This window comes from Cornus florida, unplaced genomic scaffold (genome assembly GCF_030987335.1).
Source record: "Cornus florida cultivar Cherokee Brave unplaced genomic scaffold, ASM3098733v1 CherokeeBrave_3.0.0_Hap2_Chr02, whole genome shotgun sequence".
NCBI lineage: Eukaryota > Viridiplantae > Streptophyta > Magnoliopsida > Cornales > Cornaceae > Cornus > Cornus florida.
In genome coordinates, this window is record NW_026775572.1 from 65,236,189 (window position 1) to 65,308,277 (window position 72,089).

Here is a 72,089-nt window from a genome sequence, read left to right on the forward strand (position 1 = left end):
TTGTTTTTTAAGAACCCTAACTAATGTATGTCATATTATAAGTGTTAAAAGAAATGTGATCTCTATGGGAGCATTGGATTCCAAGGGTTGTTGGTGTGAAGTGAAGAATTGATTGATGAAGATCAATAACCTTTATATTTTTGGAAGAAAGATCAATAACTTTTATATTTTGTTGGGAAATACTATGCTGGGTGGAACAATTGCAAAAACATAATGAAAGCCTATTTCGAGATCTGCTTGAGTGGAAAGAGAAGGAAGAAGTCTTGGCAATTGCAAGAGCACCAACATTTATCTCAGAAGCAAGAAAAGTTCGATTTGGTGATATGAAATTAGATTCTAGATTCAATTATTTGAATTTAAAAATTGCTAGGAATAAATGTGTGGTGGAATGGCGAAGAATGACAAGAAGAAAGAAGATGTAGGTTCAAAGTGGAGGGATTTTTAATTAAGGTCGAGCTATGAAGTAGTGCGTAAAGACCGAATTCGAGCCAAGGTGGAGATTGTTGGGTTTGTAGCTTAAATTCGTGTGGGGTGAAGTTTTTGGAGTATTTGAACTGGTTCAACTTTTGTGGACCGGTCCACCACACTGGGTAATTAAACATGAAAATGTTAAAGGCTATTGGAAAAGTTGCACAGGTCCAACTTATATGGACCGGTCCAATAAAGCTAAAGCTTGTAGAACTAGGAAATTAAAAACGATAGTGTTGGGAACTGCCCTATTTAGATGGTCCAAATATTATGGATGATCCAAATATTATGGACGATCTAAATATTATGGACTGGTTCATCATGTCTGATACATGTGCATGAATGAGAATCCTATTCTTATTTATGAAGTTGTGGTGAAAGATTGATATGTTAACTCCTGGTAAGCAAGTGTTGGAATTCTTGTCCACCAAGGAATTAATTTGAAGACTCTAGGAATAGAGATGGGTGTGAGAGATTAGGGTTGAGAGAGATAATTATGGAAGGAAAATTTGAGTTGAGTTTTTGATGAGAGAAAGAGTGTGTAATCAAGTTTTGACACCCGTAACCTGCCAGTGTGGTAACTCGCCCACACCTTCACCTTCCTGGACGATATAGGACATGATGAAGAGAGCTTTGTCTAATGTAAATGTCTGATTCGGTGCTCCCAAACAACCTATAAATTAACCTCCATTGTTTCAAGTACATTCTTTCCTGAATTTGTTAGACCTTTATACACTTCCCATATTACTACGTTCTTACATAGGAACTCGCTACGTGTCAGCAAACTATTGGTTGTTAACCTTAATTTTTATTTTATTTTTGGATTTCCAGTTCTCTTTACACTCTCTCTAACCTTTCTCAACAACTTCTAAAAACATAATAATAATAAATAAATAAACCTCTATAGACCTGTGAAGACCTGTCATTTTTTCATTTTTCTGTATTTTTTTTTTCCCAGTTATTTTTTGGGTTCGGGTTTTGTTGGACCAGGCCGAGTTAAGTGCTCGGGAATATTTCTTGACACTTCTCTCATTTCATCCCTGCATATTTTACCCTTATGTCATTATGAATTTGTATTGCACTTTTATGTGTTTTATCTTTTATTTCCTTGGGGGTATTTGTGCGATTATCTTTTGAAGATATTTTTATTTGGGATTTTTGTGCGATTATCTTTTAGAGATATTTTCATTTGGGGAAATAGAGTGATTATATTTTGGGATATTTTTCATTGAGGGAATTTTGTGCAAATAGTGAAAGTTTGTGCCAAATGTTGTGTTTTGATTGGGTTATGTGTTGAAGTGGGATTGGTGGCATGTGGAGGTCTAGGACATTGACAAGTGGAGGGTAGAGATACGCGTATGTGAGAGAGGTAGTGTTAGGGTTGGTGTATGTGACTTATATCATTTGCCTTTACTAATTTTTTCTCTTACACTTCTTCTTCCTTACTTTCTCTCACAAGACTCCATTGAGGCCACACCTTTAACCTTCATCTTCATTGATATTTTGGGCTTTCCATTGAAGGAAGAAAGCTTGGGAACTCAAAGGTCAACATAACCCATTCTTTTGTTTTGTAATTGGGACAATTTTCTTCTTAGATTGCTAGGGCTGCTTTCCCTAGTGAGGTAGGGGTGTAGTATAATTTTAACCTAGTGTTTTCATTGTATTTTGGAGAGTATCATGTGTTATGCTTGTGTTGTGTGAGTTGTGAGGGTTTTACTTAAATTTTTGCTTTTAACCTAAGTTTACATGATGTTATAAAACATGAGTATTAATGGTTTTGTAATTCAATTGTTCATATGATTATGTGATTTAATTTGACTTCCTTGATATTTGTGTTTGGTTGCATTTATATGACTTTCATGTATGTGCTTTAGTATAGAATATATATGAAATCTTTTGAATGAGTTGTGTAGAAATTGTATATTGGTTTAATAACTTTTGTATTGTTGATTTAAACATTAGGTTGCTAGAGTACTTTGGAAGTTGTATTGCTAGTATGATGATAGCCTTGTTGCTTGGATATATATACAATTGTAATGTATATCCTCTTATCTATATTCATGCCATGAGTTAATGTTGAGGAACTTAGGGCATAGTTTGTGTGAATTGTAAACTTGGTGTGCTTGTCGAATGCATTACTTGTCTTAAAATGTATATAATACATTAGGAGATTCTTGTTGATTTTTGGGAGATACTTGGACAATTGATACTTTGAGAATGCGATGATGAGTTGTTGGTTTTTTTTTTTTTTTTTTTTTTTTTTTTAAAGAAGGGGAGCATGATGTAGTACAATAATGAACAATACATTGTGTAAACAGTGTTTTCTAGTTTCTACTTTCTGTTTTAGGAAAGATTTCATTGTTTTAATTTCTTATTATTTTAGTGTCTGTTTTAGAAAAGTTTTCATTGTTTTAATTTCTTAAGTAGTTAGTTTTGTTTTAGGAAAGTTTCCATTAATTTAATTTCCTATATAGTTTAGGATTTTCTTAGGCCTATAAATACATGATATTGTAATAGTTTAGGAAACAATTTTACTATAATCAATATCAGAAAATCGAGAGTTTCTCTCAACCTCTTCTAATGGATTCGAGTGTTTAAAGAATACGTTGTTATTCTTAATTATTTTTCTTGCTTTCATTGATCCACTGCGTTAATACCCCAAAATTTTTCCTGAGGATACTACAAAGGTACATTTGCTTAGATTCAACCGAATATTATGTGCCCTAAGCACATCAAAAGTCTCCTGTAAATCTGTTAGGTGGCACCACTATTCTTCAACCCGAACGGATTACAGGAATACAGACCAATGTAAGTGATGAAAGAAATTTTTTCACTGTCAGGAGCATACATGGGGATCTGATTGTATCCAGAGTAACAAATCTATGAAACTCAGTAACTCATGTCATATTGTTCCTTCAACCAATATATTGATCATTGGAAAAGGAAAACTATCCTTAAGGCAAACCTTATTTAGATTTGTGGAATCAACATAAAACCTCCATTTGTTGTTTGCTTTCTTGACCAGGACCACGTTTGACAACCAATTAGGGTATTGTACCTTCCGAATAAAGTTTGCCTTCAGGAGCTTCTCTACCTCCTCTGATATAGCGAGGTTCCTTTCTGGAGCAAACACCCACCTCTATGTGTGTCTGGTTTGAAGGATGGATCCACATTGAGCTAATCCTACACAATGGAGGGGTCGATGCCAGACATGTCGTCATGTGTATGCAAACACATCTTTGTTGTGTCTAAGAAGTTGAGTGAGTGAATTGTGTATGAGTGAGTTGAGTAGTGACCCTATGCTTATCTTTGTTTACAACTATTGCTAGTTTTCCTTTAGAGGTATGTTTGCATGCAAGATCTGTATAAGTTTCTGTCAATTGTAACGTCTCAATTAGAGTATATGTGTTGGTTTGTGGTTTAAATTCATGTGGAATGAAATTTTTGGTGTATTTGGACTCGTCTAACCAGTCCAACACCCCTAGGAAATTATATGCGAGTTCCGGAATTGGGAAATTGAAAATGATGGTATTAAGAACTGTCCTATTTGGACCGGTCTATCACGTCTGATGCATGTGCGTGAATAAGTTTTCTATTTCAATTCGGATAGTTTTTGGAAGTTATGGAGTAAGATTGTAGACTCCATAAATAGAGATTTGTGTGAGAGATTAGGATTGAGAAAGAAAAAGAGATAATTGTAAAGAGAAAAAAAATGAGTTGAGTTTGTGGAAAAAAAAAAAAAAAATAGCGTGTAATCATAATTCTAACAAGGAATTGATTTGAAGACTCTATAAATAGAGATTGGTGTGAGAGATTAGGGTTGAGAGAGAGAGAGAGATAATTGTAGAGATAAAAAGTAGTTGAGTTTGTGAGAAAAAAAATAGCGTGTAATCAAATTTAAAGTAATGATAGTCATTCTACGCCCATAGACATAAGAAATTACGTCTTACCATGTTAATTACGTCTTTCTTGTGTGCGTGTTTTTATTTGTTTTATTTTCCAATTGTGTGTGTACAATCCTAACAACTGATATCAGAATTATGGCGACAATTATTAAAGATGGAAAGTACATGGTCGAGATGTTTGATAGAAGAAGGAATTTCAGTCTTTGGCAAGTTCATATGCGGGATTTACTTATTCACCATGGTTTAGGACAAGCTTTTGGCACGAAACCGAAAAAGATGAACGATGCAAATTTGGGGAAGATCAACTCAAAAGCAATGAATGTGATTCGATTGGCGTTGGCGGATGATATTGTGTATCACTTGATATAAAAAGATTCAGCAGCGGACATGTGGAAGATGTTGGAGAATCTGTATATGGAAAAGAATCTCACCAACCAGTTAGTCTTGAAGCTAGAGTTGTATTCTTGAAGCTAGTGTTGTATTCCTTTTAGAGAAAAGAAGGTGTAAGCCTACAAAAACATCTTAGTGAGTTCGAAAAAATTATTTGTGATTTTTCTAATGTTGATGTCAAGTTGAGTGATGAGGATAAATTGCTAACATCGATATGTTATACCCACAAGTGTTTATTTAATACTTAATTAGCTTTATGGGAGAGATACCATCTCGGTGGAACAAAAGCACTTTGTTCTCTAATGAAAACTTTAACGATGTAGAGAGTCATGATGCTCAGACTCAAGTTCTTATTACTCAAGAGAAGAAGAAATTTGGAGCTTCAAGAAACTTTATGCCATTATCAGAAAAAAGATGGAACAATTATGGGAGAAAATGGTATGTTTAGTGGTATTATCTAGGGGTGGGCAAAAAAATTGCGAATTCGTGGATCCGTACTGCACGGAACGGATCGAAAAGCTAGACCCAAGGATCGGTGTTGGATTCAAAAAAATTGAATCCGTAGTTCACGAATTAGACTGTCAAAAATTCGATTCGTGGCCAATCTGTAACTAGCATATATATATATATATATATATATATATATAATATTGATATTATACAATACAATTAGTTTTATAAAACTTATTACTCTAGGAGTTGGGACTAATGGACCATTGACAGACCAACTTTTCTCTTTTTTCATTTAACCTAGCCAAAGATGAAAGAACTCAAAGAAGAGCAAAGAGAAAAGTGGTCGCCTCACCTCTCTTTTTCTGGTCTACTCTGTCGTCTCCTTCACCAAATTGAAACCTAGCCACCGATCGGTGAGAAAACCACCGCCTCACCTCTCTTCTTTTGATTTGCTCTACTGTCTCTTTCACCAAATCAAAACATAGCCACTGATCGGTGAGAATACTACCGCCTCACTTCTCTTCTTCTAATCTTTTTTGCAGTCTCTTTCTCCACAACACTATCAGTATCTTCATCATTTTTTCAATGTAGGCCGTAACAACAACACTTTCATTGTCTGGATGTGCACCGTTTCCAGTGAGTTCATAAAGTTTATTCTTTTCTCTTTAATTTGATTTAAATATGTTGTGGTTTTCTAGTTAAATTTCTATGATTTTGATTTTTGTAGTTTGTTACTTTGTTTTCTTTTAAAAAAAATTCCAATAATTTCATATCTGATTCTTTTTTCTTCTTTTTAAAATTCTTTTCTGTTTACTGTATTAAATTTGACATTAGCTATCTTCGAATCTGTAGCTTTGTTCTAATAGTAGCTATTCATTCAATTATTTCATAAATACTTATATTGAAAAACATTTATATTACAATAATTTCAATTATGTTTTTTTCTCTATTTTCTTAAATTTTAAACCTTACTTAAAAAAAAAAAAAATTCCCACTTTCTTGGTAGTTGACAACTGACGGGCGATGGCCGTTCCTTGCACGCCAAATTGATGTAGTGAATGTGCGGTTCAAGAAAAACCTTTTTGGTCAAGTTTAAATTTATAAAAACCACTACTACTAACGTAGCAAGAGTGAGTAGGGATCGTCCCAAGGGATTATGAGGATCGAGCAATGTCGTGGAATCACAATTAGGGCTAGTAGGTCGAGTGATCAACAAATGGTTGGTTGGGTAAGTAAACTAGAGAGCAACTAAATTAAGCTAAGTGATTGAACGTAACAAGAGTAAGTAAGAGAGAGAGAGAGATCTTGGGGTTTAGAGGTCACCACCAAGCAATGTTTTTCTACACTTCTAACTAGTGACTAATGAGGGTAAAGTGTGTTGCAATATTTGTGTGTGTGTGCTTGGTTGATTCAATTAGCAAGGGTGACCAATTTAAGTATACATTGTCTAATCAACATGTGAAAAGCACAATATATCTAGCAATTAAGTATATATTGTCTAAATAACATGTGAGAAGCACAACATATCTAGTAAGTCATTAATCCTTTCATTAAGCTCACCAACCAAACACACCACAAGGTTAGAGACATATGCTACTTGCATTCAAAAGTATGGAACATCAAACAACTAGCATGGATTGTCCTCTCATCTAACAATTATGTTATCACTACACTACAATTAAACTAATGGCATGAAATTAAACTAACTAAGCTAAGGGAGAGGCATAATCCATCAAGAAGTGAGCATGGACCATCTAGAAAATCACAAGAGCATTCTTTTAAGCACAATGTTTTAACAATCCCTAAATCCATAGCATTAATACACATAGACATGCATCAATTACACAAGAAATAGAGGTAAACACATGAACATCTATTCTAGCATACATAAACATATGGATAGAATGAAATGATTGATTGGAAGCATTAAACCACATAAATCATTGAATAAACAAGATCTATATGTATGAAAGTGTCAAAACATTAATTAGAACACTAATCCCTCAATAATACACAAGATTAAGATATAGAAAGCATGCTTGGGGCTAACTCTAGCCCCAAGAGGATGTCTAGCCACTCATGGTGATGATGTTCTAACCCTCAAGGGCTAATTCCATGGTTGAAATCTGCTCCTTGTTGATGTAGAACTCCAATGGTGTCTCTAGCCTCCTCATCCTCTCCAAGAGATCATATGAAATAAAATCGGCTCCCTCTTGTAAAAACAATCCTTATCCTTATATAGGTAGGTCAAAATGACACCCAAAATGAGTTGGGGTCGTGCACACAATATTCCCTAATGATTGGATAAATGATAACTTTCAATGAGATGGAATTTTAACTTTTTCGCACTGGAGAAAGTTTGATCGATCGAACCTTGAACTTGGATCGATCGAAAGTAAGTGAGGTAGATCGAACTTAGGCTGGATTGATCCAATTGGCTGAGCTTTTTGGAAAAAGACAAATCCAAGATATTTATGGGAAAAAGACAAATCCAAGAGCTTTTTAGCTGATCAATCATTTAAATAAGGACAAAAGTGTTTGATCGATCGAAGAATGGTGTTGGATCGATCGAACTTTTGGAACTTTATACTTTTGGGTTAAGGCTTGGATCTATCTTGAAGTGCTGAGATCGTTTATTGTTCGATTGATCGAACCTTGAACTTGGATCGATTGAACTTTGCTGCTTGCCACCTTTGGCTTCATTTGCTTCCTTTTTTCTCCACTTTGCTCATTTCTTTGTTTAATCCCAGAATTGCTTCAATTAAGCTCTTATTTGGCTAAGTTGGCTTATTTTCGGGATAAGTGCCTGAAAAAGGAAGTAATACGAAATCAATCTAAAACGGTAAAGTAAGATAGATAAAGGTACTAGAATGCCTAAGCTTAAGGGGTTTAAATACGCACTTTTCAGTGCTCATCACACCCCCAAACTTAAATATTGCTAGTCCCTAGCAATAAACTACAAAGTAAAGGAATGAAATAAACAACTATACAAGTATGAATCTAGAAAATAATAAATGGATAACGCCACTTTTGTAGGGAATACGATTGCACTTAGCATATGCAACAAGCCTTTTAAACCCCTAGGTTACCCCTAGTGGACGAGTGAAGCCTCGTGAGGGTTTCCAGAAATGATACCCACAAATATTAAGCTTATTCTTTCAAAAGAGGCACCAATATTGCAAACAAGTATTGGGAGAAAACTACATCAAGTATGCAATTTTTCAACCCTTTCTAAGCAATCTCCCAAAATTTCAACATCAAGCAAGCAATTATGGTCCTCCACACATCAAGAAAATGATCATGCAAATCAAAACAACTCTAGAATCCTTTTGAGTGGACCGGCATCAAATGTGTTGCTATCTAAGCCAACTAAAGAATTAATCACATCCTTATCCTTAAACTAGCACACAAATCTAGTACCGATCATCAAGACAAAAGTGGATCTTTTATTAAAACTTTATTGTTCTAGGTGCGCTTATTCTTTTCACTCGATTTTTTTTTTTTTTTTGAAGATCAAAGATGGAAGTATAGTGCAATGTGTTGATCTATTAAGCTTTCTAGCGATTCATGAGGTCGAGCGTTAGGTCAATGACTCCTAAACCAGATGGCTTTAGGACATTAGGCATTCAAATACCTCTACGGAATTACAAGCTCAAATCAACTAAGCTACAAATTAAGACAACAACCATCTAATCATTTCCTACTTCTCACCTTTTTGGGAGAAGTCCTCACTTTTTTTTTTTTTTTTGAATAAACAATTATTAACTTAGAGTTTGGGTCCTCCACCTTTCGGCGCGAGAAGTTCAGTGCTTGATGAGGCTAGAATCCCGGCTACTTAGTGAAAAGGGGTTGTTATCTACCTTTATCAAGAATGAAAGCTTTCAATGCACTACTAACTCAATTGGGATATAACCAATTCAATAATTAACAAAGCATGTACCCCACAAATGAATGCTAGTATGCGCCGGTGCTAGTGTAGAATCTTAGAATGAATCTCAAAATAATCACAAAATCAAGATGATGTGGACCACAAGTGCAAGCATGATATCAATTTTTAGAAAATTTCATAAGGCATACAAGGAATATTGGATTCTTAAGTCAAGCAATTTTTAAATTTTAAGCAATATAGTCCTCAAAAGATCAAAATCATAACTAGATATGGACCAATCATAGAAATATCCCTCAAATACACAAGTCATGCTCAAAATCTAAATTTAAAACTAACATTGTAGAGCACCATTCCCCCCAAACTTAAATTGCACAATGTCCTTATGTGTAAAGAGAACAAATGAAAGAGTATACCAGTGCAACTAAGCAAGAATGATCAGGACTGAAGTATCCGAAGTGGGTGGCATGGCCCCCCCAAACTTGGGATGAATTGTGGTCCTGAAAATTGGCACTTGCATAAACTTATCAGATAACAAAATGGGATAATCAGTGTACAGTGGACCGGCAAGTGTAAATGGGATAAACAGATAACGAAATGAGAGAGGTATAAGGGTGGTCCTGGAAATTGGGTATCACTCTCTCACTGAAGTCACTGTGATGCACCTGATGAAGTCAAACATACAGATATGAGAATACAATCATATGACATCCATAATAAAAATAGATATATCTGAAACGAATAAAGTGCATGTACAACAAAAATATAAAAGCCGACAGACCGGCCGTAAAAATAATACAGTGACAATAATAATATATCAAAAGGAGAGAGAGATCAAAAGAATGGGAGCTTAGGAAGATGAGGTAGGACGGGCAGGTCTGGTTCCGCGGATATCTCTGGATAAATCTTTGAATATGGTCGCGACATCCGTGCGGAAGGCAGCAAACTCAGCTCTGTGGGCTGTGAGGTCAGCTCGAATGGTAACAACAGCGTCCTCGAGCGTCTGCAGACGTACTTTAAAGCCGGGGGTCATATTTGGAGTCTCAGGCATAGATGAATCAGAAGAAAGCTCCTGAGTCTGCTCTTGCTTATGAATGGACGACCTGGCTGGAGAGTCCTGCTCTGCATCGTCTGCAGGGCGCTCTAAGTCGATGTCTAAATGCTCGGCAGTTGGATCGACTGGTGCGTCATCCGCTACGGGATGTGCTGTTGTTACCTCTGCCGGTGCCTCTACCTGGGCCTGTGCCTCCTCCAGCTCCAACTCTGCTGCAGCCAGTACCGCATGGTCCTGCAACCTGGTAATAATGGAGCGGTAGGTCTTGTTCCAGTCCTTCCTGAGGAAGTGACAGAAACCTCTCTTAGGGTGCTCCCGAGGATGGATGGGATAGCGCTGGTTAATGAGAATCTGGGTGATGAGGTGACTGAAAGGAAGAGACTTAGCCCGTCCACGCGTCTCCTTGCTGATGTACTCGTCATACAGCTTCCTCATCATGCTTTAGATGAGCGTGGGAATGGACACCCAGTGCCCGGTGTAGAAAGAGTAAAGGGCTGTCAGATAATCTCCCCTCCTCTGAATCTTGTGCCCCGCCATGTAGATATTCTGGTAAAGAACGGAATCAATAAACCATAGGTCGTCTGGAAGGTATGTCTGGGTGGCGAAAGTCGCGCCACTGGCATAGTGACCTGTAAGGGAAACTGCCATGTCGGCATATGAAGGCCTGAATAGCCTCAGATATGTGCTAAAGCTCTGGAGGACATCTGTGTGGACAGCGGCAAGAGCGGGCTAAAGTGTCCACTGTAATGGTGATCAGATGGCCATCGATAGAAGTGACCATCTCGGCTGTGGTACGCGGCGATGGTCGGAGGTTCTGGTAGAACAACTGAACCAGCCGTGGGTAGACCGGCTCTGTAACAGGGGCAAGAATAACGGCTAGGCCCCTCTGAATAATATCCTGGTAGGCGGATCGGGTCAGCACCGATCGAGAGAAGAAGGCAGTGTCAAACTCGGACTTATGGTCAAGTGTCATGTGAGCATATCGAGGCGTGGGCCTATCACGCCGCAGATGAGCTGGCTGAGGTGGTATATGTGAATGCTCAGCTCCAGTCTGCGGTGGAGATGGTAATGGAGTGAAAGCAGGATGAACCGTAGAAGTGGATGGTATGTGCTCATCCTCAGGCTCATGAGATGGTGACTGAGGCGAGGTAGCCTGTGTTGGCTCCCGCTGTGCATAAGAGGGCTCTGCGGGCTCCTCGGTCAGTGGCCTAGTATGGCGGGTGGGCCTATGTTGCTTGTTGGCAATGGTCTTCCTCTTTACCATGGCTTGCAAAAGGAAAAAGAAAAGAAAAAAAAAAAAGAAACTTACAATGGGAGTTAGTGCCAGAATAAGAAATTTAAAAGCACGAAATAGAATCATGGATGTCAAGTAAAATAGACAAAACAAATATGACATGAATCTATGCAAGTTGTAGAATATGAAACATGCTTAACAATGTAAGTATGAAATGCATCCAATGTGGAATATCATAGGCATTGGGCATAGATATGATAGCATGAACATAGGAGATGATGAATGAAGTGTTTGTGTGAGATATGTGAAGTTTGATCGATCATAAAAAGAAGTGAGATTGATTACAAAAGTTGGATCGATCAAAGGTAAGTGAGATCGATCTCACTACTTCGATTGGTCGAATACATGAGTTCGATCGTTCTCTCAAGATCGATCGGAGATACTAGTTCGATCGATCGAACTGTGCGACGATCAAAATCCAAAGGTCACATATCTGTGACCTTGGAAGCATGGGGCCCACACGAATGTGTTCGTGGGCCCACCAACACAACAAATCAGCAATTTCTAACACCCAATCATGGCCAATCCTTCCAAATCGAATCAAAATACAAAAATATATACGCATATATACAAATATACTTCAAGCTTCAACCATGGAGGATTTGATCATGAAAATGACATGGATTCGGCATATAAAACATAGATACATGAGATTGAAGCTTGCAATCAACTATAGTGCTTTGGATCTTACTTCAACCGAATGAGAGAAGTGGATGCGAAGAGGGGGTGAGATCCGAAATGCAAGAGAGAGAAAGAGAGTCAAAGCTCATTGTGTTTCGTCGGAAAACACGCCGGAGACGATGAAGATGGTTGAGGCTCACAGCGGCGCAGAGAGGGATTGAGGGATAGGGTTTGAGAGGGTTGGATCAATCTAAGGTATCGATTTAGAAATCCTCGGTTCTATTTTTAAAAACATTCCCAGCAGAGTTTGATCGATCGAACTCAACTGTGATCGATCGAACTTTGATGAACTCTCTTCAAAGATTGGTTTTTTTTTTTTTTTTTTTTTTTTTTTGGGATTAAATTGAACAAACACTTAATAATTAAAAATTAAGATATTTTGGGATTTTTGAAAATGTAATAAAATAAAATAAAGTAAAATGAAATAAAAATGAAAATATTTTTGGATTTTTGAAAATTTGAAAAGTCAAAATAAAGTTAAAATAATGAAATGAGGATTGAGATCGATCGAAACAAGAGTTCGATCGATTAGATAGAGAGCAAAAATATGTAGGTTTTCGGTTCAAAAATTTGGCTAAGTGTTGGAACAGGATCGATCGAAGAACTTTCAGATCGATCTTGGAATGTTTCGAACGATCAAATAAAGAGCTGAAATATGCAGGTGGATGCAGGTTCAAAATTTTTCTAAGTGTTGAATCATGAGATCGATCGAACTTGGAAGTTGGATCGATCGAAGGTCTCTTGATCGATCTTGGAGTTAGTTCGAACGATGAGACAGAGAGGTGATTTGGATGCAGGTTTCTGCAGGTCGAAATTTTTTTCTAAGTGTTGGATGCAGAAAAGAGTTCAATCGATCGAACTAAAGTTTGAGATCGATCGAACTTTGTAGAATGCTCAATAATGACATGAAAGCTTATGCAATCCTTACCAAAGTTCCTTGAAATGCATATGAACCAAAAACAAGTATCTCGATTTCGCAAGAAATGAAATGAAAAATAGAAATGGTGGAGGAATAGGGTTTTGACACCCTACGAATGCTTTTGCTAGTCTTTAACGTCTCTAGCAAGACATTGGGCTCTTTTAGCCCGGATCAAAGATCTTATAATGCATCCCATCCTTGTTGGGGGTGATAGATGCTTTGAACTCCACCCAACAAATGGTTCTTTGAAGAATTTGTTGGATTAAGCTCAAAAGAAGTCTTTGGTCCCTTGTCTATGCAATTACAACCTTTGGGCTTCCATGCCCTTTCAAAGCAAGAGTTTGAAACAAGACTTTTAGAATGCAAGGTTGAAGATGATCCTTTGGAAGTTTTGGTTTTACATAAAAGCTCATTTCCTTGGCATTGAAGATCATGACATTCATCTACAACATTAACTTCTCCTTCATATTTGTCAAATGAATTGGGTGTGGGATTAAAGATATTCAACTTCACCTTCATGTGGCCAAATGAAATCTTCATTATCCCCATCCTACAATTGATGTTGGCATTAGCGGTTGCCAAGAAAGGACGGCCAAGGATAACGGGAATTTGGCTCTTAGGATTAGGAACCGGTTCTTTGTCTATGACAATGAAATCAACCGGGAAGAAGAATTTGTCAATCTTTATCAAAACATCCTCAATTATACCCCTAGGCTTCTTAATGGATCGGTCGGCAAGTTGCAAAACTACCGACGTCGGTTTCAATTCACCTAAGCCCAATTTGACATAAACCAAGTATGGAAGAAGGTTAACACTTGCTCCTAAGTCAAGAAGCACCCGATTAATGATATGATCACCAATAATGCATGATGTAATGGGTGAACTGGGGCCCTTAAACTTTGGAAGAGTGTTATGTTGCAAAATTGAGCTTACTTGCTCGGTCAAAACCACTTTTCTTGGTGCTTGGCTCTTGTTCTTCCGCTTTTGGGTGCACAAGTCTTTTAAGAATTTGGCATAAGCCGGAATTTGCTTGATTGCATCCAATAGTGGAAGATTAATTTTCACTTGCCTAAACATTTCCATGATTTCATTGGTTTTTGCTTTTTGTTTGTCTTTGGAAATAGATCCTTTTAAGGCATCTGGAAATGGAACCTTTGGTTCAAACACTTTTTCAAAAATTTCTTTTGAACTCTCTTCAACACAAGAAGTTTTCAAATCATTTTTCAATAAAACCTTTTCAACATCATTTTTCAAAACTTCTTTTTCAAACACATGTTCTAAAACTTTCTCATTTATAAGATCATGTATATGCAATGAAGGTGGAATGGGATGTGAAACGGGACGGGTGACAACTTGAGGTTGCACCGGTTCACTCTCTTCATTAGACATTCCAAGTTGATTGTCCACAATCCTACCACTCCGCAAGGTAGTCACCGCATTAACATGTTCAATGGTGTGGCCTTCCGATGATGAATGGGTTTCCACAACACATTGTTGCTTAGGTGGGGCATTTATAGGCATCTTTCCCTTATCTCTTGCATTGAGAGTGCTTGTTATTTGCCCTACTTGGGTTTCTACCTTCGTAATAGATTGAGAGTGAGAATGAAGCAATTGAGTGTTAGCCTCTAAAGTACCCAAAGCATTCAAAACTTTCTCTTCAAAGGCTGGACTTCTAGTATTACCTTGGGAATAAGATTGGTTGGGAAAATGAGAATTAGCAAATTGATTCCCTTGTGATTGATAAGGTCTATAACCTTGGGATCCTTGGTTTTGAAGTGGAGGTGGAATGTACTTCCCTTGAAAACTGCCTTGGGAAGGGTTTGAGCCCTCTCCTTGGTTTTTCTAAGAGAAATTGGGATGATTCCTCCAACTTGGATTATAATGAGTACCATAAGGATTGTTCCCTTGGTTCACAAAAGCCGCATTGACTTGTTCATTAGGTTCACTTTGCACTTATTCTTAAGGACAATGAGAAGTAGAATGAAGAACACTAGAACAAGTCATACATGTTTCATTTGATGCATGATGAGAATGGTTAGGGAAGGAAGATACTTGGTTCACCGAGTTTTGGTTAATCAAAAATTGATCAAACCTTTGAGATAAAGACTTCATTTCGGTGGCTATTTCATTTGAATGGTCGACTTGATGTAAGCCAACACTCTTCCTACCTTGTGAATTTCTACCATTCTTGGATGATAGTGTTCTATGCAAAGAATTTTCACTCATGCTCTCATAAAGATACCACACGTCATCCTCATGCCTATCAATGGATGAGCCACCCATGGAAGCGTCAACCATACCCTTATAGTTGTCCGATAAGCTCTCAAAGAAGTATTGAACTAATTGCCATTTGGGCATGTCATGATGTGGACACTTCCTAAGCAATTCATTGAAGCGTTCCCATGCCTCAAGAAATGTTTCTCCATCCCCATGTGAAAATTCTCGAATTGAGGTCCTCATGGCATTGGTCTTAGAAACGGGATAGTACTTCTTCAAGAACTCTTATTGCATTTATGTCCAAGAAGTGATTGAAAAAGGCCTAAGATTGTTAAACCAATACTTTGCCTTGTCTTTTAAGGTGAATGGAAAAAGTTTGAGTCTTAAAACCTCTTCCGGCATGTCCGTATATTTTATGGTGGAACATACTTCAAGAAACTCATCCAAATGCTTATAAGGTTCTTCACTTGGAAGTCCATGATAGTTAGGAAGCATTTGAATGGTTTGTGGCTTAATTTCATAATGATGTGCTTTAAATGGAGGCAGTTGGATGCATGTAGGTGCATTATACTCATTAGGCACATAATGGTCTCTTAAAGCAAGAGGTGGATTAGCTACTTGAGGTGCAACATAAACACCTTGGTTTTGAATTCCTTGATTTTTGATGGAAGGTTATGGAGCATACATTGGCCTTGGCATTCCATATGGAACTTGGCCTTGTTGTTGTGGTGGTTGGTGAATGAATGGCCTAGGAATGCCTAATGGTACTTGTATGTTCTCATTGTGCACATTGGGATGAAAGATACCTTGTTGGTCTATGTGACCAAGGTCCTCAACATGATTATCATTATGGTCATCCATTGAAAGATTGGCTCTATTTGAACTTCCTCTTCCCCTAGGATTTCTAACGATAGATTCAAGATGCAAATCAAGAGGGACAAGAGTTGGTCTCAATGAACGACGCCCGTGCATGCACAATACAAAACACAATGAACACAAAGAATGACAAACACTATGCCTTCACAACAATACAATTAGACTTCTTCCAAAAACATTTAATTTATACTCCCATACTTTAACAACAATGATGCAAGACAATTAAAAATAAGCCTCCACGCGGGCTGACGATTTAACTAAGGGATTGAGTAAAGAAAATCTCACAAAGGTCCTTTAGCACTTCAACTCCAAATTTTAAAGCTTGGCTTAGTAATTTTAGAATTTTTAGCTTTTTGCCTTCTTTGCTTGCTTGAATTGAATGCTCAATGACTCCTTTGCTTGCTTTCTCTCCAACAATGCACCTAGTTAAGTAAGAACAACACAATAAGTAACCAAAAAGAAAAATAAAAATAAAGTAAAGACACAATCAAAAGAGTACTAATCCTAATCAACTCCATAAATCCGACGTAGCCAAATCTAATCAACAAATTCCTGGCAACGGCGCCAAAATTTTGACGGGCGATGGCCGGTCTTTGCACGCCAAATTGATGTAGTGAATGTGCGGTTCAAGAAAAACCTTTTTGGTCAAGTTTAAATTTATAAAAACCACTACCACCACTACTACTAACGTAGCAAGAGTGAGTAGGGATCGTCCCAAGGGATTATGAGGATCGAGCAATGTCGTGGAATCACAATTAGGGCTAATAGGTCGAGTGATCAAACAAATGGTTGGTTGGGTAAGTAAACTAGAGAGCAACTAAATTAAGCTAAGTGATTAAACGTAACAAGAGTAAGCAAGAGAGAGAGAGAGAGATCTTGGGGTTTAGATGGCACCACCAAGCAATGTTTTTCTACACTTCTAACTAGTGACTAATGAGGGTAAAGTGTGTTGCAATATTTGTGTGTGTGTGCTTGGTTGATTCAATTAGCAAGGGTGACCAATTTAAGCATACATTGTCTAATCAACATGTGAAAAGCACAATATATCTAGCAATTAAGTATATATTGTCTAAATAGCACGTGAGAAACACAACATATCTAGCAAGTCATTAATCCTTTCATTAAGCTCACCAACCAAACACATCACAAGGTCAGAGACATATGCTACTTGCATTTAAAAGTATGGAACTTTAAACAACTAGCATGGATTGTCCTCTCATCTAACAATTATGCTATCACTACACTACAATTAAACTAATGGCATGAAATTAAACTAACTAAGCTAAGGGAGAGGCATAATCCATCAAGAAGTGAGCATGGACCATCTAGAAAATCACAAGAGCATTCTTTTAAGCACAATGTTTTGACAATCCCTAAATCTATAGCATTAATACACATTTACATGCATCAATTACATAAAAAATAGAGGTAAACACATGAACATCTATTCTAGCATACATAGACATATGGATAGAATGAAATGATTGATTAGAAGCATTAAATCACATAAATTATTAAATAAACAAGATCTATATGTATGAAAATGTCAAAACATTAATTACAACACTAATCCCTCAATAATACACAAGATTAAGATATAGAAAGCATGCTTGGGGCTAACTCTAGCCCTAAGAGGATGTCTAGCCACTCATGTTGATGATGCTCCAACCCTCAAGGGCTAATTCCATGGTTGAAATCTGCTCCTTGTTGATGTAAAACTCCAATGGTGTCTCTAGCCTCCTCCTCCTCTCTAAGAGATCGTATGAAATAAAATTGGCTCCCTTTTGTAAAAGCAATCCTTATCCTTATATAGGTAGGTCAAAATGACACCCAAAATGAGCTGGGGTCGTGCACACAATATTCCCTTGATTGGATAAAGGACAACTTTCAATGAGATGGAATTTTAACTTTTTCGCACTGGAGGAAGTTTGATCGATCGAACCTTGAACTTGAATTGATCGAAAGTAAGTAAGATCGATCGAACTTAGGCTGGATCGATCCAACTGCTGAGCTTTTTGGAAAAAGATAAATCCGAGATATTTATAGGAGATATTTATGGGAAAAGGACAATAGTGGTTAGTGGGTGGTACAACTGTGGATAGGATCAATCATTTGAATAAGGACAAAAGTGTTCGATCGATCGAAGAATGGTGTTGGATCGATCGAACTTTTGGAACTTTATGCTTTTGGGTTAAGGCTTGGATCTATCTTGAAGTGCTGAGATCGATCATTGTTCGATCGATCGAACTTTGAACTTGGATCCATCGGACTTTGCTGCTTGCCACCTTTGGCTTCATTTACTTCCTTCTTTCTCCACTTTGCTCCTTTCTTTGTTTAATCCCAGAATTGCTTCAATTAAGCTCTTATTTGGCTAAGTTAGCTTATTTTCGGGATAAGTTCCTGAAAAAGGAAATAATGCGAAATCAATCTAAAACGGTAAAGTAAGATAGATAAAGGTACTAGAATGCCTAAGCTTAAGAGGTTTAAATACGCACTTTTCAGTGCTCATCAACAACTACAGGAGATACTAATTTTGTTATTAATGGCTCTGAAGTCACCAACAATGATAATGATACAAACACTCAATTGGAGGTATGTCCTAAGAAAAAGCATTATGTATCTGATGTTTGGGATCATTTCACAAAAATTATAGAAGGGAATAGTACTAAGTCAAAATGTGATATGAAATGCAATTATTGTGGTACATGTTATGCATGGGTGAGTGCACATCGGGACAACTACATTAAAGAACCATATAAGTAAATGTTCCAAATGTCCATATAATGTAGACAAGAAACTAAAACTCAAATCATTTCAGTTTGTTGCAGATAGAGACAGTAATATAGTTTCTTGGAAATTTGATCAAGAGTTGTGTAAAAATGCACTTACTAAAATGATAATCATTGATGAGTTGCCTTTCAAGTTTGTTGAGCGTGAAGGTTTTTGGTATTTTCTTAGTGTGTTGCAACGGAAATTTAAATTGTTATCACATGCAACTGTGATTAGGGATTGTTTGGCATTATATGGGGTTGAAATAATAAAGTTAAAAATCTTGTTGAGTCAGTTAAATCAAAGAATTTGTATCACCACCGATTCAAGGACATCAATACAAAACCTTTGTTAGATGTGTCATAAGTATGTTTTAATATATTACAAATGACAGAGAATTCTTTTTGAAATTATGTCGAATATTGAGAGAATGTGAATTGTTGGATGGCACACATACAATTTTAATTAAGAAGTTAGTGGCAATATTTTTATTCATTATAGGACATAATATTCATCATGTAGTGGTAGCTGAACGATTTTAACATTCTGGTGAAACAGTTTCTAGACATTTTAAGCTCGTATTGAGAACAATATGTTGCCTTAGGAAATTCCTCATATGTCCACCATAAAGCAGTGATGTGCCTTCTCATATACTTTATATATAATCCCAAATATTATCATTGGTTTAAGAATTGCATTGGAGCTATTGACAGAACACATATAAGTGATTTTGCACCTGCCAACAAACAAACTCCTTATAGAGAAAGAAAGTCTATAGTGACACAAAATGTTATGTGTGCTTGCTCACTTGATATGCTATTTTACTTTCATTTACGCAGGTTGGGGGGGGGGGGGGTACGATAAATGACTTGAGAGTTTTTATTGATGCAATTACTAGAGTTGTTGCACCATTCTTGATACCACTTGTCTTTTTAATATTAATAATAACATGTTACTAACCCTATTAAAATTTAAATAATATTTTGCAAGGAAATACTATGTAGTTGATTCTGGTTACCCTTGCACAAAATGATTTCTGCGTCCATATCATTGTCAAAGATATCATTTACAAGATTATAGGGGTAACAATCGGCAACCGCATGGCACAAATGAATTGTTTAACTATCGACATTCATCACTTTGCAATGTCATTGAACGTTGTTTTGGAGTACTAAAGGCTCGTTATCCCATTTTAAAGCTTATGCCTTGTTATAAGTTGGTTAGACAATGACTCATAATAACTGCTTGTTGCACGATTCACAAGCAAGCTCTGTCCTCAATAGAGCAAGCTCTCAACCTAATGGAGCAAACTCTCAAACTAATGGAGCATGCTGTCAAACTAATGGAGTAAGCTCTCAAACTAATGGAGCAAACTCTCAAACTAATAGAGCAAGCTCTCAACTAAAAGAGCATGATCTCGGCCTGAGGGAGCTGGCTCCCTCTTTCATGGAGTTGGCTCTCTCCTCTGAGAGCCATAAAAGTTTAATTGGGAGCCGGCTCCATGCCCTTGGGAGCCGGCTCTTGACCTGTTCTACTCCTTCTTCTTCATCCCCTGCATTCTTCGATCATTCTGATTATCACTGTTAAAGGTTCTAAACCTCTATTCTATGTCCCAAACAATCCCAGATAATTAATTGAAGATATTTTGCATCAACAACACGAATCAAAACAAGTACTCTTGTAAATATGATTGAGATCAAGTCATTACACATAGAAACATATAAATTCAATTTTAATTCTAATTAAACATGCAAGAAAGATCTAATTAATATCTGATTAATCCTGGAATTGTCCTAAGCATGTACAGAATACAAATCTAAGGGAAAGAGTAGGAGTAAAACTTGTCTCTAGGTTTCAGATTGAAACCTTAACCTCTGCTTCTTAGCTTTTCCAGTGATACCTGGCCACCGTCAAAGCCTTCTACTGCTCTGGTTCTAACCCCTGAACAGCCCTCAACCTTCCTCCTTGGTCCGGCCTAATTCTTTGGCCAAAACCCTCTCTCTTATCTCTCGGTTTCTCTTCTCACCTTTCTGTTACTTCTCTTTCTTTAGGTATAATACAACTCCCTAATAAACTTAGCCTTCTCCTCTACCGACTTAAATATATAAATATAGACAATATTATTTAACCCTAATCCTATACGTAATACAAGTCTACTTATAAAGATAATACAACTATATATTAATACTACTACTACCTTGTAATATTACGTATTTACATATATATGTAACCATTTACAAATATAATATAATTATATATTTATATAAATATATATATAACTAAATCCTCCTTATCATTATTAATTAGAATAATAATAATAATAACCTCCAATACCCATGGGTCATAACCCTTACCCATGTAGATCCATCCAAGTAGTCCATATAACCCATTTATTTGGTCCATCACTACAATCCAAATCCAACTCCATTTTTAAATTAAAATTAAAATAAAACAATTAATCATTTACAACTAACAAATAATTGATAAGAAATTTCACACAATTAAACAAATAATTTGCACATTAATAATCAATTAAAACACACAATTAAATTACATATTTCAAATAAACAACGTATTAAATAAACTCACATAAGCAATTAAAACAAATAAACATATAACATGAAGCCACATAAGCACCTAAAATACAATAAAATAAATAATTAAATCCCTTTTATATCCTTTTGAAAACTAGGGGTATTACACCAACACTCTATGGTCACCAAACAACATCACACTAAGCTTCTGCCTTCCTTACTGGAAATCAAAACAAAAGTTTTGACCTACTCATCTCGTCGCTGACTCAAGGTCAACCTCAACTTTTACTCCTAAAACGGCAATCTAAGAGACAAATTCGCAACTTTAAACATCAGTGAACTTCTAAATAAAAATCCAAATACAAACCTTGCTCAACCCGCATAATACCTGAACCTTACAAGTCATACACTACATACCACCTCTCTTCCTGTGACATCTAATCAACTTTGCTTACATGAAAGGATCCCATGACTCACACACCATACCCTACTAATCCATCATCCCAAGAGTCCACTCATTACACTGAGGAAACACAACACAAACTCTCGCCTGTGCAAGAAAATGAGGACTTCAGTCCCAGAAGACACCTAAGATAAAACCCTTAAATTGTTACCAGTCTCTAGGGGAAAAGACTCCTAATGGAATAACGTGTCTAGATCAAACCCGACTCAAACGATAATGCTATTCACATCACCCATGCCCACAACGCTGGTACCTTTCCCAGTCGTAGGTGATAATTCGCAGAACTAATACAACATAAAAACACGCTTGCTAAACAATTACATACTAAAAACATAACACCTACTCATGGATCATTTAAGTCAGTGCTACACACATATAACATATAAGCACGTGATCACGTAAGCCAATAAACAGGTAAGTAAGTAAGCAAGTAAGCATGCGTCACAAACATTTAAACACTTTAACACGTAACACATAATCATGCAATTCAGCTTCCCTATGCAATCCTAAGTAGGCCTCTACCCATCGTCCTAATGGTATTCGAACTATTGCTCTGATACCAAAATTTGTAATGACCCTAAACTGATGCCAAATAAAAAAAAAAAAAATAATAATAATAAAAATTAGGCATAACCTCTGCTAAAAAGGGTCCTACGCCAACCTGCTTAAATGAAAATACAATGCCTCTCTTGGACCTTCAAAATTTATCTAACATGTCTCAGCACACAATGCAAATACTATAAAACATTCCCAAAATAACAACATCAACAACCTCCTCAAAATAGCCCATCACTATCAACCCATTCATCCAGAATAAAGGAGTATTTGTCTTATACATAGTTCCATGCTCACATACTAGAATTTTACTCCAATTACATCTACTTACAGTCCATGAATATAATTACAATAACAACAGTCCATAAGTCTCCATACAGAATATAATATACGAAGTTTTACAAAAATAGTGAGACTTGGATACAAAAATAGCAAAATGATCTTCTAATCCAAATTAGGCATGTGGTGAAACGTTATCCACCACTTCTTTCACATGTCTTGAAAAATGTTAAAATAATAGGATGAGCATAAAGCTCAGTAGGTAGTCCCCAAGACACACCTCTTGTGACCCCGTGAATCCAAACAATGAATAGAAATAGGAAGCGGGGTCATACAATGCCAAAAAATAACATAACATTACTCTTCAAGTTCAAAACAAACAATGTTGTCCATGAATGCAATGCCATGCATGTCACTCCCAATTTCCAAAATCTAAATCCATCATTTTTCAAATTGTTAATACACGTCCGTTGGTGACTCCGTAGGGACACGAGAGAAGGATTGACTATTGTCCCTAACCCTTGGTACCCTCGCGGTGTCATTTGGAGCAGATAACTCAACCACGCTAGGGTGTTTCCTTAGTTCCCTTTAGGTTATATTAACACTACGGCCCTTTGGTGACTCCGCGGCGACCGGGTTTTCATAAAAATCATTTTAATCAAAACTTTGTCCAAAAATTCATTTTTCCTTTCAAAACAATTTTTCCCTTTTTCATGCCCAATGCTATGCGTGAATATCTCATATATCTCAATGTTGTACAAATAGAAAAATTCATGCTCATCAAGTTATTATTCAATAATATACATGCTTTACAACATAAAAATTTCTAAAATTATATTTCATGTTTTCTAATCACCAAACTAGCACTAAAGGCACAAATGGCTTGAATTAATCAACAATTAACATGCTTCGTAAGAAATTTATTTATTTATTTATTTTATAATTCATGTATTATCATCACATAAACATAACAATTTAATACCATGGGTATGAAAATTCATCAATTAAGCATGTTTTCATTATCATATTTCACATAAAACATGTAATACCCCTAATTTAAAAAAGGATATATTTGGAATTTAATTATTGTATTTTAGATGCTTATGTGGATATGTGTTTATATGGTTTCATGTTTATGTTTAATTGATTTACTTGTTAATTGATTATGGATTATAATTATTTGTTTAACTTGATTTATTTGTTTTAATTGAATTATGTGCTTATGTGGAAATTAAATGTTAAATCAAATGTATTATTTTTATTTTAAACGGAGTTGGGCTTGGATATGATCAATAGACTATTTGGATAGTGTATTTGGGTACAGTTTATACCCATGGATGGTTATACATATATATATATATATATATATATATATATATATATATATATATGTATAACCATCCATGGGTATAAACTGTACCCAAATACACTATGGTATATATGTATTTAGGGTTAGTTTAATTATTAATTGTTATTAATGATTAAATTAATATTATTATTCCCATATATATATATATATATATATATAACCATCCATGGGTATAAACTGTACCCAAATACACTATGGTATATATGTATTTAGGGTTAGTTTAATTATTAATTGTTATTAATGATTAAATTAATATTATTATTCATTATATATAATATGGTTTTAGGATTTTACTTACTTTTATGAAATCATGTGGGATAGCCGACTTATAAAAAAATATTTATTTTTATATTATATTTTAATTTTTCTTTCCGTCTGACTTAGGGTGTAAGTAGGAGTAGAATTAGGTTTTGAATATGCCTATATATATTTATGTTTTGTCTGCCAAGGGTTTAGAACCCTAGTCACGTATCAGTGGAGGCAAGGTAAAATATAGAGAGGTTTGAGAGAAACTGAGAGGATTAGTTGGGGTTTTGGCTGTAGATTGAAGGTCGGACCAAGGAGGAAGGAAGAGGGTTGCTTGTGGGTTGAACCAGGAGCAGTAGACGGCAGTAAATGAGTCGTTGGAAATATTAGAGAAGATGGTTTAAGGTTTCAAAACTGAAACCAAAGGCGCGCAAGTTCTATTTCTTACTCTTTCCCGTTGACCTGTGTTGTGTGCATGCCTAGATAATCTCTAGGGTTTAATCGAACATTAAAATAGGTTTTATATGCATGATAATTCAAAGTTTAAATTGGATTAGGTGTTGTTAAATTGAAACTGATTTATGTTATCAATTGTTGTATCTTTTGCAATTTAATTGTTAATCTGAATGCATACTGAGTTATATGTGATTCTGGAAAATTTTGGGACAACTCTGGGAACCTAAATAAAACATTATAGAGGGTTTTCACCATCGTCGGAGTTGAAGACGATGATAGGAAATAGGGACAGAGCCGGCTCACAAGGGAAAAAAGTTGGCTCCCTTTATTTTTCTGGAAGGGGCTCTCTGTGAGAGAGAGAGCTGGCTCCATGGTTAAGGGAGCAGCTCCCTAAGGCACAGAGCCGGCTCCCATGGTAGGGGAGCCGGCTCCCAGTGGTTGAGAGCTTGCTCTCTTGAAAAACAATGTACTGGAAGTGTTTTTAGGCACTGTTTTGGTATTTTTGGGATTTTAAAATTGTTTTAGGTTTATAAACGGGGATTCTAAATAATTTTCGTGACATATTAGGATCCCATAATGCATAATTTTTATCTATATGCTAATGATTTTAATAGTATGAAAGTTTAAATAAGTTGGCATGCTGTTAATGGATAGAAGGGATTTAATTGCTTATTTTAGCAATTTAACGGACTGTAACATGATTTTTAAATCTTGTTTTGGATGCATTATATGGTTATATACATATCAGATTTTGATTATGTTTGTTCTGGATATTAATTGACAAACAATTTAATTTTATTCTGTCAATTACATGGATTTGATGGATTGTATGCACCGGTATGAGAATGTGGCATATTAGGTTTGGATTAGATCAAACGCTAACTCCTACCTATTCTGGATTTTAATTGTTGAACTGCTTTATCTGTTCTATCAATTATATGGATTTATGTGGATTATATGCACCGGTATGGGACGGTGGCATATTAGGTTTGGATTAGATCAAAACGTTAACTCCTACCTACTCTGGAATAAGGGAATGAATTATAAAATTAAATCCTACTTATATTTAAGTCAAATCAGCTGAACAAATGACTAACTGGATTACTTAATACTTATATTTAAGTCAGATTAGCTGAACAAAGTTGAATGACTAACTGGATTACTTGTTACTTATATTTAAGTCAGATCAGCTGAACAAGTTGAGTGACTAACTGGATTTCTTATGGATGGGTAGGATAAGATTTATATATATATGATTGTGGTACCACGATATGAGCTTGAGTCTTATAATCGATGGTTAGAGAGCGTATATGCATTGGGATGCATAACTGGCTATGATAGGTAGCGGTGTACCCTGTTAGGTCTAGGTACACATGCCCACCTCTGGTGCGTTTTGCATGTTGCCTTCTATTCAGGTTGAGACCCCCTTTATAGTCCAGTGAGAGTCCCTTAGTGTGGATATATATATACATGTATGGATTACTTAGCTATTGTTGAGGTTGTCTACGATGTATCTGCATATTGGGTCTCTGCTTGAATTGTAATTAGAGTAGAACTTATTTGTGGGCCTGACCTACCATTATTTTTTTCAGGAATTTGTCAGGAGTAGGGATTGTTCGTACTGAGCGGGGATCGTCTACTTCACTCTTCCGGATTATTTACGTAGAAGTTTTCTTTATGGTTCAGTTTTTTGATGTAGATAGTTATGTCTGTCATTTGTTTAGTTTAGTTTAGTTTTTCTAGGGGTCCACAGAGTATGGATTCCCGAGTTGTACAAGTCAGAGGATTCTTGGTATCAGAAGAATTTATTTATAAGAATTTATTTTGAGGATTTCGTTAATGGATTTATCGTTGTAGTTTCTTTCAGCAACTTTATTCATTCCTTTTTATCATATTTGTATTATGTGTTCGTTTATTACCATTTGTTTTTTATATTCTCGGATATTCGGGCGTGGGCCTGGCCAACCCACATTCAAAAATCCGAGGGTATCACAAAACATAGCCATACCTTTTCACATAGCAAGTAAATAAATTTATATGAAATTTCACAATTTAAGCATGCTAAAACACAAATTTTTGTGAAATTAACTCACAAAAGCGCAAAAATATATAGATTAGAGACCCTATCTCTTAATTGAAGCAAAGCCTCAAAATTTCCAAATTAATGCTCTAGATCTCGAAATTTTCAAGTGCACCAAACTAAGAATTGCTCCAATCAACTTGTAGATCTCGTCGTGAGCTTCAATTTGCCGCAAACGACACTTAAAAATGCCAAGGATTGAAGGAGAAATCAAGATTCAAAGTTTTGGAGTACAAAAAGAAAGAAAAAAAAGAGAGATTTACAGGAAGAGAGAGATACCAGCGGGAGAAGAGAGAATTGTGAGACCAACACGGTCTCTTTGGCCTTAATTCCATTAATGGTGGGTCCCACTCCTTTTTATTTTATTTTTCCTTTTTTTTTTTGTTTTAATTTTACACCACATATACATATACACACATTAAATAATTTTCATCACCTAATATAACACATTAAAAAAATAAATATAATGCAAATGGACCCAATTAAAATCCCCGTGCACGATAATTTCGATAACGGGTCCCACACGGGATCGTCTGGCCCGAAAAATGAAAAAATACGAAAATAACCACCCTTACATTTCAAAAAGTCTTGGACTCAGTGAAATGCTCCAAACAACTCTCATACACAACCGGCACACTCCACAGTGTCCAGTACGAAAAACGACAAAAGACGACAATGCCCTTGTTGCGACAAAATTTCCGAAAAAATGAAAAATGGCGAAAATTTGGAAACATCACATGTACATATCTCCAAACAAACTCACGAGGCTTAGAAGCTACACATCAGCACTCAGAAAACAAAATAAATAGCAGAAGCAGTACATTAACAATCTGGGAGCCATCTGATATCGAAAGAAAAGGTCCGAAAAGAGGCACTAACTGAAGCTCAACAGTGTAAGAATGGAACAACACCAAAAGAACCAACCTCTCTACCATCGATTGGACTTTTGGAATCAGTTCTTCGAAGGAGGATAGATTTGATATATCTGAACCCTTCTCGGTAAAATGTACATAAGATTACGACAGAATGGAATTTTCCAAACGTTGGATAGACATAAGATCGATGTTGTCAGTCTCGTGTCCTTGAACTGCAATGTTGGTAAAACTGCAGCATTATCAATCCTCTTGGTACACTAAAAGGATGCAGAAGGTTTCAAACCTTAGACAAAACAATTATTTTAAGGTAAGTGATTTAGTCCCTGCCTTTGGTTTTTCATTTTTTCATATTTAGTCAAGCAATTCTCTTTCATAATTTTTCATTTTTTTTTTCCCAACAATTAAGAGAATGACAGTTCATTTTTCATTATGTTGGATTAAATTTTTTTTCTATAATATTACATGGTAGGAAAAATGTAAGAATTTCACACCTAAGCTGGTTCATAAAAGTGATAAAATTATTTAATTTAATAAGACGTCTCACCTTTGAGGTTAAGCAATACGACGAATATGAAGAAGAAGAATACTGCAAACTAATTCAATGATGTGCTGATCATGCTACCCCAGAACACAGGCCGAAACTGAAAATTCGACATTTCCTGAGAAGTTAAAAAGGAAATATAAGATAATGGTAAATGACAGTTTTAATAATATCGTCTCATTTATAAGAGAATAGATAAGAAGAAGAAAAGAAAGAAACAAATACAAGAGCACATTATTACTAACTTGTAGTTGCAATTCGTAGAATGGAATGTGCAATCTTTGTCTATTTCTAGCAATGATTCATCCACCCAGTCTTGTGTAATTGTCCCACACAAAATAAATACAGTAAATCAATTGAACCTAAAAAAAAAAAAAAAAAACACACAGAAGAGAGAGAGAGAGCGAAAATGAACTAGAAGAGAGAAGAATAAGATGGAGTTTTACGGTGATCAATGAATACATAACATAAATGATGGATTTAGCTCGAATGTCACTGTTATGGTTGAATTTAAACATATGGGTGATTTAATTCTGAGTAGTTGTAATGGAACACTATTCATCAAATGAGTTTCATCATAAAGTAACTTATTCTAAAAACTGTCTCACAGATTGCATTAGCACAAAAGAAGGGAACATGAATCATGCGAATGCTAACGACATAACTAATGGAAGACCAGGTGAATGAGCACTAAAATTGTCAAACGACGGAAAATGAAGGCAATTTAAGGATTATTGTTACCATTAGCAAACTTTAGAGCTTAAGTGCACCACGTGAATAAAAGTAACAAGGAAATGTTGCTGAGCATACTAACGAAAATTTGAGTCACAAAACAGTATTCCGGTCCTTGACTAACCATAGTTGGGTTTGGATGCACTTCTTTAACCTTTGCTGGATGGGTTGAATGTTGTGAAATTAAACAGAAAACGCAGAAAAGAGATCAAACACACACAACAAGTACAAACAAATTTTTACTTGGTTCACCCAAAGAATTAAGGCTAGGTCAAAGGATTGAAGGGATTTTACTATAATGATCAAAACAACAGCGGATAGTACCATGTGCATTTACTGAGAAGGTAAAAGAGAGAAAATAAGTTAATGGGAAATGACAATTTCAATAGTACCATGTGCAGAGAAGGTAAAAGAAAGAAAACAAGTTAATGGTAAATGACAATTTCAATAGAACCATGTGCATTGATGGAAGTTGCACAGGCAAAAACAAACATATATAATGAAGATCTGCATTTAGTTGTTGCATCATCATGATAGTCAAGCAAAAAGACTTGGATTGCCTATTAAATGGAAATAATATAATCTTGAAGACCTCATTACATTATTCCTTCTAGGCAAATTTGTCATAACCTAATGTATACCATGAAAACTAGGGCAAAATTTATTTTAAGGAAAGTAATTTAGTCCCTGGCCGGCGTGAGTAAATTATTCTAATAATTTTCTTTTTCTTTCACAATTTTGCACATTTTTTTTTCCAACAGTTAAGAGAATGATAGTTCATTTTTCAGTTGTGTTGGATTAAATTTTTATTCTTAAATTATAATGTTACATGGTAGGAAAAGGTAAAAATTTCACAAGCTGGTTTTTTTTTTTTTTTTTTTTTTTTTCTTAAGTTTTTCAAATCCATATGGATAAAAATAGTCACAACTCACAAACAAAGATACAAATATATGAAAAATATAGATATATACAAATTTATAATAACAAAAGTTAATAAAACAAAATTTTAATTAAAGAAAAAGAACAATATAGCTTGATTTAGAAAGCTCCAATTCAATGCCGTTGCAAATTCTTCAATACAAGAAAAATACGTTCCAATTGAGACTAATTAATATTGAGTCGAGAAGAAAGAAAATTGTAAAGTTGTAATGAGAGAGAACGGAGGAAGGAGATGACTTGTAACTTTTGAGTTTGTTGAGAGAGGAAAGAATGACTGAGAGGAATAAGAAAAAAATAAATAAAATAAAATAAAAACTAGAAAAAGAGAATATGGAAAGTTTCCTGTAACTTTCCCAAAAAAAACACATACACATATAGTGCTGGTGTAAAAAAAAGAAAGAAAAAAAAAAAAATTTACTGTTTAAGAGTATAAATATTTGTGCCCGTTTTAAGTGTGTATTGGTAAGGGTTTACTAAACAATTGTGAATAAGGGGGAAAGAGAGAAACTGGGAGAAAAAATTAGTTATTTTAGGAGATAAATTTGGTTAAAGTTTAATTAAAAAGCGTGAATGATGACGAGGGAGAGAAAATAAAAAAAAGTTATTTTAGGAAATAAATTCAATATTTTTGGAGATAATATTTTGGGAACTTCTTATTGGCTAATGCCTTAAACGGCCGCCTAAGCCGTTTAAGGCTCCCATGGATCATAAAAATAATTTAATTTAATAAGATGTGTCGCCCTTGAGATTAAACAATCTGAATATTAAGAAGAATAAGACTGTAAACCAATCGAATGATGTGCTAACTAATCCATAAATGGAAATTTGGGGCATCCCCTGAGAAGGTGAAGAGGAAAAACAATATAATAGTAAAGGACAATGTCGACATGCAGTATATATCATCTTTTTATAAAAGAAAAGAAATAAAATCAGTTGAACTTGAAGAGAGAGAGATTGAACAAGAAGAGAGAAGAATAAAATGGATTTACCTTGTATGTATGTCACTACCGTATATAAACACGTGGGATGTGAGCAATCTTTGGCCAATCTTTTCCCGTTTCTTTCCGGCATCGGCATCTAACATATAAATCAGAGGTGCATGATTCAATTGTGAGTTGTTGTAATGCAGTGAGAAGATGCATCCCACCGGGCAGTGATGTCAATTTGATGCAGTACTTAATTTCAAGGTGTTCAAGTGAAGTGAGGCTTAGAAACGACTCCTCTGGGAGGGTAACTAGATCGTCAATTCTGGATAAAGAGAGTGACTTTAAATTGGAAAGAGGAGGAAAAAGCAAAGAAGAAGATGAAGAAGAGGTTGGGAGTGTATCTGTTGGTGGGGTTGGGGACACCAATGTCATCTTTAACTCTTCTTCTACCAGCTTTTTGCTGACCTTATAGAGTTCTAGTTGTTCAAGACATGGTTGCAGAATAGGCATTGATGCCAGATTAGGGCAATGTCGGATGGATAATTGGGAAAGAGAAGGAAATGATGGGAGCTTGTTCAAATGTTGTTGGTGTTGGTCTTGTAAAGTTGTTGTTGCTTCTTCTTCTGCCTGGCTCCTCCACCATCCCTTCAATTTAGGCAATTCCAAGAGTTGAAGTCTTTTGAGGGATGGGAAGAATGTTGGTGTTGGTGCTGGTCCTCCACTGGATGAACATGAAGAAGAAGAAGAAGAAGACGACAGGGACTCCTCACCACCACTCCCACTACCACTACTAGTGTTATCCTCCATGTACTCCAGGGATTCCATATTCTCAAGACAGAGAAATTGGAGAGAAGGAAGTTGCCCAAATAGTGGAAGACGTTCGCATCTGTGACATCTCCACATATGAATTCTTACTAGATCTGGGAGAAATGAAGATAATAAGCCAATTTTGTCAACCATCATCCAACTTGGCTGGAAACTCACTCCCCCATATCTATATATTTTCAGCTCCTTCAGATTCGGGTGCGGGCGTAGGGATTCCAACCATACCCTATCTGGATAACCAACCAATTCTAAAACCAGGCTCTTAAGGTATTGTTTGACCTCCAAGTAGTTTGTTCCCTGCATTCTTCCCTCTGTAGCTGTTGGTGTTGCCTTTGAGTCCTCACATTGACATATCTGGATAACCAACCGATCCCGTAAATTGTTTAGATTTTGCAATTCACTCAACCGGCTATATGAGTCGGCTACAAACCTCGTTAATGTCACTAGACACGTCAACTCCCCCAATCCACACGGCATTCCAGTCAAGGCACGACACTCGTCAAGCTCAAGATGCCTAAGGTTAACCAAGTCTTTAATCTCTTCTGGCAATTGTTTAAGCTGCCGACAGCAGGAGAGTTTTAAGGTTTGCAAATTTTTCAACTTCGTTATAGAACTTGGCAGGCTTTCGATTTTACTATAACTAAGACCAAGAAACCTCAAATGTTTCATCATGCTTATATTACTAGGCACCACCTCCATATGCTGCATATCCAACACACGTAACCTTTTAAATGTTGAATCAATCCTTTCAAAAACTTGATCCATTACAAACCTGCTTACATCCCCCATTCTCAGTGTTCGTAAATTGTGAGCTCTAGACAAGTGGGTTGGAATTTCCCCTGATAAATGTAATGACAAGTGACGAGTTCTTTCACCAATATTTTCCGCATTCGAATTCACTACAGAACTCTTGGGCCTCACAACAGATTCTGCAACGTCGTGGACAAGATCATGCATTTTGCAACTTTTTATATCACCCCATTTATCTTTTTGAACATCTTGAAAAAGAGATCTCCTCAGCAAATCCATAAAATACAAATTACCTACATCCTCTAATTGTTGATTTTCATAACTTGACCGAATGAATCCATGTGCAATCCACAATTGGATTAATTCTCTCTTATCAATCTCTTCATCTTTCACATATAAGGAACAAAATGCAAAGCATCCCTTCAAATGCGAAGGAAGATGATCGTAACTCAACTTTAGAATAGGCAAAATAATATTCTCTTGTTGAGCTATTTTCGACAAATCATTATTTTTGAAAAACAACCATTCATCATCTGTATCTTTAGAGTACAATAGGCTTCCTACAACCCTAATGGCAAGAGGAACTCCCTTGCACTTTTGTGCAATTTCCTTCCCAATTTTGACTCGATGTGTATTCTTCAACCCTTCCACATTTTTGAATGTCATTTTCTTAAACAAAGACCATGAGTCCTCCTTAGACAAGCCTTTAAAACGTGTGGTGAATGTACCCCACTGACATTTGCTACTAATTCACTACGGGTTGTAACTAATATCTTACTTCCTCTCGAACCACCCTTCAAAAGTTCTTCCAATTTTAACCACATGTCACGACTATCATTCCACACATCGTCCAACCCAAGTAAATATCTTTTTCCATTAATTTTTTCCCTCAAGGGACTTTGCAGCTCTTCTAACTCAAGTCTTTATCTGCTCCAGAACCTATGATTTTTTTTGCAATGAGTTTCACATCAAAGGGTTCAGAAACACACACCCACACCTTAAGTTCAAAATATCTAGTGACGTCTTCATCATTAAATATTAATTGTGCAAGTGTGGTCTTTCCTAATCCCCCAATTCCAACAATTGCAACAACAGACACATTCTCCTGCATATTACTGTCTAATACCAGTTTTACCATTTCTTCTTTATCCGCATCCCTCCCAATAACACTTTCGGCATGTACAAAAGAGTGAGTCTCCTCCCTCTTACTATTCTCTATAGGCCGTTCAGTGAGGTGAAATTTTTTCTTGTCTTCTGCAATTGCATCTAGTCTCTTCCTTATTGCCTTAATCTCACGAGCCATCTTACTTTTGAACGCAAATGGGTTTGAGCATGACAAGAAATTGCGTACCTTCTCTAGCCTTTTGTTCTGAGTCGTAACTTGTTGCCGAAAATCTTCAGTGGAGAAGTCGTCGAGCAAGTCATCAGCATCATAAAATGCATCGTACAGCTTTTCGAGCCAGTCTTCAACCTCATGATTTGTGGCTTTCTGCTCCTCTGCATCAACAAGCACGGCTCTAATTGTGGAAACCGTGTTTTCGAGTTTGTGAACTTCATTCTCAATACCCCGCACTAGTTTGATCTCTTGGTTGACCATGGAAACCAACTTCTTCAGGAGTTCAGATACAGTATTATAAATAATTGTCTCTGCCATTTTTTCCTTGATTAGAATGATGATCAATACTGTGGTTGTGAAGCTGTTGGACAAGCCCTGCTTAATGTTTTATAATGGAATGATGGGAGTAAAAAAATAAAAGGTTTTTGTGACTCTGGTTTACGAAGAAGGTGCCTAGGAAATAAAAATTAAATAAATCATTCAAAATGCATCCTCAAAAAAACTGTGTGGCCAAATTTCAAGATTCCCTTACTTTCACTATTCTTTTCCAATTACTGTGTTCCTTACTGTGAATCCAGTTGTATTATGGTCCCGTGGACCTTGACCGAGAAAGATATTACACCTATTTAGTCACAATCATTTTTATTTTATTATTTTATTATTTTTATCTCTCTCTTTTGGTAGTATTTACATATATACATGCGTTCAGGCTAAAAATTTTTTGGAACTTTAAAACTTACCCTTTTATATTTATTCTTTCTTTTCTATCATACTTTACGTGTACACATATATATAAAACCTTCATTATTTTCTTTCTTACATACCTTATTATTTTTTCTCTGTCTCTCCTTTTTTTTTATTCAATTATTTTCAACGCTCTCAACACGTTACTTGTAATCTTTACTTCTTCAGTCTAGCACTTTAATTTCTGACTTACTTCTTTCATGAAAAAATATATATATATATATAATTAAAAATATTTGCACAAATTTACTCTTTAATTTATTATTAGTATTTTGAATTCCTATATACAGGATAGAGTTTTATGGTAGGACATACCTATCATGACAAATTTTCACCCCTAGATTTATTTCAATGTTGAGAGCTATATATTATGGCATTTTAAATTCATGGAGAATTTTCAGTTAAAAAATATATATATATTACAAATATAGTTGTTAGGTTGAAGAGCAGAATGGATCATTTTTAGAAGAACCAAATACATTTCAAACATAAGTGATTGTCTACAGCTCCATCAAATGCCTTATCGACAAGTCCAACGCACATGGCACTATAATTTAAGAAATTATTGCATTAATGTGAAGTCATCGATCCCATGAATTACTAGTTAATATATAAATAAAAAATTTAATAAAGTCCACACAAAATTGATATAGTTTTTAATTAATAAATAATTTAATATCAATAATTTCGAAGCAATGTAATAATTTCTGATATAATTTTTACCTATGGTGCTCAGTTGTGCTCTGCATATGGAAATAAAAGATAGGTAGGTGACCCTAGGGTTGTGCTCAAACATGGTAGGTCCTCTTTTGTCTTTTTATTGCATTTGTAGCTTAGCCTTCTCTTTATCATTGTAGGTAATATATCTCAATCAATATTTATTCGTTTAAGGCGGCTATGAGTTCATTCATTTTAGACTCACAAGAAAAGTCTTCTGCATAATGCCAAGTTATTAAGTCAGGATGGACCCTGAAAAATACACCACGAGCGGTACGTGGGAATATGAATTTTTTCGGTAGGGGCAATAGTATATTTTATAGGTATATATATTAAAATGAAATATATATATATATATATATATATATATATATATAAAATAGTAATAAAAAAGTCCTCTGCATCACCACAAGCCTAATAATCCGCATATTGTCAGTGTTTTTGTAAAGAAAAGAAAAAAAAAAAAAAAAAAAAAAAAGTTATTTTTGCTTTTCATAAAGTAAGCAATTAATTCACATCCATAAAATTTTTCTTATGGGACACTTCCTCTTAATTTATCTTGTGGTCCTCGTTTGCACAAGGCTGGGATCATTAGTGTCGGATGATCTAAAATCACTCCCATAGGGGAGAAATTATTTAGTAGTCATCTGGACTAATAGAGTGCTAATACATAAGCAAGTACGTCAATTTTATATTAACATTAACTCATTTTTTTTTTTATGTGTCACCGTGTAATGAACGGGACCATTGATCCCCTTTTAGACTTGAAATAGAAGTCCTTTTCATCAGGTCAAGCTATTAATACTCTGTTTGTCAGCATTATTTTCTTTTAAAAAAAGTAAGTAATTCACATCCACATAATTTTTCTTATAGGACCAATTCTCACCTTCTCTTTGTTTGTCATTGACAGGCATGGACATTGCTATAGATGAGCTAGCAAGACAGGACTAAGTCCTCACCAAGCAGAAATAATGTAGGGTAGTTGAAACGTATTAGGTCCTCTTTTATCTTTGTCGACATGGATAGTGTAGCTTAGCTTCTCTCGATTACTGTAGGTATGATAAATGAAAAAATTAATATCTTAACCATTTATTGGATTAGTTTCTAGTTTCCATTTTTATTTTTCTTATCATACACCATTCAAAATATTCATTTTTAATGTATAACACTACGAAAGATACTCAACACATCTCACCTTTGTTGCACTAAATTTGTTCATTTTGTTATTTTTTAGCAAGAAAGTTGCACACTCATTTATAAAACTCTCTATTGAAGAAGTTATATATATATATTTTTTTCGAAAGGTTAAGCAAATAGATTAATAAAAACTAATAATTACAACGGGCCTTAGTGTACCGAAGCAGACCAAAAAGACAAAGAAGGCTAAGTAAACAATTGCCCAACAAGAGCAATTGAACCAAACAGGACCCAAGGCATTGCTGAGCCATTTTGAATAATAGTCCCAACTTAGCTTGTGAGGCTGAGGGAGCGAAAGTGGAAGTGAGCTTGTCTGCATACCAGGGACCTTTTTTTCTTTTAAAGGTTAAGTGATCAAAATGGATGAATATATAACATATTACCCTGTTTCATGCATGAATCAGTGAGAGTGGCACACAGAACAAATCTGTAAGATATTGCACAATTTTTTTAAATCATAGCATATGTTACTAGCTAAATTGATCCTCTCTACTCCAAACAAAGTTTCAATCAAGAGTAAAACATTAACATCATATGCTAATGAGATATCCTACTGCTAAATACTTTCATTATAGATTTCAGATGTCCGAGAGTAATAAGAAAGTTTGAAGATCATCAATTTTGCTGAAAAAAAAATGAACAATTAAATGGATTTGCAATAAAAAGTACATCATAACAAAAGATACAGAAACCTTTAATACATATCAAATCCTATTTTTTTACAACTTATATACTTATATTTATAATAAAATTTCTGTCCCAAGGGTGTTTTAGATATAATTTGTTTTCCGACGGGGGGTTTACAAGTAATATTTTACAAATAATATACCTAAATAAATATAAAATTTAATGGCCCAAACCGGTTGCATCCCTGAAACCTTGTGATGATGAGAACTCCATTTAAAAATATGTTTCTTTGCACTATCAAATAATGACATTTCCGTGAATCTAAAGAATTTAGCTTGGTTAGGTGAAGAATGTTTTGCACAATGATAGTCAGTAATCCATTCTAGGACCAAGCATATGAGACTTTGGTATCACTTCATCAAATCGTTGTTAGAAGATGGGGTGCTGAAACTTGAGAAGATACTTGGCATAGTGAATCCGGCTGACATGTTGACCAAGAACAGTGACTATGGAGAAACTGAACTAGTGCACAACTTCAGTTGGCCTTCTAGCCTGAAATTGAAGGCCCTATATTGTCATACAAATTTCAAAAATTACTTGATTGAATCCATTTCAAATATTAAGTTTTTGGACCCGCTGGCTCTGTTTATGGAAAATAAAGCTTACAAAAGGTTATATATTTTCAATTACCAGCAATATAAAAATTTCAGTAAGGTCAATCCTGTCAACAAACATTTTGCATAGGAAATTGGAAAATTGAAAACACTCAAAAATTAGGAAACGACTGATTTTATCTTAATTAAACATGTTTGTCTTTAGTTTATGTGGAATCAGGCTTTATGTAACTTGATGCTGCATTTTTGAACATAGAATTTTTAAACTAGCAAAGATAAAATATGACAGAGAGTGCTAGTATAAAATTTTCGACTTAGTATGGTTTGGGTTACATAGGTTCGGAAATTTATAAAATAAAAATTAATATTCATACAAAGATTTCAAGTCTTAGGTCGCAAAATATATCACTAAGGCATAGTATCACCTTGATTCATATACATGAAGTACATGAAAATTTGTATTGATTATAATCCTTAACTAGGAAATTGGGAAATGAACTAATTCATCTTCTTCTCATTTGAGAAACTTTGTACTTCATTTTAAGTTCTGACATCATATCAAGACTTGGTTTTTCCAGATTACCGACTTGTTAGTCAATGTCACGAAGCATGTTTTTGAGCCAAAGTAGGAGATTCTAACCACTGAGGAGAAGCAAAAGGTGCTAGAGAAATATAAAGTGGAAGACAAACAGGTTTTTATTATTTAAAGAACTTTTCCCTAATTATAGTGGTACTGACTATTTAGAAAACAGATTTACATTAAATTAAACTTTATGAATAAATATTTTCAGTTTCTTCATTGTTTTAATTGGGACATGTTCAAATATAAGAGAGAAAAATGTGAATGTGAACAACCTTTCACTTTATTCATTTTTTATTTTGGTTTTGGAACTCTATAGGTTTTGATTGATTTATTGAATATCTTTTATAGTAGTTATGGGAAATTAGCATAGCTACTGCATTAAATGTCTGAAGACTTGAAACTGCTTAGTCCTTTAACAGATGCAGCATGTGTGCTCCCTTCAAAGAATGATGTTAGGTAATTTTGGTCTGCACATTGCTCAAAAAGACAACTTTAGCCTCCATCTACCTCCCTTGCATGGCCTATTGGCAAGGCCTCCTGTGGTGTAGTTTGGTCTTTCACACAATTAAAGAAAGTGTAATTGAATCCTTCACATTTTCTATAAAATGTTTCCACTTTATTGATACAATTAATGTGTTCAACAAATGCTACATAAAATTTTCAAATCTTTACCATATATTTCATATACATGCTATACAATCAATGGGTTCAGTTGTTGCTAAGATCACTCAGATCTTGATAAGCACTTTGACACAATCTGGTTGCTTCAGTAGGTCAAATGCTTGATCTATTTCATCCAATGAAATTTCATGAGTTAAAAGCTCATCCAGATTGATCTCCTTGTTAGCACATTTGTCTACAACAATGGGTAATTCAGACTTGGTTTTTATCCCTCCAAAAGTATAACCCTTCACAGTTCTACCCTACAAGAGTGTCGAAAACAAGACCTCCATAGCCGGCTTAGGACATATGCCAATTTGTACCAGAGTCCCTCTTCCCGGTTTAATGGCTTCTAGGGCCTCTGCCACCAATGGTGGAGCTCCGGTGCATTCAAAGCAATAGTCTACACCACTTCCTCCGGTTCCCTCCTTGATTAGTTCCGCGATAGATTTATCATATTTATCCGGAATGATAAAATCACTCATCCCGAAAACCTGTCATTTTGTAGCTTTCACTTCATTTTTGTCAATGCCAATGATTCTAGATGCTCCTTGCATACTAGCCCCTTGTATCACGCCCAATCCAACCGTGCCAAGACTAAACATTGCAACGGATGAGTCCTCTCCGGCCTTGCATTCCTTCCACAGTGCACCTAATCCAGTTGTGAAGCCACACGAGATTAAGCTAGCATGTGCCAATGGCATATTTGGATGATCAATCTTAACAACATAGTTAACATTAGCAATTGTGTACTCTGACCATGTGGAAGAGCTAAATAGGTGGTACAACTTTTGGCCTCCGAGAGACATTCTTGTAGTGTTGTCAGGCATTAGACCACGCATAGTGTAAGGTTCTTGAATTTTGTCATTTTCCAATTTATGAAATTTTCTAATTTTCGGGGGTATTTTTGTCTTTTTCTCATTTTGTGTGCCGGACATCGTGGGGTGTGCCGACAGTGTTCGAGAGTTGGGTGGGACATTTCCTTAAGTTCAGGACTCTTGGAAATGCACCGGTTGTCATTTCAACTTTTCTCCGTTTTTCGGGTCGGATAATCTCGGGTGGACCCACTACCGGAATCGTTGTGAACGGGAATTTTATTTTGGGTTCATTGCATATCATACGTAATTATTTTGTGCATATTCAATGTGGTTGTGTGCCATTTTGTATAGTTATATGCACATATGTGTGTGTAGTGGGAAATAGAAAGAAAAAGAAAAGTCAAAAAGAAAATTTTGTAATGGGACCCACCATTAGAGATTTTGTGACCAAGAGACCAACATTGGCCTCATTCTCCTTCTCTCACCCGCACTAGCTCTCTTTCCCTCTTTCCTCTTCTTTTTTCTTTTCTTTTTGGCTTCAAGCTTCAATCTTCAATTACTTTTTCGTCTTTTGAAAATTTTGGGTGCCGTTTGCGGCAAATCGAAGAGCTCGGCAAGATCTTCAGGTTGATGTAAGCAATTGCAACTTTGGTGCATCCTAGGAATTTCAAAAATTAAGGCTTTGATTTGGAGTTTTGGGGGTTTTCATCTCCATTGAGGTAAGGGTGTTCTAATGCACGATTTCTTGTGCTTTTGTGAGTTTATAACTTGAATTGATGTCTAGCATGTTCAATTAGTATAAATTCTTATAAAAATTGCTTAAATGATAGGTATGGAATATATGTGACTAATTGTTAGTTGTTTTATTATATTTAAATATGCTTACATGAAGTTAAATCCATATCTTATATGCTTGTTATGCAAAGTTGATGTTAAATGAGAATTTTAGTTATGTAGTTTAGAAATTTGCTTTATATAGCATGTGTGAGAGTTTTATGATGAAATTGATGAATTTAAGTATGAAACATTCCATGCATTTATTGGGACAGAAAAAGGGGAAAAATGTCTTTAAAATAAGTGAAAATTATTTTGGGAAAAGTTTTCTAAAAGTAATTGCGAAAACCCGGACGCCTAGGAGGTGCCTAGTGGTTCGTGGTGTTAGTGTAGTCTAGAGGGGAGTTTAGTTGAGCTAACCAGGCCAGATGCGACGTCTTGGAGGTGCCTTGTAGTCATGGATGGTTAGCCAATCCTCCTTTCATGACACATTGGAGGTGCCTTGGGTAGGGTTACACTAACGGTTTGAAAGTTGAAACGGAAATGTTTCGGACATGGGGAGTGATATTTGCATGGCATTGCACTTTATTAGAATATTTGGTATGTATGTGTTTGGGTAACAATTGTTATATTCTTGTCGCTGTAGCTGTTGCCATATACCCCTATGCTATAATCCCGTTTTCTTTTACCTATTCTTTACGTGGATTCACGAGGTTACAAGAAGTGTGTCTTAGACATTTCCTACTGAGCGTTTAGCTCACCCCATATTTTTTAACATTTTCAGGTTCGGGAAAAGAAGTGGCGGGCGACAATCCACCACAGTCTTAGTTTGGATTAGAAGAATGTATCTTTTTGCTACCTTTTGTATTAGGCCTCATTTTGTAAGGTGTTGACCCAAAGTGTATCATTTTGCAGCATGTGAAGTATTTAGTTTCATTTTGTACATGGCCATTGGGGAAATGTAATTATGTTTATTTACACTAAATCATTTAGTGTATTTTATGTAACGTGTTGTAAATTATGTTAACATTGTTATTGCTAATGTATTAGATGTTAAAATGTATTTAAATGTGTACGTGAGCGTAGTGGCGTGGGTGATTGGTTATCAATGTTGGTGTATCTCGAATAGTGAAAATTTTCGAGTTTAGATAACCCAGAACCGGTTGACGTAAAATTCCCACACGTCAACCGGATGACCTGAACCAGTTGACGTGAAATTCCCATACGTCGACCAGTATCTTGGCAGTAACTTTTTCACTGTACATGTCTTTAACCAGTCGACGTATAGCCTCCAACGCGTCGACCGGTATCTTGGCAGTGAGTTTTCCACTGTGCACATCCCAAACTAGTTGACGTGTGACTCCCCATACATCGACCGGTTCCTGTGTAGTAAACATTTGTGACTTATTTTCCCATTTTGCCCTTGACCACTCACTCAAGTGTATTCTTACACATTATAAGGTCTAGTAAAATACAATAATTATATTTTAGCCATGGGAATGACTATATTGCCCGGACTTTATCTTGTTTATTATGTGATTCAAGTAAATGACTATTTTGCCCTTTGAATCTCTGACCATTAGAATTGTGATAAATGACCATCTTGTCCTTGTTGGACTTTAATATACAAATTTAACGTGAAAGAACCATATTACCCTTGGATGATTTTGGGTCGGGTAAAGACCCGTTTGATGATCCGGACCCAGTGGATTTAGGTCGTTACACATAGGCATAGGATATATTGTGCACACATTGGTTTGTCCTGACTTGCAATTCTCACATTGCTTGCACTCTCCGAGAAATGTGGGGATGACGTGGTCTCCTTCTTTGAACTCTATGACTCCCGCGCCCACGCTCTCCACTACCCCAACACCCTCATGCCTTAGAGCTGCTGGGAACATTGGGAATGGGAGCCCATTGGAGCATAGGATGTCGGAGTGACAGAGGTTGGCGTAGAGCATCTTTATCTGAACTTCTGATAGTTTTGGTGGCTCTATTTCTACCTCTTCCAACCTTACTGGCTCCCCTTTTGCCCTACACATTGCGGCTTTGCAGTTTATGACTCGTGAGCTGCTCGTTGACATTGTTCTGGAATGATAATTCCTGTTCAAGAACTTGTCAATGGACTGATCTCGGGTTGATTGTGATGTTCCTGCAGCAGAGTAGTTTCGAGAACCGAGTGCGGATGTGCATCCTGACATACCATTCCTCCTCAAGCTAGAGCTCGTTCCCTGCATCTATCATAATAATCTCTTGGATGCATCAAAGTGATTTCGGCTCTGACTTTGCACAAACCGGGAAAGAAAGCTCACAGGATACATGATTTGATGTTTGATGATAAACTCACAATCAGATTTATTTTTTATTTTTTAAAATTTTAGTAATGGTGATATTCTTGCATGATGCACCACAATATACAAGCATGGCATGCATGTTTTGGGATTGTTAGCTAATTATAGCCAATCTGTCAAAAAAACAGAATCAAACCTAAAAAATTACAAGCTTTTTTTAGGAAAGACAAGTCAAAGTTAAATTAGCCAGTCTTTTACAATGAACTTATCTGGATTTGAAATGTTGGTTATCCCCAATTCAATGGCATCATTAGATAGGTACAAATTAAAGTGATATATGTTGATTAAAAATAATTAACTTGTGCTATCAAAATATTAATTTTGTGTGGTCTAGTATTGCCAATTTTTAATATACTGTTGCTAATTTGGGTAGTCAACTACCACAATAGATCAAGGAAGGATTTGACTTGTTTCCTAACTACCACAATTCTTAATATATTAATTTAGTAATGTTTGACCAATGTTGGCATGGTAAACATTACTTTTTATTTTTCTTTTGATGAAGGAGAATATATATATATATATATATATATTTGTGTAAGGTAATGAATTTGTATTGATAAACAGAAATGTGCATAGCTCCAAACAAACTCACAAAGCTCAGCAGAAGCTACACAGCAGCACCCAGAAGACAAAATAAACAGCAGACACAGTACATTAACAATCTGGGAACCATCTGATCTCGAAAGAAAAGGTCCGAAAAGAGGCACTAAGTGAAGCTCAACAGCGTAAGAACGGAACAACACCAAAACAACCAACTTCTCTCCCATCTATTGGACTTTTGGAATCAGTTCTTCGAAGGAGGAGAGATTCTGATATATCTGAACCCTTCTCGGTAACACGAACATAAGATTAGGACAGAATGGAATTTTCTAAACGTTGGATAGACATAAGATCGATGTTGTCAGCCTCGTGTCCTTTAACTGCAATGTTGGTAAAACTGCAGTATTATCAGTTCTCTTGGTACACTAAAAGGATGCAGAAGGTTTCAAGCAATTTTCTTAGACAAAACAATTATTTTAAGGGAATTGATTTAGTCCCTGCCTCGGGTTTTCCATTTTTTCATATTTAGTCAAGCAATTCTCTTTCACAATTTTTCATTTTTTTTTTCCCAACAATTAAGAGAATGACAGTTCATTTTTCATTGTGTTGGATTAATTTTTTTTTTTCGTTAATGTTACATGGTAGGAAAAATGTAAGAATTTCACACTTGAGCTGGTTCATAAAAGTGATAAAAATTTTTAATCTAATAAGATGTCTCACCTTTGAGGTTAAGCAATACGAATATGAAGAAGAAGAAGACTGCCAACTAATTCAATGATGTGCTGATCAAGCTACCCCATAACACAAGCCGAAACCGAAAATTTGACGTTTCCTGAGAAGTTAAAAAGGAAATATAAGATAATGGTAAACAATAGTTTCAATAGTATCGTCTCCTTTCTAAAAGAATAGATATATAAGAAGAAGAAAAGAAAGAAACAAATACAAGAGCACATTATTACTAACTTGTACGTAGTTGCAATTCGTATAAATGGAATGTGCATTCTTTGTCCACCTAGTCTTGTGTAATTGTCCCAAACAAAGTAACAAAATAAATAAATCAACTTAACTTCAAAAAAAAAAAAAAAACAGAAGAGAGTGAGAGTGAAAATAAATGAATTCTGGGTGATCAATGAATTCATAACATAAATGATGGATTTAGCTTGAGTATCACTATTATGGTTGAATATAAACGTATGGGTGATTTAATTCTGAGTTGTTGTAATGGAACACTATTTATCAAATGAGTAACTTATTCTAAAAGGTGTCTCACAGATTGCATTAGCACAAAACAATGGAACAAGAATCATGCGAATGCTAACGACCTAACTAATGGAAGACCATGTGAATGAACACTAAAATTGTCATACGATAGAAAAATGAAGGCAATTTAAGAATTATTGTTACCATTAGCGAACTCTAGAGTTTAAGTGCACCACGTGAATAAAAGTAACAAGGAAATGTTGCTGAGCATACTTGCTGAGATTCGAGCCACAAAACAGTATTCCGGTCATTGACTAACCATAGTTGGGTTTGGATGCACTTCTCTAGCCTTTGCCGGTTGGGCTAGATGTTGTGAAATTAAACAGAAAACACAGAAAAGAGATCAAACACACACAAGTACAAACAGATTTTTACTTGGGTTACCTAAAGAATCAGGGTTACGTATAAGGGTTGAAAGAATTTCACTATGATGATCAAAACAACAGCGGATATAGAAAGTTCAGAATGAATAAATACCCTCACACTAGGGCAACATAATAAATACGAAAATTCCAAAATACTCTCCAAAAAATTCAAGAGTTAGGCCTTGGTGGGCTCCACACTATCCATCACTGAATGTGTTAAGGAACATATTACCTCCCGTCTAGGGATGACAATTTACCCCAACCCGGTGGAGAATTGCCCCGCTTCAACCCCATTTAAAGCGGGGTTTGGAGAACCGTTTATTTAAATGGGGTGGGGATGGGGGATGAAAAAAAAAAAAAAAGGGGGGGGGGGGGGGGGGGGGGGGCAGATTTGGGGTGGGGAGGGATACTCCCGCCCTGCAACCGCTTGGATTACATATGAAATTACTCCTATTAGCTCCCTACCATGTTATTGTACTTACCGATTTAACATATTATATATATATCCACACTTCTAAATAAACCCTCCTCATTCCTATCTTTTAAAGCGGGGCGGGGCGGGGATGTGGCAGGGGGCGGTTATGGAGATTAGGGGTAAAAAAATAATCGGTTATGAAACGGTTTTGGGAGTGCCAAATTTAAACGGGGATGGAGATGGGAAATAAGAAACCGGCTCCAACCCGCCCCATTGCCATCCCTACTCCCGTCCCTATGAAGCAAACTTATAATGTCAACCACTATGAATATTAGAAGTCTGGGTTGAGAACTAGGAAAACCACTCACATAAGCACATAAAGACGACGCCAAGTTCATCAATCATTTCCCCACAATGGAAGACCCATGGTCCGACTAGACAACCCAAATAATTAGTTGTAAAGCACAATTGGAAACAATCTCCAGTAAGTGCATAAGACTCTTTCTTCTGAGATGTTGTCTTAGACTACTATTAACACTTACCCCTACAGCCTTGGCCAATTGCTTTGTGGCTGCTCATGCTCGATGGTCTTTATAATCGCCCTTTTGGTTGCTTCCACCTTGTTTCTTCGATCCTGTAAATTTGCATAAACTTCATATTAATATGCTGAACAAAACAAGTTACAAATTTATATCAAGCGAGGGAACAAAAGTCCTGCATTGAAGATGCATGCCCATTGTACACCTTTATCTGTTGTTCATACATGAGTTCTGGCAGAAATTAACGAATAACTGCATTTTGTTTTTCAAGATTGATATTTAGTGGTACAAATTGAACATTTGACATTTCTTGAGAAGGTGAAAAAGAAAAAAAGAAAATAATGTTTAAGGACAATTTCAAAGGTATCATCTCCTTTTATCTACATTCATAGAAGTTGCACAAGCAAAAAAAGAAATACAAGAGAGGACAATTACTCTTTGGTAATTGCAATTCATAGAATGAGTTGTGCTATCTTGTTTGTTTCAAGCAATGACTCGGCCACTCAGTCCTGTGAACATGTTCCCTAAAAATAAATAATAAATAAATAAAATCAATCGTAGTTTATATATAGAGAGCAACAATGAACAAAAAGATAGAGAATAAGATTCAGTTTTATGGTAATAAAAAAACTCAGATCCGAAAGGATGGATTTACCTTGTATGTCAGCCCCAGGGTGAAACAGAAACATTTGGGATGTGAGCAATCATTGGCCAGTCTTCCTCTGATTCTTTCCGGAATCTATCATAAAACAAGTCAGAAACAAATTTTACTTTTGAGTTGTTGTAATGCAGTTAGTGATATCAATTTGGGGCAGGTGTGAATGAAAAGTCATTCAAGTGATGTGAGGTTGCCTATCTTTGTAAAATGCAGGCAGAAAAAATGGAAGAAAATTTGTATATTGACCTGAATCAGTAACTGCATAACATTCTTTCCCCTGACTCACTTCCGTTATACATAATCTTGTCTAGACTGCTAATGGGCATCCCTACAGCCTTGGTCAATTACTTTGCGGCTGCTCATGCTCGCTGGTTGTTGTAGTCATGCAATCGGCTGCTTCTACCCGCTGTTTCTTCCTGTAAATTTTCTGAAATTTTATGCTAATCAATATGAAAGGAAGATAATTGCATACTAAAGAGCTATGTGAATTGTGCTTAAAGTTGGATTGCTCAATGTAGCTTAAAGATCATGGCAGATATGTTCGAAGCTAACTCTTGGAACTTGGGAGTTGAAGAAACTTAGTAGTAAATAATGAAGACCTGCATTTTGTTGTTATATCCTGTGATTGAGGCTGCCCTTGTAAGACAAATCCAATTATGTGCTCATGAGGCTGCCCTAGAACACCTGCACAAACTGAACATTGGACATTTTTTGGGAAGGTGAAAGAGAAAAAATAAGTTAATGGTAAATGACGATTTCAATAGTACCATGTGCATTGATGGAAGTTGCACAAGCAAAAACAAACATATATAATGAAGATCTACATTTAGTTGTTGCATTGTCCATTTGAATATATTTTTATTTAATATCATATTTCTCTAAAAAAAATAATAATAATAAAGTTATTTTACCTTCATATTTAATTGACAATTAATGATAAGGTGTAAGATGCAATTTTTTTTTTTTTTTTTAGTTCAGCGAGGTCACTTTTCGAAAAAATAATTTAGAAATTATGTGTAGTAAAGAAAAGTTAATGTTTGAATTTTGAAAGTCCGACAATTCCAGCTAATTGATGTTATTAATATTAAATTAATTAAATTTGTTTGGCTATGAAACTTTTTTTCTAATGAAATTAATTAGGTATTCCCGTTATTCTAGGAGTCTGGTTTCAATCATTTACATCTACCTCCGTTAATCACTACTCTAATATTCTTGACATAAAAAAATAATAATAATTAAAAAAAACCTTATATTTTACGGTTTTTACCGGGTGAACATGAATACAATTACTATTTTTTCCCAAAACCAAACTTTGATTATTCTTTTAATAACGAATATAAAAGTAAATAAACAAATAACGCCGATTACTCTCTTGTCTCAGTTATCCTAGAAAGACAAAATTGGGTCGGCAACACTGTCCTCCCCATCGCCCATCACGTGGCGGTGGCACGGATGCTCCCAATTGTAAGGTTTTACAAACCTGCCTTCACGTGCTTCCCATGTGACTGACCCCTCTCTCTCTCTGTCTTCTTGTGTGTGTGGGCGGCTCTAAATTCAATTGAACTCCAGGGCCTTTATGCGGTGATTCTCAAAAAGTTAAGGGCATTATTATTTAAAATTATAATTTAAACCGAGCATAACCTAGTTCATATGAAGATTTGCATTTAGTTGTTGCATCATCATGATAGTCAAGCAAAAAGACTTGGATTGCCTATTAAATGGAAATAATACAATCTTGAAATTTTTAGTACGTAATGCACAGACCTCGTTTCATTATTCCTTATAGGCAATTTGTCATAACCTAATGTATACCATGAAAACTAGGGCAAAATTTACTTTAAGGAAATTAATTTAGTCCCTGGCCTGCGTGAGTAAATTATTCTAATAATTTTTTTTTATTTTTATTTTTTTTTTTTCCTTTCACGATTTTGAACACTTTTTTTCAACATTTAAGAGAATGATAGTTCATTTTTCAGTTGTGTTGGATTATTCATTTTTTAATGATAGTTCATTTTTTAGTTATCGAGAAAAAAAAAATAAAAAAAAAGGTAAAAATTTCACAAGCTGGTTTATAGAAGTGATAAAAATAATTTAATTTAATAAGATGTGTGGCCTTTGAGATTAAACAATTTGAATATGAAGAAAAATAAGACTTAAAACCAATTGAATGATGTGCAGATCAAGCTAACTAATCCACAAATGGGAATTTGGCATCCCCTAAGAAGGCGAAGAGGAAAAACAAGATAATAGTAAGGGAGAGAATGTCGACAGTATCATCTTTTTCTAAAAGTAAAGAAATAAAATCAGTTAAACTTGAAGAGAGTGAGAGAGAGAAATTGAACAACAAGGGAGAAGAATAGGATGGATTTACCTTTGATATATTAACACGTGAGATGTGAGCAATCTTTGGCCAATCTTCCCTTGTTTCTTTCTGGCATCTATTATGTAAATCATCGGTGCATGATTCAATTGTGAGTTGTTGTAATGCAATGAGCTGACGCATCCCATCGGGCAGTGATATCAATTTGGGGCAGTACATAATTTCAATGCGTTCAAGTGAAGTGAGGCTTAGAAACGACTCTTCGGGGAGAGTAAATAGATAGTGAATGTTGGATAAAGACACAGACTTTTGTTAGACGTTGAATGTTACATATTTTAACCCATTTACTTGCAAGTTTTATTATCTTAATGATAGTTTATTTGTGATTTTATATTGTTTTATTATTTTTTCTTATTTCAGGGCTTTAATTGTAAAATCAGTCAACACCAGTAATTCTAAACTTTACAAGATGACTTTTCGTGGGACCGAGTAATGTTGAAAATCCAGGTCTAATTATACTTAGAAAATAGTCCAAAAGAAGCTACAAGTTGATGAGAATGGAAAGAAGAAGAAAAGGAAAAATCCTTCTCCAAAAAGGAAATTTTCGCCAAAGTTAGTAACTTAAACCCGTTTTGGTAATCTGGCTGTATCTCTCTCCTCTTTCCTTGAACGTCAAAACAACTAAATTCTCGTGTAGGTTGATAGGAAATTCAAAGAGCTACAATTTTGTGTTTCACGAGCTTTCCCTAAAATAACTGTTTACCTTGTCAAAATTGGTTTAGAAGTCTGCACAAATTTTGGGAGTCCTTATTCGACAGAATTTTTATGTATGTATCCAATATGAAAAAGGGAACTTTAGGGCTGATCTTTTATTATTTAAAGGGGGTCCTCTACAACATTGAAGGATCATACAAAGGAGCTTGAGGCTGAGATCAGAAAGGAGTAATCAGAAGAAAGAAGAGATCGATCCATGGCAGTGAAGATGTCTTCCTCAACCATAAAGAACTTCACTCCAATCATGCTTGGCTAAAGGTTTTGCTAGGGTTGTGATGTAGCCCTAGCTTAGCACCCTGGTTTGATTGTATTTAATTATTGGAGAATAATTTTTATCATGCATGATTGTGTAATCTATAGGGTTCTCTAACTGAATTTTCAATCAGAATCAGTTTTAAAGTTTTAATTCAATTACAAATATTTTTCTATCTTGTCTTAGATACTTTAATCTTGTGATTGAGCATAACTCATTCGCTTCTTGTAGTTGTGAATGAGATGATTACACAATGGTATTTCTCTGAATATAATGTTAGAGATTTGAAGGATTATGCCTAGAAAAGATAGACCATGCTACACCCTAGAGTAAAGTAGTTAAGTAGATGGTTTTTACTAATCGAAGATAGTCCATACTTAGCTTTGAATTACATTATTTTCTAGCTGAATTAATATGCGCTTGTAGCCATGATTAATTCCCTATGCATGTTATATGATATATCTCCAATAAATTGATACAATTAACTGGTGGTGCGACGTTAGTGGTGAAGTCATACCCCTAGTCCTCTCTCTCTATTTTCTACATCATATTTAATCATTGTTCTTTAGTTTATTTTCCTACTTAGTTAATTCAGAATTAATCAGAGAAATTCGATTATCCTACTTTCAAGTTAATTTTGGAATTTAAGAAATCTATTGACAAACTTAATTTACACAAGTCCCTTGGGTACGACACCCGTACAAGTAAACCCTATCTGCAAAGATTCGTGCACTTGCGAGTGGTACATATAAATCTCACAACAAGTTTTTGGCGCCGTTGCCAGGGACTTGTTTTAGTTCTTGACAGATAATATTAAATTCTACCATTAATTTCAATTAGGATCTTAGTTTAAGATTTTATTTTATTTTATTTTGATACTGTTTTCTTTTAATTATTGCAGGTGACATTATATGCTTGGTAGACATTCTTTGTCACTCCCTCAGCTTCCGTTAGACCCAGAAATTGAAAGAACTCTCAGAAACTTGAAGAAAGAAAAGATGGCAGATGATTTACCAATTGCAGAAACAGTTCGCTGTTTAAAGGATCACTACAAACCAGGTGCATATAACTCTTCATCTGCAGTTCGGTATCCTGAAGTGAAGGCCCCTCACTACGAAATTAAGGCCAGTACTCTTCAGTTACTGCCTTCTTTTTACGGCCTATCAAAAGAGGATCCATACCAGCACTTGGATGACTTTGCAGAGGTGTGCAGAACAATAAAAATCCAGAGTTTTGACGATGATGTGCTCAAGCTACACCTTTTCTCCTTTTCATTGAAAGACAAGGCCAAGGATTTGTTTATTCATTGCCAGCCGACACCATCAGTACATGGGCTGAATTGTAACAAAAGTTTTTAAGCAAGTACTTTCCCATGGTGAGAACTACTCAATATCGAGATGCTATTACTCGTTTTGCTCAAGGGCCTGACGAGCCTTTTCATGAGGCTTAAGAAAGATTCAGAGACCTCATTCGGAAGTGTCCTCATCATGACATGCCAAAATGGCAGCTTGTCAACTTCTTTCATAAGGGGCTCAATGAGGCACAAAGGTATATGGTGGATGCCTCTTGTGGTGGAAATTTTATATTGAAAAGTGTAGAGGAAGCATGGCAACTCTTCGAAAATATATCTGATAATTCTACACAACATGTCTTACCTCCAGTAGCAAGACCTCTTACCATATTGAGGAGATCAGAAGGTGTGAATGAAGTAGGGATAAATCAAGGGCTAATGAGCCAAATTGAGCCATTAACCAAGAAGGTTGATCAATTAATGACTTCACAGTCAAATTTTATTCCTCCTGCGACTAATGTTCAAGGCTTTGAAGTGTGTTCTTTCTATTCCAGTCCAACTCACCATGTGTCCATTTGTCCAAGTGCATCTCAATATTCAGAAATTCCACAAGAGCAAGTTAATGCTACATATGGAAGGCCCGGAGGGAATAATATGTATTCAAACATTTACAATCCGGCTTAGAGAAACCATCCTAACTTCTCATGGAGAAATCCAGCCACAGGGACATCAGCTCATTCACCTCAAGTACCTCAAGTGTAAGGCAATTTTCAATCCCCAGTTCAGACTTTAAATCCTCAAGGATTCACTCCTGTGAATGCCTTCGATCAACCTCAACAATTCTTATCAATGCTCGAGGCAATGATGGTAAAGCAGTTAGAGCCAACTAATCAACTTGTGCAGTCTCATTCTCAATCCCTTGCCAAGTTAGAGACTCAAGTTGGCCAACTAGCTTTAGCCTTGAACAGAAGAGAGGATGGCAAGGTTCCTAGTCAACCAGTAGCTAATCCAAGAGGTGTGCGTATAATTGATGACATTACTGGCCAAGAAGTTCACCATAAACAAGTGCAAGCAATTACTACTCTGAGAAGTGGTAAGAAAGTTGAAAATAAGGTGGAAGAAAAGGAAGCAAAGAAGGATGAAAATTGGAAGAAAAGACTTGAAGAGAAAAAGGAGCGGAATGAAAAAGCACAAGAAGTACCTCAAACTACTCAGTCATCTCCAGAACAAAGGCATGTTGTTGTGTCGTTCCCTGAGAGACTACAAGAAACATCAAAGGCAGCAAAGCAAGCAAGCAAACTTCAGGACATAATGGAGATGTTCAAACAGGTGAAGATTAATCTCCCATTGCTTGATGCAATTCAGCAAATTCCAGCTTATGCTAAATTTCTGAAAGATATGTGTACTCAAAAGAGGCTTTCAAGTAGCCATGTTCCCAAGAAGGTGCTATTAACTAAGTAAGTCAGTTCCATAATCCAGCACTACCCTGCTCCAAAATTCAAAGATCCAAGTGCTCCAATAATTTCATGCACAACAGAGAATCATCAAGTAGAGCGAGCTCTCTTAGATTTGGGTGCCAGTGTAAACCTTCTTCTGTTCCAGAACCAATGAGGCATATTCCTGTGATCCTTGGTCGTCCTTTCCTTACAACAGCAAATGCGAGCATAAATTGTAGGACAGGCGTCATGGACGTATCTTTTGGTAATATGAAGGTGCGCTTAAATATTTTCAATGCCAGTCAATGCCCTTCAAATAATAAAGATTGTTTTCTAGTCGATGCCATCGATGAATGTGTTGAAGAGATGACCCTATTCGCATTGACAAAAGATCCACTGGAAGCATGTCTATCTTACTTTGATGCCGAGTCATTTGATGTTGAGAAAAGTATTGAAGAGGTGAATGCCCTGCTTGATGTAGCGAGCATGCACAACACTCTACCATAGAAGATTCATATTGAGCCACTTCCACAATTGTCAAGTAAACCACCTATACCATCTTTGGAGTGTCCGCTAGAGCTAAAGCTGAAGCAGTTACCCTCTCATCTGAAATATGCATTTCTTGGGCCAGAAAGTACTCTTCCAGTAATTATTTCAGCAAAGCTATCAGACTTACAAAAAGAAAAATTATTAGAAGTACTAGCCAACCATCGAAAAGCTATTGGCTGGAGTGTGGCTGATCTCAAAGGGATTGATCCCTCGGTATGTATGCATCGGATTTTCTTAGAGGAAGATTCTAAACCTTCGCGAGAAGCACAAATGAGGTTAAATCCAAATATGAAAGAGGCGGTGAAAAAGGAAGTAGTCAAGTTACTTGATGCAGGTATTATTTACCCAATTTCAAACAGTCAATGGGTGAGCCCGATTCAAGTGGTTCCAAAGAAATCTGGGATCATTGTGGTGAAAAATTCTGAAGCTACTTTACTTCCCCAACGCACTACTATAGGTTGGCGAGTGTACATAGATTACTGCAAATTGAATTCCAAGACACGGAATGATCACTTTCCTTTCCCCTTTATTGATGAAATATTGGAGAAACTGGCAGGGAAGAAATTTTATTGCTTCTTGGATGGGTATTCTGGATACAATCAAGTTGCCATTCATCCTGACGATCAGGAGAAGACAACTTTCACCTGTCCATATGGTACTTTTGCCTATCGCCGTATGCCTTTTGGACTCTATAATGCACCAGCCACTTTTCAGAGATGTATGATGGCTATTTTCTCTGATATGATTGAAATTTTCTAAAAGTCTTCATGGATGACTTCTCGGTGTTTGGGTCTTCATTCGATAATTGCCTGGAGAATTTAGTGCTTGTTCTTCAACGATGTAAAGAGAAGAATCTAATCTTAAGTTGGGAGAAAAGTCACTTTATGGTGCAAGAAGGAATTGTCCTTGGCCATTTAATATCCAAGAGAGGAATTGAAGTAGACAAAGCTAAGGTCGATCTTATCTCTAATCTTCCTCCCCCATCATCGGTAAGACAAGTGCGATCATTCCTCGGCCATGCAGGATTTTACAGACGTTTTATCAAAGACTTCAGTAAACTCGCAAGGCCATTATACAATTTATTGGGCAAGGATGTTCCTTTTCACTTTGATGAAAAGTGTCTAAAGGCATTCGAGCAACTTCGCTCTTTATTATCTTCTGCACCCATAATGCAGGCTCCAGATTGGTCTCTTCCTTTTGAGATTATGTGTGATGCATCAGACTATGCAGTTGGCGCCGTCTTGGGTTAGAGAATGGAGAAATTGCCAAGAGTAATTTATTATGCAAGCAAGATCTTAACAGAGGCACAATTGAACTATACCACTACTGAAAAGGAATTATTGGCAGTGGTCTTTGCTTTGGACAAGTTTCGCTCTTATTTGTTGGGTTCCAAAGTTATTGTGTTTTCTGATCATGCAGCTCTTTGACATTTACTCAACAAAAAGGACACCAAGCCAAGGTTGATTAGGTGGATTCTATTGCTACAAGAATTCGACCTAGAAATCAAAGACAAGAAGGGTTCAGAAAATGTGATGGCAGACCACTTATCCAGAATTTTGATAGATTCATCGTGTACTCTTCCATTGCATGATTCATTCCCAGATGAACAGTTATTTCAACTTCAGAAGGAGAATCCACCATGGTATGCTGATATTGTAAACTGGAAGGCATCCAGAAGAATTCCATCTAATTGGACCAAACATGAGAAAGATAGGTTCTTCTTTCAAGTAAAATATTACCATTGGGAGGATCCACAATTATATAAGTACTGCTCGGACCAAATTATTCGTCGTTGTGTACCAGATAATGAAATTCCCAGTGTTCTGTAAATTTTGTCACACACTTACTTGTGGTGGCCATTTCAGTGGGAAAAAAATAGCAATAAAGATTCTTCAGAGTGGTCTAACTTGGCCTTCCTTGTTTAAAGATGCTCACAAATTTTCCAAGGCCTGTGATCGATGTCAACGGCTAGGCACCATTACAAAAAGAGAGATGATGCCTCTCTCCTCAATTCTGATTATTGAAATTTTTGATGTCGAGGGAATTGATTTCATGGGGCCATTCCCGATGTCACATGGTAAGGAGTATATTTTGGTAGGGGTGGATTACGTCTCCAAGTGGGTAAAAGCAATGGCAACAACGACTAATGACCACCAGGTGGTGGTTGAATTTCTTCAAAGCAATATTTTTAGTCGGTTCGGAATGCCAAGGGCAGTAATCAGCGATGGTGGAAAGTATTTTTGTAATCGCTTTCTTCGAATCTTATTTCAGAAATATTCCATCTCTCACAAGGTAGGTACTTCTTACCACCCTCAGACAAGCAGTCAAGTAGAGATTTCAAATCGCGAGATCAAACATATCCTTGAGAAGACGGTTCGACTGGATCGAAAGGATTGGTCATTGCGTCTCAATAATGCTTTATGGGCGTATCGTACAGCATTCAAGACACTAATTGGGATGTCGCCATATCGTTTGGTCTTTGGGAAAGCATGTCATTTACCTGTGGAATTGGAACATAAAGCTTTTTGGGCCATGAAAAAATTGAACTTTGACATGAGTCAAGTTGGGGCCAAGAGGAAGTTGCAGTTAAGTGAGTTAGAAGAACTTCGCAATGATGCTTACGAAAGTGCAAGAATTTACAAAGCTAGAACCAAGGCGTTTCATGATAAGCACATTGTGAGAAAATCTTTCGAGCCAGGTAACAAAGTCTGGTTGTTCAACTCCAAGCTAAAGCTATTTCCAGGGAAATTGCGCTCAAGATGGGATGGTCCATACCAAGTTCAAACGGTAACCCCTCACGGGGCTATCACTATTTTTGACCCAAGAAAGGCAAGACACTACAAGTAAATGATCAAAGATTGAAGTTGTACATTGAAGATTCTCTGCCTACAGAAGGAGTTGAATCCGTCACTTTGACGGATCCCATTTACTCCATTTAATCATCTAGGTATCACGTCGCCTACCGACGTTAAATGTAGGAAGTGTATATAAGATTTTTATATTTTTTTATTATTTTTTTTTCTTTTTCTCCTTAATTTTATCTTTTGTTTTAGTAGATTAGGAGGATTTAATTTGTTTTGTAGTGCTTTTAGTTACTTGTGCAGGTTTATAAGCCATGCTTGTTTCGGAAAAAAAAAAATTCATGGCATTCAGAAGAAAAAAAAAAGGATGATTGGAGCAGAACGGAGCATTTTTTTGGGGTCCAAACATCGACCAAACCGCCTACGGCAAATTTATGGCTTTCTAAAAAAAAAAATTATGGCCATTATGGCCGTTTGAAGTTTGCTTTCTAAAAAAAAATTTTGTTTCGGATCAGCAGCAAGAGAGGGCGAACCATCGCTCGGCTTTGGGGCGAACATCGCCTAAGTGAGAAGCATTTTCGGACTAGAAGCAGGTCCGGGCGATCGATCACCCGACCCATGGGCGACCATCGCCTGGATGCGAGAAAAAGGAAGCAGGGAAGCAGGTCCGGGCTATCGATCGCCCGGTCCATGGGCGATCGTCGCCCGGGTAAAAACAAAGAAAAAAAAAAAGAAAAAAAAAAAAAAAAGAACGATTCTGTCAGCAGCTTACCCCCTCAATAAATTTACTGCCATTATACCTATACCACCTTACCCATTACTTTCCTTCTCTAACCCACTACAAACCAATTCCTAAACCCAATACAAGTTCCATCTTCCTCACCTCATCTATAAAAGCCTATCAATTCCTTTACTTCAGTACTAAATTCCATACACCCAATTCAACATATTCCATCCCACTGCTAATCATTACCGTTACTACCCCACTGTCCATAAACCATTCACCTATACATTAGAAAACCCATCATCCCAATTTCCTTTCTTCCTTCTACCATACTCTCTCTCTCTATATATATATATATATATATATCCCTTATCATCCCAAAACCAATTCCATTCAGTGATTATCCATATTGTTTGCACTTATTTGGAGAAGAAATCAAAGTTTTCAAGGCAAGAAATTGGGGCTGCCCGCCAAGTGTTCGACAAAAGGCTTCCAAGAATTCTTTTTCCTTTTACATGGCTTCAAGAAAGAAGAAAAGCACACAAGGCGGTGCTTTAACAAGCCGTTCCATTCAATCTTCCATGAAGCGGCCAACTCTTCGAGATACCATAGATGAGAGGTGGCATGGTCGCAAACTTAATTATGAAATGGGTTTTGACATCGAATTTCTTAATGCATGCGTTCCAGAAACTCAGTAGCCCATTGCAGATTTACGACGCCGGCAAGCTGAATGCCTTTTTGAGCCGGCTAGTAAACTTATGTACCCCAGATTAATCAAGGTGTTTTACCAAAATCTTCATTCCAATCCAGATGAATGGGGAGCACTAATGTCATCCGTTGATGGTACTATAATTTGCATTACTCCTTCAACGATTGCCATGGCTTTGGGATGTCCACATTAATGCCCGACTGATTTGGAGTCAATGTTCACTCCGATGTCAGACGTCCCCATTAGACTAATGATTAGTCGCCTTGCTGCAAATTATTTCTCTGGCTCCAAATATAATTCTACTGCCAAATCGTCTTTGCCATTACACTTATGGTTCGTCGATGCCGTACTTTTGCACAATGTGTGTCCGCTTACTCATCAATCTGAGTGTCGTCAAGATTTTCTGTGTGCTTTATATGCCATCCATTTTGGCCATTAGGTATCTTTTCCAGAACTCATCTATGGGCAGCTTAAAATTTTTTATGATTTGATGATCAAGCAAACTCCGAAAAAAGAAAAAGATTGGAAGTTTCCTTTGCCATTTGTTATTATTCGACTGCTCACTTCCCAGGGCTACACTATTGATACCGATGAGTTCTCTTCTGTGCGCAATGATCGCTATGGTGAAGTTGATTAGAATCGCAGCCGATCTCATATGACATTAAAGGTGGTTGCAGGACCTAAAGAGCCGGCTCGCCCAATTGTGCAGGGTGAACAAGTTTTGCCTATTCATCCAAGTCAATTGGCTACTAGACAAGTCATCGACGATGAGTCTGCTGATGACCCCCATGATGAGCCTATGGAAGAGGCAGCCAGTGATGACGAGGATGACACTGATGAGCATCCCTATGACTATTTGGTTGGTGAGGTGACCCAACTCCGATCTGAAGTTCAAGAAATCCATCAGGGGCAGAGGACGATTCTTGAGGAACAAAGGATGATTCGTCAGGATCAAAGAACAATGATGAACATGATGCGTGTGCTTATGATTCATAACGAGCTTAATCCCAATGCTCCACCACCTCCATTTTAGCTATCCTGTTAAGTGCTTTTGTTCTTTATTTTTATTTTCTTTTTAGTTCTTATTTTTCTTATTTTTGATTTTTGCCCAGTGAAGACACTGTCCAATTCAAGTTTGGGGGCATAGCATTTACTCTAGTTTTATTAAAATACTCTAGTTGTTACATATTTTTCTTAAAAAAAAAAAAAAAAAAAAAAAAAAAAAAAAAAATTAATTCCTTTTCTTTGGCATATTGACTTTAATTTAAATATTTGAGAATTGTTGGGGGGATTAAGACACTTAAGTACTTTTTAAAATTCTTTTCTGAGATCGTCTTGAATCCCTAATTTTCGTGCTTTATTTTATTTGGATTCCATTATCTAGTATGATAGGAATTTTAGTAATTGTCGGTCCCTGATGGATTTCACACGCACACTAGAATTTTATCTATGGGTATTTGTATTTTTTATTATATTCTGATGATTATGGATGTATATGAATTGGTGAATTTTGAAGGTTATTACTATGACAGAGATATTAAAAAAAAAAAAAAAAAAAAAAAAAAAAAAAAAAGAAAGAAAGAAAAGAAAGAAAGAAAGAAAAGAAAAAGCAGAAGAAAAAAATATATATATTTCGTAACCCTTTCATGGAGTAATCAGGGCTCATGTCTTATATACATAGAGTGTTCGCATAAAGAAATGGGGGTAAGGATAAAGGGGGAAAAAAAAAAAAAAAAAAAAATTAAATAAATAATATTTTGCCATAAAAAATAACTTGAGAAAAGATCTGAGGAATTGAAGTTATAGAAGTTGGGTTCAATTGAAAAGACATTACTACATAGGTGATTTGCTAGTTCACAAATTTCACAACATTGGGGATTGGTTTTGCTATTTTTCTTGTTATATAAGTGTGTGGGAAACATTGGGATGAAGTATGAAAATAGGGACAAAAGAGTATAGTTAGATAATAATTTTTAAAGTACTTTTATGTAGTCTTCCCCTTGATTATTACGATGATATAAGAATAAGTTGATTGTCAGATGATTGAATTGTGTTGTATGTTTGTGGGTATCATCTCTGGAAACCCTCACGAGACTTCACTCGTCCACTAGGGGTAACCTAGGGGTTTAAAAGGCTTGTTGCATATGCTAAATGCAATCGTGATTCCCACGAAAGCGGCATTTATATTTTCTTTAATTTTTTTGCTATGGGACTAGAAATATGTAAGTTTGGGGGTATGTTAGGCACTGAATGTTACATATTTTAGCCCATTTACTTGCATGTTTAATTATCTTAATGATAGTTTATTTGTGATTTTACATTGTTTTATTATTTTTTCTTATTTGAGGGCTTTAATTGTAAAATCAGTCAACACCAATAATTCTGAGCTTTACAAGATGACTTTTCGTGGGACCGAGCAATGCTGAAGATCCAAGTCTAATTATACTTAGAAAATAGTCCAAAAGAAGATACAAGTTGATGAGAATGGAAAGAAGAAGAAAAGGAAAAATCCTTCTCCAAAAAGGAAACTTTTGCCAAAGTTGGTAACTTAAACCCGTTTTTGTAATATGGATGTATCTCTCTCCTTGAGCATCAAAACAGCTAAATTCTTGCGCATGTTGATAGGAAATTCGAAGAGCTACAATTTTGTGTTTCACGAGCTTTCCCTAAAACAGCTGTTTACCTTGTCAAAATTGGCCTAGAAGTCTGCACGAATTTCGGAAGTCCTTATTCGACAGAATTTCTATGTATGTCTCCTATATGAAAAAATGAACTTTAGGGCTGATCTTTTATTATTTAAAGGGGATCCTCTACAACATTGAAGGATCATACAGAGGAGCTTGAGGCTGAGATCAGAAAGGAGTAGTTAGAAGAAAGAACAGATCGATCCATGGCGGTGAAGATGTCTTCTTCAACCATAAAGAACTTCACTCCAATCATGCTTGGCTAAACGCTTTGCTAGGGTTGTGATGTAGCCCTAGCTTAGCACCTTGGTTTGATTGTATTTAGTTATTGGAGAATAATTTTTATCATGCATGATTGTGTAATCTATATGGTTCTCTAATTGAATTTTCAATAAGAATCGGTTTTAAAGTTTTAATTCAATTACAAATATTTTTTTATCTTGTCTTAGATACTTTAATCATGTGATTGAGAGCACAACTCATTCGCTTCTTGTAGTTGTGAATGAGATGATTACACAATGGTATTTCTCTGACTATAATGTTAGAGATTTGATGGATTATGCCTAGAAAAGATAGACCATGCTACACCTTAGAGTAAAGTAGTTAGGTAGATGGTTTATACCAATCGAAGATAGTCAATGCTTAGCTTTGAATTATATTATTTTCTAGCTGAATTAATATGCACTTGTATCCATGATTAATTCCCTGTGCATGTTATATGATATATCTCCAATAAATTGATACAATTAACTGGTGGTGCGACGTTAATGGTGAAGTCATACCCCTAGTCCTCTCTCTCTATTTTTTACATCATATTTAATCATTGTTTTTTAGTTTATTTTACTACTTAGTTAATTCATAATTAATCAGAGAAATTCGATTATCCTATTTTCAAGTTAATTTTGGAATTTAAGAAATCTGTTGATAAACTTAATTTACACAAGTCCCTTGAGTACGACACCCTTACAAGTAAACCATATCTGCAAAGATTCGTGTACTTGCGAGTGGTACATATAAATCTCATAACAGCTTTAAATTGGAAAGAGGAGGAAAGAGCAAAGAAGAAGATGAAGAAGAGGCTGCGAGTGTTAATGTTGGTGGGCATGGGGACACCAATGTCATCTTTAACTCTTCTTCTACTACCTTCTTTCTAACGAGCCAGAGTTCTAGTTCTTCAAGACATGGTTGCAGAATAGGCAGTGATACCAGATTAGGGCAATATTCGATAGATAATTGGGAAAGAGAAGGAAATAATGGGAGCTTCTTCAAATGTTGTTGTTGCTGGTCCTGTAAAGTTGTTGTTGCTTCTTCTTCTGCTTGGCTTGTGATATCCCCGGATTTCCAGATACGGGTTGGCCAGGCCCACGCCCGATTACCCGAGGATATCAAACCAATTAGCAATCAACGAACACATAATACAATGAAGATAAATAAGAATAAATAAAATTGCTAAAAAGAAACTAAAATGATAATTCAGAAACTGAAATCTCAGAACAAATTTCCATTAATAAATAAACTCTTCTAATACAACTAGTCCTCAACGAATACAACTCGGGAATCCATCTAGTGGACCCCTATTCAAAACCCAACTGAAGTTAAACTAAACTAAATAAGGAAATCCAAAACTAAATATAAATAGCAGTCCTACGTAGTTGGAAGAGTGAGTGACCGTTTCTGCTCTGCACGAATAAGTTTTAAAACTAGAAGCATCTAATACCTGAAAAATAATAGTGGGTCAGGCCCACGAACAAGTTCTATTCTAACTACAATCCAAACAGAGACCCGATACGCAGATACATCCTAAATATCTCAACCATATCTATGTAGTCCGTAAATATATATATATATATATATATATATATATATATATATATATATATATATATATATATATATATATATATATATATCCACACTATAGGACTCTCATTGGACTACAATAGGGGTCTCAACCTGAATAGAAGGCAACATGTAAAAACGCACCCAAAGGTGGGCATGAGTACCTAGACCTAACAGGGTATACCTCAACTATCATAACCAGTTATGCATCCCAACGCATATACATTCCCTAACCAACAATCCTGAGACTCAAGCTCATATCGCCGTATCATAAATTATATATATAAATTCCCATCCAAATCAATATAGTGCCGCTCAACTGTTTGTTGCCAAGACATGACATAAAATTAGGATTTAAATGTCTTAATTAAACCCATTTCCTTCCTAATACAGAAATATAAACAAATTATCTAATATGTCGTTCAACTATTTTAGCTGACAGGACATACAACCTGTATGATTTAACTATTTTAGTTAATCTATTCCGTATATATGAATAGGTAGGAATTAGCGTTTTGATTTAATCCATCCCCAATATGCCACCATCCTATACCGGTGCATATAATGCATATGATCCGTAAATGATGCAACACTTTAGACAGTACATCAAATAAAATCCACATAATCCATATATTTGATAAAAACAGAATTTAAACAGTTCATCAACTAAAATCCAAAATAACATCTCTATAATTGCTAGAACATTATTTAATAGTTTAGCAATTAGAATTCAAAGCATTTAATCCATGTAATTGCAGACATAGTTTTAATATTTCAGCAATTAAAATTCAAAGTAAGCATAAAACAAGTCTGATAATTAAATGACCCCATTATGCATTCAAAACAAGTTTTATAAATCAAACTACAGTCCGTTAAATTGCTAGACACAGTTTAAGCAATTAAATCCCCTCTATCCATTATATCCGTTAACAGCATGCAACTTGTTTTACGCTTTCATACTGTTTAGTCCAATTGTATAAAAACATCAATTCTGCAGTTTAGGTTCTAACACAGCATAATAAAAGGTTTAGAGTCCATGCTACAGTCCATTAGATTATTAAAACAAAATTAACAATCTAATCCTTCCTATCTGTTAACCACATGCAAAATTGTTTAATCTTCGATACTGTTCAAATTATTAGCATAAAACTAAAGATTATGCATCAAAGGGTTTTAATACACTTTTAAATTAATATATAGAACCCTTATTAATATTCTAACACAGTTCCAGAAACCCACCTTGTCCAAATAGTGCCCTAAATAGCTGAATATGCATTTCTGGGCGAGAGCAAGCTCTCACAAATTAAAAGCCTGCTCCATTAACATGGAAGCCTTCTTCATTCACTTGGGAGCATTCTCCATACACTTGGGAGCCTTATTCTTCAAAATTCCGTGTTGTTTTATTTAACTATCTAGGGTTCAATTTATGTCCCAGAATTAATTATATGCAGATGTCATACATCATCGACATGAATTAAAACTAGTTTAAAAATAAACTAAATCATGATTAAAACAAGAACTTGTATAAAACCATTAAACCTTTTAATTCAGTGCATTTAAATTCACTACAACCATACTTATAAGATCAGTTTTAACATTAATTAAAACCTTGCAGACTACCTAGGCATGCACAGAACACAGGCCAACGAGAGAGGGAAAGAAAAGAACTTGCCTGTGTGGTTTTGAATCAAAACCCCGTCGCCGTCTTCCTAAGCTTTCCAACGACGTCTGTTCATTGTTAACCTCCTACTGCTCAACCTTTCCTCCTCCTAGGTCCGTCCTTTAATCTATAACCGAAACCCTCATTGTAATATCTTTGTTTTCCTCACAACTCTCTGTTATGACTCTCTGCCTCCACTGTGCCGTGAATAGGGTTCTAAAACCCTTGGCAGACATACTACAAATATTTATAGGCAAATATAATTTGTAACCTAAATCTATTTACCTAAGGAAAACAAAGGAAAAATTATATACCAACTATATGTATGCAAGTCGGCAACCTAGAATCCCGTGATATTATAAGTATAAATAAAACTCTAGAATTATTTTATACCTTAAATGATGACTTAAATTACAAATTCAATTATTAATAATTAATAATAACTAAATTAATCCACATATGCACATATACCCATATATATATGTATATACATCCATGGGTAAAGCTATACCCATTTACACGATCCAAAAAGTCCATTGATCCTATCCAAGTCCAAACTCCGTTTAAAACTAAAAAGAATACATTTAATTGCCACATAAACATATACTTCAATTAAAATAAATAAATTAATTAAACAATTAATCACCAGCCAAGTAAACAAATACATAATTTAAAACATATACATGAAACCACATAAGCAAACACTTTAAAATTAAACAAAATAAGACAATTAATTCATTTAAACAATTAACGCGAAACCACATAACCACATAGTCACGAAAACAACTAAAACTCACAAGAAAATAAATTTAAATTCCCATTTATACCCTTTTAAACACTAGGGGTATTACATGGCTCCTCCACCATCCCTTTAGATTACGCAATCCAATGAGTTGAAGTGTTTTGAGGGATGGGAAGAATGTTGGTGTTGGTGATGCTCCTCCACTGGATGAAGATGAAGAGCATAGAGAATCTTCACTACCACTCCCACTACTACTCTTGTCCTCCATGTACTCCAAGAATAACATACCCACAAGACTTAGAAATTGGAGAGAAGGAAGTTGCCCAAATAGTGGAAGATGTTTGCATCTGTGACACATCCACATATGAATTCTGACTAGGTTTGGGAGAAATGAGTAGAATAAGCCAATTTTGTCAACCATCATCCAACTTGGCTTGAAACTCACTCCCCCATAATACTTTATTTCCAGCTTCTTTAGATTCGGGTGTGGACGTAGGGATTCCAACAAAACCCCATTATCTTCATCCCTATCAAATTGTAATACCAGGCTCTTAAGGTATTGTTTGGCCTCCAAGTAGTTTGTCCCCTGTATTCTTCCCTCGGCTGCTGATGTTACCTCTTTTAAATACCTACGGCTACTTGAGTCCTCACGTTGACGTATCTGGATAACCAACCCATCCCGCAAATTGTTTAGATTTTGCAATTCACTCAACTGGCTATATGAGTTAGCTATAAACCTCGTTAACGTCACAAGACCCGTCAACTCCCCCAATCCACACGGCATTCCAGTCAAGGAATCACACCCGTCATGCGACTTGGCTATAGAACTCGGCAGGCTTTCGATTTTACTATAACTAAGACTAAGAAACCTCAAATGTTTCATCATGCTTATATTAGGGCTGCAAGTTGGGCTGGCCCAACCCAGCCCAGTCCCAACCCAACCTCAACTCTAATCGGGCTGGGTTGGGCTAACCCGAATTGTACCCAACATGGGTTATAATCATAATCCAGCCCGAATATTATGACCATAACCCATGTTGGGCTAACCCGAATTGTACCCAACATGGGTTATAGTCAAAATCCAGCCCGAATATTTTCAGGCGGGTTAGGTCGAGTTGACGGGTTGAGGGTTTTTTTTTATTTTTATTTTTTGAAATATATATATATATATATATATATATTTAATTATATTATTATTAAAAAAAATTATATATATATATATATATATATATATAATATTATTTTTAGGGCAAATCTTTTTAGCCTCCCCAATTGCTTACAAGAATCAGAACTTCAAAACCCATATATTTCAAAACCCATTTGTCTGCAAGAATCAAAAGTTCAAAACAGATCAAAACCCATTTCAGATTGTTCAAAAAATCAAAACCCAGATCTTTCAGTTTCCATCGCCCGCTGTTCAAGTTCGGGTTCGCCGTTCGTAAGCTTCAGTCGCTGTCTCTCAACTCTCAAGCTTGCCCTCCTCTCGCTCTGCAACTGTTAACTTGTATGTATGGGGACTTCTTTTGGATAGCGTGATGGAAGTTCTTACTGATGAAAGCTCGTAATAGACTGTAAATTTGAGCAAGGTGATCCAACAAAGGAGTGTGAGAATGAGTGCTTCCACGAGCCAACCTTATGAGTAGTTCAATCTTCTCTTTGTGATTCTTTCCTAACAGAATTTCAGGGCGGTAGAGAGAGAAAGAAGAGAAAAAGTGAAAAAAAAAAATTAAATTTTTTTTTTTTTTTTTTTGGGTTGGGTTCGGGTTAAGCCCAAGCAGCCCGAATGTGTCTGGGTTTTGACAAAATCCAACCCGAACACGAACCCGATTTGTGAACTTAAAGTCCAAATTTCAAAATTTCGGGTTGGGCTTGGGTTAGGCTGGGTTAGCCCGCCCAAGTTGTAGCCTTAGCTTATATTACTAGGCACCACCTCCACTTTCTGCATATCTAACACACATAACCTTTTAAATGTTGAATCAATCTTTTCAAAAACTTGATCCATTTCAGACCTGCTTGTATCCTTCATTCTCAGTGTTCGTAATTTGTTAGCTCTAAACAAGTGGGTTGGATTTTCCCTGATAAATGTAATGACAAGTGATGAGTTCCTTCAGTAATATTTTGCACATTCGTATTCACTATAGAACTCTTGGGCCTCACAACAGATTCTGCAATGTCGTGGACAAGATCATGCATTTTGCAACTTCTTATATCACCAAATTCATCTTTTTGAACATCTTGAAAAAGAGATCTCATCAGTAAATCCATAAAATACAAATTATCTACATCCTCTAATTGTTGATTTTCATAACCTGACCGGATGAATCCATGTGCAATCCACAATTGGATTAATTCTCTCTTATCATCTCTTCATCTTTCACATATGAGGAACAAAATGCAAAGCATCCCTTCAGATGCGAAGGAAGATGATCGTAACTTAACTTTAGAATAGGCAAAACAATATCCTCTTCTTGAGCTACTTTTGACAAATCTTTATTTCTGAAAAACAACCATTCATCGTCTGTATCTTTGGAGTTTAGTGGGCTTCCTACAGCCCTAATGGCAAGAGGAACTCCCTTGCACTTTTGTGCAATTTTCTCCCCAATTTTGACTCGATGTGTATTCTTCGACCCTTCCTCATTTTTGAATGCCATTTTCTTAAACAAAGACCATGAGTCCTCCTTAGACAAGCCTTCTAAAACATGTGGTGAATGTACCCCACTGACATTTGCTACTAATTTCCTACTACGGGTTGTTACTAATATTTTACTTCCTTTCTAACCATCCGTCAAAAGTTCTTCCAATTTTAACCACACGTCACGTTTATCATTCCACACATCGTCCAACACAAGTAAATATTTTTTTCCATTAATTTTTTCCCTCAAGAGACTTTGCAGCTCTTCTAACTCAAGGTCTTTACTTGTTTCAGAACCTATGATTTTTTGTGCAATGAGTTCCACATCAAATGGATCGCAAACACACACCCACATCTTAAGTTCAAAATATTTAGCGACCTCTTCATCATTAAATATTAAATGTGCAAGTGTGGTCTTACCTAATCCCCCAATCCCAACAATTGCAACAACCGACACATTCTCCTCAAAATTACTGTCTAATACCAGTTTTCCCATTTTTTTATTTTTTATTTTTTTTTATCGGCATCCCTCCCAATAACACTTTCGGCATGTACAAAAGAGTGAATCTCCTCCCTCTTACTATTCTCTATAGGCCGTTCAGCAGTGAGGTGAAATTTTTTCTTGTCTTCTGCAATTGCATCTAGTCTCTCCCTAATGGCCTTAATCTCACGACCCATCTTACTTTTGAAAGCAAATGGGTTTGAGCATGACAAGAAATTGCGTACCTTCTCTAGCCTTTTGTTCTGAGTCGTAACTTGTTGACTAAAATCTTCAGTGGAGAAGTCGTCGAGCAAGTCATCAGCATCATAAAATGAATCGTACAGCTTTTCGAGCCAGTCTTCAACCGCATGATTTTTGGCTTTCTGCTACTCTGCATCAAGAAGCACTGCTCTAATTGTGGAAACCGTTTCTTTGAGTTTGTCAACGTCATTCTCAACACCCCGCACTAGTTTGATCTCTTGGTTGACCATGGAAACCAACTTCTTCAGGAGTTCAGATACAGTATTATAAATAATTGTCTCTGCCATTTTTTTCTTGATGAGAATGATGATCAATACTGTAGTTGTGAAGCTGTTGGACAGGCCCTGCTTAATGTTTTATAATGGAATGATGGGAGCAAATAATTTTTTGTGACTCTTGTTTCCGAGAAGATGCTTTTGAGGGAATAATAAATAAATCAAAATGCATATCCTACAAATCAACTCTGAGGTCCAATTTCAAGATTCCTTTACTTTCACTGTTCTATTCCAATTACTGTGTTTCTTACTTTTATTTTCTTTCCCAAGCTATGTGAATCCAGTTGTATTAGGGTCCGGTGGACCTTGACCGAGAAAGATATTACACCTATTTAGTCACAATCAACTGTTTCTTTTTATTATTATTATTATTATTTTTTCCTTAGTCGGTAGTATTTAAAAATATATGCGTTTAGGCTTTGTAATTTTTACCTTAATTTGAGAAGTAAGATATGTAGTATGGACACACACGAAACTCAAAAGTAGAACATGCACATTTATAATTTGGATACGATTATATATAAATTTGAATTTTTATTTATATACATATATTGTGTAATAATATTATAAAACTTTAAAAGATTTTTAATTTTATACTAAGAGTTGTAATGACTTTTATATTATATATATAAAAAGTTATTTCACTACTTTAAATAATAGCATTTTTATTTTAAATGCACAAATATTATTTACGAGGAGTGCCAGGGGCATCCATTTGATTGGTGAAAAAACTAATCATAAAATAATAATTAAGGTTTCTTTCTGTTCACGCGGTTTTTGTTCCCAACGCCGGTCGATGGACTCTTCGCGGGCGTGCCAGAGTATTTGTACAAAATACCCAAAATATGTAATTGAACACCAGCCTATCCCTTTTTCCGATGGCTGACTCTCAGGCGATTGTGTGGGAGAGAGACTAGTAAGAACTCCTAGCAAGGTTCTTTTATGCCTTGTTTGTAGCAAGGACTTTTTAGAGTGTCTAAAGAAATGCAACGGCTGATGAATGTTTGAATGGATGGAATGGCCGAGTGAAGACAGATGGCGAGAACTTAATCAATCGCCATCAGCCAAACACAATGGCAAGAATTTAATCGATCGCCACCAGCCAAACACAATGGCAAGAATTTAATCGATCGCCACTGAAACGTGATAGCAAGAATTTAATCAATTGCCATCAGCCAAGTAATGACAAGAATTTAATCAATTGTCACTACGATTCAATGGCAAGAATTTAATCAATTGCCATTGAATTGAAAGCCTAACTAAAATTGCGTAATTAAAATTGGCATAATTGAAATTGAAAGAAAGTAAATGGCTGAATCGAAATAGTTGACGAGGATCTAATCAATTGCCATTAAATTGAAATAAAGAAATTGATAAGAAAATGACGTAGAGTCAATTGAAAACATTTTTAGTTGAAATGCATGTTTTGTGGTGGTACTGGACAAGTTAGAAATGGAATACAATACTTCTATTTATAGAAGTTCTAAAACCAACTAATTTCTAATTATTTCTTGCTAAAATCTCTCTTGCTTCAATCATTTTCTTTTGAAATTCAAACTGAGCTACGGCCCAACATTCCTCGCCTTCAATATCGATGCTCCAGTTTCAATGGGAAAGTCTTTACTGAAATCTCTCTTTTCCTTGATTTGCTTTACTTTGTTGTTGAAAATAGGTCGTACTCTAGTAGTCTTTCACGTCTCTTCTCCTCTTATTTCGTCTTGCTTCAAATAGAATACCTTTGTTGAAGAAAATATTGATTGCTAAGAAGTCGGTAGAAAGCTGCTGGAAGATTGCTAGTAAGTTGCTGATTTTTAGCAACTTCTTTCTTCAAGCTTGACTGAAATATTTCCCTTAAATGACTAGAAGACCATTTATAGCCTTGACCCATACACTCACGTGGCTGCCCCTTCCTTTTGAATTTCATTTCCATAAGGATTCAATTTCCTTTCTCATAACTAAATCCCTATTTTATAGGAACTTAATTATGTCACCTTAGCCAACTTCTCCCAACGTTCTATTTCTAATGAAATTTCCTTTTGAAATTAACATAAGTCTCGGTTGTTTAGTAACAACCCTTTTGGTGAGGTGGCTGAATATATAGATATCTTCCTAAATCTTCTCCTACTATTTCTCCATTGGCCGACCATTCTTGGACATGCTTAACACTTATCGGCTTCCCATTGGTCCACGTCGCTGCTGAAGTGGCTGCCAAGTTTTGGTGCCAACAAATGCCCCCTGAATTTCAAATGCTTTTATCACTTATGATACGAAGCATTTGGAATTTGAATCGGCCTAAAATTGTAATTCAAATTTTGGTAATAAATTCTCTTTCCAACCACCTGCTTTAATGGTTATCTTTCCCAATTAAAACGGTGACTACACTAATCCGCTATTACATCTAGCAAGTATTTAGCTTGATGCTCTCTAATCCCTAAAATCATTCTTCTTCCCTTAAACTTTCTGTCTCTGAAATTTCGTTCTCGGCAAAATCGTTCTTGACGTCTTCTATGGCTCCTAAGAAAACTAAATCAACTGATTCCACCTCTATCCCTCAACCTTCCAATCCTTCAACCCATGGCAACATCATAGAAAAATCCCTAAAAACTCTATCTCCTTACAAATACTGTCTCAATACCCTTATCGATCTTCGTACTGACTTCAAAGGCTTAGGTCCTGCTTTCCTTGACGAAGCTCCTTCATCAATCTCACCTTTCTATCCTTCAGCCGACGTTCTTCCATTCCTTCAAACCTTCCCTCCTAATGAAAATGGTAGTTTGCCACACTTTCATTTTAGAACATGGCATATTCCAAATGATGCTTGGATCAATTGGGTCGACTGGGTTGGAGCTGTGAAGGGAGAAGTATGGAAGGATTGTGGCATATATGATGCCATTCAGCTAAGTAAAACTAACATCGCCCAAGACAGGGCCTTGATGATAGCAGCCATGTTTAATTGGTCGACCACCACCAACTCCTTACACTTGAAGTGTGGCATGATGGCTTCAACCATTCAAGACGTGTGCTATCTAACCGGCCTCAAACCCTTTGGGATTGATGTAAGTACCTTGTTGGTAGAGGAGGATTCTCCTTTCATCTTCCCTTCAAAGCAAACTGGAACCAAGTCATCTGAATCCTCTTATGGCAAGTACTTAACTTCCACCATGGATCCTCGCGTCCCTGTGAATGATGCTGAACATATTGCCTTCTTGTTGGCCTGGCTGAACAAGTTTCTTTTATATGTACCGGCCTTTCAAGTCACAAAGGATTTCATTCATGTGGCCGTAGCCCTTTCAAGAGGTAAACACCTTGCTCTTGCTCCCTTGGTGCTTTCCTATTTATATAGAGGGATTTATGACTTGCTTACCTCCAACTTTGGACGCTATGGTGGTCCCCTCTGGTTATTTCAAATTTGGCTTCAAGTGTACTTTCCTGAGCTCGGACCTGTGGTGAGGCCTTCGGCCAATGACCCATTACTTTCTGTAAGTTACGCATCGGCCGTACCTAAATCCCATTCATTTGGAGATTGCTTCAATTTCTTTTACTTCAGTTGTGAACAGAGGACTATCAGCCAATTCCTTCCATTTTCTCATTGCTCACAAGCACCTCGATGGCTGACTCCTCCTCAAGAAGTGTCTACCAAAAAATCAGCTGATAAGCATTCGGCCATGTGGGCTAGTTTCTTACTTTCAAGAGACCTTCACTTCAACACTGGCCCTCTAGGCACAGTAAACTCAAAAGTTGGAGTTGAGTTCTACAATCCAAACCAACTTGCTAGGCAATTTGGTCTGACTCAAATGATCCTCATGCCCCCTTATTTCTCTTTCAACAAAAACTTCCATAGGCGTGTGGTATTTCCAGATGACTCCTATGTAAAGAACGTGTCCTCCCGATTCTCAAATCTGCAAGCCGGATTCCAATTCCAACCCTTCATCAAGAACCCAGCCTCAGATTCTAGTTTTGATCAATGGTGGTCTT

At 36.0% G+C, this 72,089-nt stretch overlaps 2 long non-coding RNA genes and 3 pseudogenes across 2 annotated transcripts; 1 reads left to right on the forward strand and 4 right to left on the reverse strand.

Annotated features, from left to right (window-relative positions):
• Positions 1-15,406: 15,406 nt before the first annotated feature.
• LOC132298007 (small nucleolar RNA R71) lies at positions 15,407-15,505 on the forward strand (annotated as a pseudogene).
• Positions 15,506-27,440: 11,935 nt separating this feature from the next.
• LOC132295174 (disease resistance protein RGA2-like) lies at positions 27,441-34,346 on the reverse strand (annotated as a pseudogene).
• A 4,621-nt stretch (positions 34,347-38,967) lies between these two features.
• On the reverse strand, positions 38,968-42,636 carry LOC132295175 (alcohol dehydrogenase 1-like; annotated as a pseudogene).
• Positions 42,637-43,431: 795 nt separating this feature from the next.
• Positions 43,432-45,322, reverse strand: LOC132295176 (uncharacterized). The gene is made up of 3 exons (XR_009478353.1): positions 44,410-45,322; positions 44,167-44,278; positions 43,432-43,826 (listed from the first exon to the last, which is right to left on the reverse strand). It is a non-coding gene; the product is annotated as an uncharacterized LOC132295176 (long non-coding RNA).
• Positions 45,323-45,515: 193 nt separating this feature from the next.
• LOC132287359 (uncharacterized) lies at positions 45,516-47,436 on the reverse strand. Its single transcript, XR_009473007.1, has 4 exons — positions 46,930-47,436; positions 46,681-46,764; positions 46,461-46,549; positions 45,516-46,120 (listed from the first exon to the last, which is right to left on the reverse strand). It is a non-coding gene; the product is annotated as an uncharacterized LOC132287359 (long non-coding RNA).
• Between the last annotated feature and the right edge of the window lie 24,653 nt (positions 47,437-72,089).